Below are 71637 nucleotides of genomic sequence, written 5' to 3'. Positions count from 1 at the left end.
TTGAAAATGCAAGTTTTAATATTGTGATTTTTGTTTTCTTTCACATCTCCCTAGTTAAGGACAATAGGTGGATTGACGCCACATCTGCTGGGAAGCGGTCTTACATGCTATGTTGTCAAATTGGATTCGGAAGTAGTGGGTTTACCTTTCAAATGCCACTACTGCTGCTGCAACACTTTAATAATTTTAACTCTGATAAATTACCTTTTGTTTTATAGTCGCCCTGATGTGTATCCATTACGCACACACATGGCTGCATAGGGCAGATGCGGCTGAAGACTCTGTCTCCATCCCTCCACTTTGCGATCTATACCACCATATAGGTGGGGATTGATCGTATCCCAGGTACGGCATCCTGCAATGAGCCAGTATGGAAGGCTGGTTAGCCAACGACGGGTAAGATCCCACCTGGAAGCCCGGGACAACCTAAAACAGGGACAGTCACGATTACTTGGCAGAGTCACTGTGAGCACTGGCTCACTTGATCATGAAGTGACGAACTGCAACCATCATAGGAAAAGCCGACTGGTGAAAGGTATAGGGGGAACAGGAGTCAGATATGTCAGCTCTGGTAGCAAAGGTGGTCTTGGAATGGGGCATGTCGCGTTTTATTTTATTTTATTTTTCTTTGTGGTATAGAAGCCCACTAACGTATGTAGTTTCAGCTGGGTTTCAGGCGGATGATGGTAAACCCACCCATATTGGGCTTTGGATTTGGACATACTGGTTTCGATTTCCCTTCCCAATAGATTGGTTTTAGTTTGCTGATGGTTAAGGTTAGACGTTTCGACGTTGGTTGCACCAACAGCGTTATTAGATTTGCTTATCATTTAATGCGCATGGCTTTGACCATTGCGCAAGGGGGGAGGTATTGAGGAGAATTAGAGAAAATTAGAAAACAAGGTTTTTCTTCACCATACTTGCAAACAATGATTGACATCCAGCTAAATGAGTGTGAAATATTTGAAAAAAACAGTGTTCAACAGATGGGCAGAAGCAGTCCCATCAAAAGACCAAAGTGCGGCTACAGTAATCAAGTTTCTGACTAGAGAAGTCATGCCAAGGTTTGGAATTCCGTGACAAATTAGCTCAGACGATAGAGCAGCGTTTATTCAGAAAACACTCAAACAAATGATTCAACATCTGCATGTCAAATAAAGACTAGTCTGTGTCTACAATCCTCAAACCACAAGGTATGGTGGAGAGAGGAATGGGACGCTCAAGACAATAATTAACAAAATTAAATTAGAGTACTAAATTAAAGGACTAATGCACTACGGTTGACACTAATGAGTTATCGCATGAAAACTAACAGAACGACGCATCTAACCCCGCATGAAATGCTTAAGGGTCCACCCATGCCTTCACCTATCATTCGAGGGTCCCAAAAGGGACTTCCATTAGAACAATTAAAAATAGAATTAAAGAAAATATGCTTTTGAACAACTAACTGCTGTACATGAGTCTGTATTTCTACAATAGAAACACAGAGTTCCAGAGCCAGATGCAGACACACCCGGAGCCTACAAACTACGTCCGCCGAGCAAGGAGTAACAGTCACATGAGGAAATCAAATAACGGCAGGATTTGAATCGGTTCTGTTTTGGTTGTCCACCATTAGAAAAAATATTGTTTGGATAAATTACATATCATAATCAGCAACAGTTCGTACAGTTTTCCACGAATAAGGTTAAAGGAATATAAAAATATGGATATGTTATTGACAGAGCAAGGAGGGGTGTATGCGATGATAGGCACAACCAGTTGTACTTTTATCCCCAATAACACAGCTCCGGATGGGTTGGTGGCCAGGGAGCTGGCATGATTACAATACCTCAGGTTCGAATTAGCAGAGAACTCCGGCATTAATGACCCTTTCACAGGATGGATGGAGAATATGTTTGGGAGGTGGAAAGGCATGATCCAGTCAGTGCCCGTCGCGGGAATAATGGCAGCAACCGTGTTTATTGTAGCCGGCTGCCGTTGTATTCCCTGTGCACGAGGGCTACTGCATCGGCTGATCACCACAGCAGTGGGCGCTACAGAAGCGCCAAGTGCCATTCAGGCTTACATGGGGATCAGATATGATCCGGTGAAAGTGGACGAGACATCACCTGAGGGGCCCGACCCTATCCAGCTGTAATATGTAGAATAGTCAACACCTATACTATTCTAGTAGTAGCGCCTGTATATAAGATAATCAATATCCCGGATTTACTTGAATAACAAATTTTAATCAACCATACCAGGTTATGTTTGTTATTGTGTAGTGTTACTTGGTTGCGAGTGCAACCCGTTATTTCTGTATCATTGCATCAACAATGGGACTGTTGATGTTCTTTGAGAAAGTTGTTTACAGGTTTCCTGTTGCTGACACGACGACGATTGAACGCCTGAAGGAGGCTCCCATGATGTGAAAGTAACCTCTCTGTGAGCTGAGCCCTTGACAAGGAGGGACGAGTCTTGGGTTCATGAATTACAGGCTCAGACGGCGACAGAAGAAACAATGGCTGCAATTATAACAATGTCCAAAACCACCCACATGCAACAGCGCACCAATACACGAAGATCACCTGAACCACCCAAATCCATGCTAGCCTATCAATAATCTTGAATTTTTTAAATTCTTAATATGACTACTAATTTTGTACTTTACTTTTGCACATGCCGACAGTTTTATGGTCTTGTTACATATAACCAAAATTATTAGCTTGGATTCCTATGGATATTTTTGTTTATGTGCCCTTTGACCAGATGATTGTATGATAACCAGGATATGTGTTCATTGTTGTATTGTTAACAATGATTTGTATTACCTATGAGACCCACCAAGGCAAATAACTTATTTGTGTAGCAAAAATCGTAAGGATGCAGTAGCCTATATGTCGTAAATACTAAATAGGATTTAGAATTTAGCTTAAAAGAACGGACACAGCAGGAGTATGATCTAGAGGTCAATCTAAATAGAACACGAACGGAAGGTATCCCATATCAGAAAAAGTATGTTATATGTTCAATGAAATGTTTTCCGCTGTTAGGATCGAGTCACCATATCAAATATCTTGAAGATAAATATGACCAGAGCCATGGAACGTAATTATGGAAAGATGCCGAGAATTTGAAACCAATACCACCATCAATAAATGATGTTGTCGGTAACTTAGAAAATAATAAACTAAACAAACGGAAGAGAGCATACGGACCAGACGAGAACATAAGAATTGATAAAATAGGACAACCCGAACCCCCAACATTTATACAGCATGACTGTAATCAGAGCTATACGAATCTATGCATGCTTACGGACAATCTTAATTTTTAATTTCTATTATTTACTTATTTTTTGAAATGTCATTTTTTGAGTTTCATATTTTTATGTCATATATTCTGAAATGCTAATTTTCAATGCATGCTGAAAATACTATGTTATGTGTGAATTCTAGTTAGACATTTGATAGATCTTTTTTGCCTTAAACAACAGGTTGAGATTCCTGAGAATTATGCAGGTTGAGATCCCTGAACATACTTAAAGGTTTTTAACGATGATCAAATGTAGTGCAAAATCTGACCTAAACGACTGTTATGTTTTTGTTGTGGTCTTGGCAGCCACAAGAGGGGGGTTGTGTGGTAGAAATTAATGATTATATTCTATGGTAAACTATGATTATTATTAGGCCTGTATATCTTAATGGTAGAAGACACACGGTGCCTGTGAGTCTGGGGTCAGAACAGATGGTGGAACCCATGATATGAGCAGGAAGCTACGGGGTTAATGCGTGCTGACCTCAGACTGGTGTCCTAAATTATTTTGTTGAAAATGTGGTTAGACGAACTCAGGATTGATGTGGGCGGAAACCTCAACAAAGAAACTGTTGTATGTGTGTGGATAAGAAGAAGCTGAGATCCATGGTCCAGCAGTGATTCTGCAGACCCATTCGGCTGTTATCGTTGTTGTTTTTCTTCACGATAAAGTCTTTTGTCAATACTTGCTCCGGACCCCTCGTTTTCTTTTACTCTCTCTTAAATAAGTCTAAGTGTTTTATATCTCGGTTAAAATTCACGATACTTGTTGTCAAACCACGATGGTAGGACGCACCGCTCTAGCCAACACGCATAGCAGTCAGGAGAGAGGGCGAGCTGACAGCTGAGGAACGCTGTCCAGGAATAACCCGTATTTCTCGGCCCCAACCGCCTCCATACAGTGTATGGACCAAGGGGGGCATCCTATGAAAGGGAGGAGGCTCAGCGAGCGTGGTAGACGTTACTGAGCTAGTCGTTGTACAAACAGCGAGCTGTCTAGACTCCGCGCTCGTGTCCGCTGAACAGGCAACGAGCCGTCTAGCCGTAGCACTCATGACCGCGCGTTGTCCGCTGGCTGTAACCACAGCGCGCAGACCCGTCTTCTCACCTTCCACAGACTGTAGAAGGGAGATAGAGGGGATAATGTGGGAAACTAGGAAACTAGTACAAGCGTCCGTATCCACGGGCTTGTGTAATGAGCCTCCAGTCCGCCCACGAAGCTCAAAGGGACGCCGCTTCTTAGAAGCAAGAGAACCAGAGGTTATGTAAAAACGCTGTCCGACCGCCACCCTACAGCCATCTGGCTGAGGGGGAGGAAGAGGGAATCTAAAGGAATATCGCTCTTTAGGGAGTATGTACTGCCGTTCGGTCGAACGGCCTTTCTTTTCTTTATTGGGATAAGAAAAAGAGGGAGCAGGTTTGCGGAAGTTCTTGCCCTGCGGTGCTGCTCTCCCCGGCTGCGGCGGCGGCTGCTGTTGCTGCTGCGGCTGCGACTGCTGCTGCGGCATCGGGGTTGGAGGTGGAGGCGGCCCCCTGGAGCGCTGGAACCAGCCTGGACCCCGCTTCCTCCCGGCCTGCTGGTGGGAGGAGCCCGTGAGAATCGCCCTGAACCGGGAATGATGCTCACAGACGGAATGCTGGTGAGCGAGCACCTCCGAGAACCGGGGCCCAATTAGTCCATCCGGAGCTAATGGGCCCTGGACGAGGCTGGCTCGCTCTCGTTCCGGAACCGCATTGTCAGAGAGCCATATGGCCCTCTGGATCATGGTGGCCCACACCATATGCCGGCCGGCCGAAAAGGGCTATCGGCTGGCATAGCTGAAGGATGGCGCTGGAGAAGCGGGAAACCGTCAGCCATCTCGCGGCGTCCTCCGGGCCGTAAGCCTCCCTGCCAGCCGACAAGGTGACCAGGGCAGAGGAGAGCAGGGCGATGTTGTTGACCGCCGCCGCAGATTGCAAGGCACAGACGAACACCCTGTCCGTCAGGCCGGTAATCTGCTTCTGGAGGCGGTCGGGGGGCAGCCGCTTCTCGTTAGAATGCCATCCGGCGCCCAGACAGAGAAGCGCTGCTAGGGAAGGCTCCAGGCGAAGCTCCCCCTCGCCTGAGTATCAGCCCACCCTTCCACGTTGGTGAAGTCAGTGAAGGCCCTCACCGGGGCCTTCAGAGTAGAGGGGTCCCCACCCGCAGCGGTGAAAAGGTGCTGAACCGGTGGGAACAGGGGGCACTAGGTAGCCCGCCGGGAGGAAGACGGGGTGCGAAAACACTCGCCCTGCATGTCATACGACATGGGGGTGAGAGGCGGGGCTTGCATAGGGATGCCCTTGATGGCCGCCGCCTCACCCATGATCTCGCCGAAGAGATCGGCCATCCGGCGTGGTTTTTCCCTCGGGACAACAGTGGCTTCGGTGGAAGCCCCGGAGCGGGAGAACTCGGACGCAGAACCAGCAAAGACGTCGTCCAAGGAGGCGACGTCGTCAACCTCGAAGTGCTCGTCGTCGGCGTCCTGGGCGTCCGGAACTCCGGCCCTGAAGATGTCGATGGCCTCAGCGAGGTCCACCGACGGGGAGGCGCTGCCTCTTCAGGCAGCGCGCGGCAGGCGGCGCAGGAGGCGGGAGCAACCAAGGCAGCCGCGGCGTGTTCAGCGCCGAGGCACCTGAAACACGTCACCCGGCCCCAGGGAAGCGGGACAGGAGGCGCACTGAGGCCCTGAAAAGGGCCCCCCAGCTCTTATAGGAGCGCTCTCCAGTGGCCCTGAAAAGGGCTGTTGGTCCGTGGCCTCACCCACGCCGCTGCCACCATCTTAAGGTTGGAAGTCATATCTTCGTTTTCCGTTGATCAAATTGCTGAAAGAAAAGGGAGGATGGGCGGCGGTTTGCGCCCCCTTATATGCACGGTACCGTTGGAAATCTGGGCGGTGCCCACGTTGATTGGTGCATAGTTGAAATTTTTCACCTTATGGGTCAAACCCATAAGGTGAAGCCTAGACGGCGTAGCCTACATGAAATAGAACTGACAACGGAGCAGAAATTGGTAGCACACCGGCAGGTTGCACTATGCCAGCGTTGGTGCCTGTGTTCACCGGAGGTCAGAAGAAAAAGCGGTGCTGTTTTCAAGATTCAAGATTCAAGGTGCTTTATTTATCCCGAGGGAAATTACTGTGCAACAGTTACAATACAAAGGTGGGAAAGTAATACAGGGTTAGAGTCAAAATAGATAAAATAGATGGAAATAAAATAAGTACAAACTAAATAAGTGAAAAGGAGCGATTGGATAAAAGTGGTATTAGTGGTAAAAGTGCTAACGTGATAAATATTATAGCAGCAATTGTTGGCAGCATAAATTAACTAAAGTGATTAATTGAAAATTTGGTAAAAATAAATAAATATATTAATAAATAAATTGGGTAAAAATAAATAAATAAATAAAGTGACATTGGTCTCAGGGCATAGTGTCTCCACGGTCCCTTCTGCAGCCGGAGGTAGATGCATTAAACAGTCTGATGGCCACAGGAAGAAAAGACACAGAAGCGTTCTGTGTTACACCGGGGGAGGATGAGTCTGTTGCTGAAGGTCAAAATAGAGAAGAAATAGAGTCGACTCTGGCCCTTCTTGTAAACAGCCTCGGTGTTCTTGGCCCAGTCCAGTTTGTTATCCAGGAATACTCCAAGGTATTTGTAATCCTGGACAACATCCACAGTCACACCGTTGATGGAGATGGGTGTAGGGGCAGATTTCCTCCTGCGGAAATCCACCACCAGCTCCTTAGTCTTGGTGGGGTTGATAAGCAGATGGTTAGTTGCACACCACTCGATAAAGGAGTCCACAACGCTCCTGTACTCCTCCTCCTTCCCCTCACTAACACAGCCAACAATTGCAGAGTCGTCCGCAAACTTCTGCAGGTGGCAGGACTGAAAGAGAGGAACTGAAAGTCTGAGGTGTACAGGGAGAACAGAAAGGGGGAAAGAACAGTTCCCTGAGGAGCCCCAGTGCTGCTGACCACAGTATCAGACACTGTGTAACAGACACACAGTAATCCAGGAAACCAGGGGGGGGTCCACCTGCATCGCCGTCAGTTTACTCCCCAGCAGAGCAGGCCGGATGGTGTTGAACTCACTGGAGAAGTCCAAGAACAGGATTCTCACAGTGCTTCCCGGACTGTCCAGGTGGGCGCAGGCACGGTGGAGCAGGAAGATGATGGCGTCCTCCACACCTAGTCTCGGCTGGTAAGCAAACTGAAGAGGGTCCAATGATGAGCTGGCCAAGGGCCGAAGAAGTGACAGGACCAGCCTCTCCAGTGACTTCATCAGGTGAGACGTCAGTGCCACCGGTCTGTAGTCGTTGAGGATGCTGGGACGCGCCTTCTTCGGTACAGGTACCAGGCAGGATGTCTTCCACAGTACAGGGACCCTCTCCAGACTCAGGCTCAGGTTGAAGATGTGCTGCAGAACTCCACTCAGCTGGGTTGCACATGTTTTGAGGACCCTAGGGCTGACACCGTCGGGTCCTGCTGCCTTGCCTGGGCGGAGTCTGCACAGCTCCTTCCTCACCTGCTCTGCAGTGAAGGTCTGTCTGCCGTGTTTGTTGAAGGGTGTGGGGAGAGGTGATGGTGGGGGGGAGAGAACAGGTAGGGTGTAGTCAGGAAGGAATGGAGGGTGGGCAGCAGGGCTGGAGGTTTGGAGGTGGATGGTTGTAGAGTAGCTGGGGGAGGGGTAGTCCGAAGCCCTCTCATCAAACCTATTGAAAAATAGGTTCAACTCGTTGGCTCGTTCAGTACCACCTCCTATTGTTTGGCTGCCCGATGGTTTGTAGCCAGTGATGCTCCTCATGCCGCTCCACACATCCTTCAGGTTGTCCTGCTGGAGTTTGCGCTCCAACTTCATCCTGAAGCTGTCCTTACCCTGTTGGATCCTCTCCTTAAGCTTCCTCTGTACCCGCCTCATCTGCTCCCTGTCCCTATCTCTGAAGGCCCTCTTCTTCTCATTCAGCAGGACCTTGATGTCTCTGGTGACCCACGGCTTGTTATTGGGGAAACAGCGTACAGTCACTGTAGGAACAACACTGTCCACACAGAAGTTGATGTACCCTGTTATGCAGTCCGTGAGATCATCAAGGTCCTCTCCATGTGAATCACAGAGCAACTCCCAGTCTGTTAGTTCAAAGCAGCCCTGCAAAGCTTCATCGGTCTCCTGTGACCATCTCCTCACAGTCCTGGTGGTCACAGGTAGCCGCTGGACTTGGGGCTTATACAGGGGCTGCAGGTGGATGAGGTTGTGGTCTGATTTTCCAAGAGGAGGAAGGGCAGTGGAGCTGTAAGCATCCTTAACATTTGCATACAGCAGGTCAAGTGTCTTGTTTTCCCTGGTAGGACAGTCAACAAACTGCTTGAAAGTAGGCCGTGTTGCAGCCAGAGTGATGTGATTGAAGTCCCCAGATATCGCGATGAATGCGTCAGGGTGCCGTGTCTGAAGTCCCGCGACGACGGTGTGGATGACGTCACTTGCGTGCACCGCGTTTGCAGTCTGAGGAATGTAAACAACCAGGAATATCACATGTGAGAACTCCCTCGGCAGATAATATGGCCGAAGACTCACGGCAAGCAGTTCAATGTCCGGGCTGCACACCCGCTCCTTCACCGTGACGTGACCAGGATGACACCACTTGTTGTTAATAAGAATAGCAAGTCCACCACCTTTCCTCTTGCCACTCTCTCTGTGATTCCTGTCCGCCCGAACAGTCTGAAAGCCGTCCACAGTAACATTAACGTCCGGAATGTCCTCATGGAGCCACGTCTCCGTGAAACACAGCACACTGCTCTCACGATACACCCGCTGAGTCCTCACCAAGCCTGCCAGCTCGTCCGTCTTATTAGCCAACGACCTCACATTCCCCATGGTGATAGAAGGGAGAGATGGTTTATATCTCTGCTTCTTTTCTCGGTGTTTACGTCCAGCCTTACATCCCCTGAACTTCCTTCTCAGTTCTCTGGGGATTTCAGGTCTCTCCCGCATCAGCGCCGATGGTTGTAGCGACAACAGCTGATCTCGGGTGTAAACAATAGATACGCCGCATTGTTGCGCCCCAACGGAGACGCGGTCGGGAAAAATTGTCCAAAGAATGAGACACACGGATAAAAAACACGAAAAAAAGTTCCCAAACATAGTTGGCTAAGGTTAGTACAACAACTAACTCAAGAAAAAAACGGTAATAGAAAACAATAAATATAATGGTACAGATATGAATTTCGAGCTAGCTGCCACAAAAACAAACTGGACTCTGAGGTTTTGCTAACTTATTGTAACCTGTTGGAAGCTAACGACGATAGCCATCAGCACGAAGTTACATTAACTTTGGCAGATTTTGACATTGATTTAACAAAATCTATTTCAATGACTGCAGTACTGCGTGGGTTACCACCATGTTAACGAGTAACAGTATTTGATTTGGCACAATTCATTCATATCGAACATTACGTAAGCAAGCTTACCTGATCGTATGGGTCAAGGGTCCAGAAATTAGATGTGTCCGGTGAAGTACGTTGGTCTACCACCCGATGATCTCCCGGTCAACCAAAAATCGATGGATTTTCAATCATATTGCCCGGTCAACTATATATCGATGGCTTTTCAACAACGGTCGTTTCCCAGTCAACTCTAAATCAATGACTTTTCAACACATTGGCAATATCGCCCGGTGTTACGACCCACCCCGAAAAAACGGATGTTTTGCAGGTGCACACACACGCAGGTACGCACACGTAGGTACGCACACGCAGGTACGCACACACGCAGGCACGCAGACGCAGGCGCACACACACAAAAAAACGCAGGTACACACACGCAGGTACGCACACGCAGGTACGCACACACACGCAGGCACGCAGACGCAGGCACGGCACAAACTCCTCCACACTAAACGCTGTCACACCAGCCATCACGCCGACAATAGCGCTTAGCCGCTAGGCTAAGCTACCAACACTTTAGCGTGTCACCAACTCACTCCGGGGCAGACGTAACAACTATTAACGCCGGATGCTGCACACACAAACAAACCCAACCTTACAATAAACAAGCATCCCCCAGACCCTACCTAACAAGAACTAACCTGTCTATCTTCTGGAGCGTGCCGGGCTCGAGGCGACTTGAAAGGCAAAACTTCAGCGACCGGAGTCCTGAAACGCCTACCTCCGTCGGGGAACTCTATCCCCGCCCAGGATTTACTCCGAAAATAATAAAGGAAAACAAAAAACAAGTGTCCGAAGGAGGAGCCGCTGTGCGACCCAGCTGGACACTTCTGTCTAACTGAGGGAGTTGTTAGTAACCTGTGAAGGCGGGAGCGTGCACACCCGGACGCCAATACCCACCGTGAACCACCGGAAGTGACTTTTCACTTTGAAAACAAACTAGACAAAAAAAACTACAAACATCTCTACTAATTTCTTTAACCGATCCCGGACGAGCCCCCAATTGTTACGACCCACCCCGTTGATGTCCAGGGGGAAGGGGGGGGGAGCAACAATGAATATAATAACGGGCGTTTTAAGAACAGAAGAGAGTAGCGGAGCTTCAAACAATATACCATTTATTGTTTAAATGAGTCTTGTGTTAACACAGAAAAGAACCACAAACAAACAAACAACACTAACCCTCCACTGAGGGAGCAACAAACAACACTAACCCTCCACTGAGGGAGCAACAAACACTACTAACCCTCCACTGAGGGAGCAACAAACAACACTAACCCTCCACTGAGGGAGCAACAAACACTACTAACCCTCCACTGAGGGAGCAATGCCACGACGAAGAGCCCACGTAGCTCCGACTCGCGTCCGACAGCGAACCCACTCGGTTCGCCTATCTGGCCCACTGGCCACGTCTGCTCTCATCCCTGCAGCCTTATACCAATCCACATGATTGCTGAGGGGCTGCAGGTGTGTCTGATCAGTCCGATGGGGAGGGTGATACCTGGAACAGCACACAGAACAGCAGAGGAAAAACACACACACGTAACACCCGGTAACCCAAATATCAATGCTTATTCATTCAATCATAAAGATAACAATAGATCAATGTTGTTCCAATGTTGCTGCCATCAACATTGATAACATCAGGTTTCATCGATACGGTAATGGTGATTCAACATTTATTTTGCATTGAAATTTCAACCATCAAGGTTTCTTCAATATTTGTCTGCTGTCTGGGTATGCACTTATATTGTCGTATTAGGGTTTACATGTTTAAATGTAGTCGATAGTGTTTAATTGTGGTCGATAGTGTTTAATTGTGGTCGATAGGGTTTACATGTTTAAATGTGGTCGATAGTGTTTATATATGGTCGATAGGGTTTACATGTGGTCGATAGGGTTTACATGTGGTCCATAGTGTTTAAATGTGGTCCATAGTGTTTAAATGTGGGCGATAGTGTTTAAATGTGGGCCATAGTGTTTAAATGTGGTCGATAGGGTTTACGTGTGGTCCATAGTGTTTAAATGTGGGTGATAGTGTTTAAATGTGGGTGATAGTGTTTAAATGTGGGCGATAGTGTTTACATGTGGTCGATAGGGTTTACATGTGGTCGATATTGTTTAAATCTGATCGACAGTGTTTAAATATGGTCGATAGTGTTTAAATATGTTCTTTTCCCTCACTCTCCACCTCATCCCTAACTCTCCACCTCAAGCTGGTGTGTAGTGAGCGTTCTGGCACCGATTGGCTGCCGTGCATCACCCAAGTGGGTGCTACATATTGGTGGTGGTTAGTAGGGTCCCCCCTTCACTTTAGGCGTCTTTGAGTGTTATTAATTATTATTATTCTTCATGTTTAACCTCTGTTTTCCTTTTATTCCTAGTCTGTTTTACATAGTTTTGAATGATGACTATATGCTCTGTAAGGTGACCTTGGGTGTCTTGAAAGGCGCCTCTAAATTAAATGTATTATTATTATTATTATTATTATATGTTTGATTTGTTTGTATTGGCGGACTTTGTTGTTTGTAAAAATATATATATATCGACACAAGGATATTTTTTTGGTCCTCCTATTCCTACTGGTCCACATCGTCCTCCTACTCCCCCTAGTCCTCTATAGTCCTCCACCTAGTCCCCCTTGTCCTCCTAGTCCCCCTACTCCTCTTAGTCCCCCTTAGTCTCCCTGGTCCCCCTAATCCTCTTAGTCCCCCTGGTCCTCTTGATCCCCCTAGTCCTCCTCGTCCCTCTAGTCCCCCTGGTCCTCTTGATCCCCCTAGTCCTCCTCGTCCCTCTAGTCCCTCTAGTCCTCCTGGTCCCTCTAGTCCCTCTAGTCCTCCTGGTCCCTCTAGTCCCTCTGGTCCCTCTAGTCCCTCTAGTCTCTCTAGTCCCTCTAGTCCCTCTAGTCCTCCTGGTCCTCCTAGTCCCTCTAGTCCCTCTAGTCTCTCTAGTCCCTCTAGTCCCTCTAGTCCTCCTGGTCCCTCTTGCCCTCCTAGTCCCTCTAGTCTCTCTAGTCCCCCGCAGTCCTCCTAGTCCTCCTAGTCCCTCTAGTCCTCCTAGTCCCTCTAGTCCTCCTAGTCCTCCTAGTCCCTCTAGTCCTCCTAGTCCTCCTAGTCCTCCTAGTCCCTCTAGTCCTCCTAGTCCCTCTAGTCCCTCTAGTCCTCCTAGTCCCTCTAGTCCCTCTAGTCCCTCTAGTCCTCCTGGTCCCTCTAGTCCTCCTAGTCCCTCTAGTCCTCCTAGTCCTCCTAGTCCCTCTAGTCCTCCTAGTCCCTCTAGTCCTCCTAGTCCTCCTAGTCCCTCTAGTCCTCCTGGTCCCTCTAGTCCTCCTGGTCCCTCTAGTCCTCCTAGTCCCTCTAGTCCTCCTAGTCCCTCTAGTCCTCCTAGTCCTCCTAGTCCGTCTAGTCCCTCTAGTCCTCCTGGTCCCTCTAGTCCTCCTAGTCCCTCTAGTCCTCCTAGTCCCTCTAGTCCTCCTAGTCCCTCTAGTCCTCCTAGTCCCTCTAGTCCTCCTAGTCCTCCTAGTCCCTCTAGTCCTCTTGGTCCCTCTAGTCCTCCTAGTCCTCCTGGTCCCTCTAGTCCTCCTAGTCCCTCTAGTCCTCCTAGTCCCTCTAGTCCTCCTAGTCCCTCTTGTCCTCCTAGTCCCTCTAGTCCTCCTAGTCCTCCTAGTCCCTCTAGTCCTCCTAGTCCCTCTAGTCCTCCTAGTCCCTCTAGTCCCTCTAGTCCCTCTAGTCCTCCTAGTCCCTCTAGTCCTCCTGGTCCCTCTTGCCCTCCTAGTCCCTCTAGTCTCTCTAGTCCCCCGCAGTCCTCTTAGTCCTCCTAGTCCCTCTAGTCCTCCTAGTCCCTCTAGTCCTCCTGGTCCCTCTAGTCCTCCTAGTCCTCCTAGTCCATCTGGTCTCTCTAGTCCCTCTAGTCCTCCTAGTCCTCCTAGTCCCTCTAGTCCTCCTAGTCCCTCTAGTCCTCCTAGTCCTCCTAGTCCCTCTAGTCCTCCTAGTCCCTCTAGTCCCTCTAGTCCTCCTAGTCCCTCTAGTCCTCCTGGTCCCTCTTGCCCTCCTAGTCCCTCTAGTCTCTCTAGTCCCCCGCAGTCCTCTTAGTCCTCCTAGTCCCTCTAGTCCTCCTAGTCCCTCTAGTCCTCCTGGTCCCTCTAGTCCTCCTAGTCCTCCTAGTCCCTCTAGTCCTCCTAGTCCCTCTAGTCCCTCTAGTCCCTCTAGTCCTCCTAGTCCCTCTAGTCCTCCTGGTCCCTCTTGCCCTCCTAGTCCCTCTAGTCTCTCTAGTCCCCCGCAGTCCTCTTAGTCCTCCTAGTCCCTCTAGTCCTCCTAGTCCCTCTAATCCTCCTGGTCCCTCTAGTCCTCTTAGTCCTCCTAGTCCCTCTGGTCTCTCTAGTCCCTCTAGTCCTCCTAGTCCCTCGCAGTCCTCTTAGTCCTCCTAGTCCCTCTAGTCCTCCTACTCCCTCTAGTCCTCCTGGTCCCTCTAGTCCTCCTAGTCCTCCTAGTCCCTCTGGTCTCTCTAGTCCCTCTAGTCCTCCTAGTCCCTCTAGTCCTCTTGGTCCCTCTAGTCCTCCTAGTCTGTCTTCAGAGACTCGTCTAGTGTTTTTATCGGTTGGTAAATGGAAGAGAAGAGAAAACATTACATTTAGGCCCAATCCCATTTCTACCCCTTACCCCTTCCCCTTCCCCCTCCCCCTTACCCCTTCCCCTTACCCCTTCCCCTTGCCCCTCAATACAGAGGGGTAAAACGTTCCCCGAAGAAATGAGACGCCCCTCCATTACGTGGCTTCATCGTCGCTGACTGCGGACAGCTGACTGCTATGTCAACAGAGGCCAAGAGTAGGCATGTTTCAGATCAAGCATACGTTGCGTTGCGTTGCCTCACATAACATAAATGCTGGCGTTAACTTCCCTATGTGACGCGTCACATGGCTTTAAAAACTCACAGGATCTCCATTGTAACTCCCTCCGTCTGCTTTTCTGTGCATATGCTCTTTCAAATAAATGCAGACATAAGACACTCCCCTCAACATATCAAAACATTGCCATAGTTGGTTGGAATGAAATCTAACCAAGCTCCTTCAATCGATAGAGTACACACACATCGCTTGGAGGAGTTATGCAAAAGAAGACTGTGTCTTGTCGTGAATAATTTGTTGACAAAAATCCATGTCTTACATGCACAAACACATTAAGGTCACTGGAATGTGATTTGATCTTCATTCTAACTGACCACTATATCAAAGCACAACAGTACAAGAACATATTGCATTTGGTTTCTTTATTAAAAGTAGACAATAACCGATGTACAGTATGACGACACAGACATTCAGTATGCTATTAAGCTCAACACAGAAATACCAAAGTAGAAAACAGACACAAGAATGAAAAGATTGAACAACGAAAGACTCACTCCCACTGTTTTCTAGCAATCATTTTAGATTTTAGGGACTCGTTTTCCCTGGTCGCTCTGAAATTAATGAGCCGTCTGGTCTCCTGTGGTGTCCCTTAAAAGTGGAAAGGAAATCTTCAGTTTGACAGGCGAGTGACGTAGCCTAGGTGGCAGGTTTACCGATATCAAAGCAGTGCGCCGAAATAATCAACCATGGAATAGTAATAGTAAGCAAATCTACTGCACACAAATTTTACTTGAAACCTTAACATGTCAAGGGTTATCGGATATCTATCTCAACAAATAGCGATAGCGGAACACATTAGCATCGGCTACTAGTGATTCAAAACAAACTTGACGAGTGAATCAAAACAAACTTGACTAGTGATTCAAAACTAACTTCACAATTAAAAAACGCTCGAAAATAGTATTATTACACCAGTCTGCCTTAATTAAAATGCTGAAAATACTTATATTTGTGCGTGTCCTTCACTTGAGCCATCGCTGCTGTTTGTTTATTTGGCGATTTCGGTTGGCCACTAGAGAGCGCCAAAAGCTTGTATGTATAGTTCAACGGTTATTGACCGTTATGTCATGTTTTATATCGAGCTCAGAGATCGCATTGTCCGTGTATGACTTCGAGCCGAATATTACAGTCAACTTTACAGCATGAGTCTGAATGATAACAACTAGTAAAAATGCATTTTCGGCCGGATTTTCCTCGAAGTCCTCCCTTTAAAGTGTGGTCCTTGGAAAGCTTTGTTTCAAGGGCTAAGTAGCCTTTTGTCTTGGCCCTACCCCTTAAACCAAATGAGAATTGGGACACCCCTTACACCCTTCAAAACAAGGGGGAGGGGTAAGGGGTAGAAATGGGATGCAGCCTTACATTCAGGGCAATTAGCAGACGCTTTTATCCAAAGCGACTTACAAGCGACTTACAATTTCTTCTGACATTTGTCAGAAGAAAGAGAAACATTATATCGCTGTTGGTACATTAAGGATATTCATAGAACCAAGTGCCAAGCACTAATGATCTGGTTACACAACTGAGTAGGCCTATTACGGTATAACTAAATACAACATACAATAGGTGCATACATTAAGTCTCAGGACGTACAAAATACAATCAGTTGGAGGGGTGGGCAGGGGTGGTTATGCAGAGTCTAGGTCAGGAGTCGGCAACCTTATCTTTGTTAAGGGCCATTTTTTGGTTAGAAGTGGGGTAGCTGTATGGGGCCGCATATTTGTTGTAATTGGCTATATAGCTACTTTAGCAATTAAATAGCCTGTATAGGCATATACAACAATTGGATTTATGCAATGAATAGATGCAATTGCAATAAAACATAGGCCACAAAACAAGCATTTGAGTGGATGGTACATCTAACAAGAAATGAGGGAGGTGAAATCTGTTTTTTAAGTTGAAATTGAGCAGGCCTAGTTCTTCGGTTTCAGTCCATGTTTGTGCAATTGAGATGAATATCATTGCATCATTGAAAATAACAACACTGGTAAACATTTCAAAAAAATAATTATGAGTCTTGTTGCATTGATTCCCAGCAACACTTGCGGCCTGCATAAGGAAAAATCAATATTAAACCTTACAACCTCCTATAATGAATGAGAAAATCAAACACCCCCTACCTTTGTCTTCGAGTTTCATGGGATTTTTGTTTCTGAATTTCATTGCAGAGCTTCTGAATATCAGGGCTGTATGATGTTGTTTTCAGCTTCTATATGTTTTGCCTTTGGATCCATAGCTAGGCGATTTTAGCAAGCTAACCGCTCAGAAAGTAGGTGCCAGGATAGACTTGTGATGCACAACTTATGCTGAAAAAACTTTTTTCATGCCATATACAAGCAATATATTTTTACAAATTGAGGATGTATGGTTGACTTTGGCCTACAACAATCATAGGAAATTTAATCCCATAAACGTTAATTTCGAATTATGGCAAAAGGGCCATAAAGTCGGTGCCAAAGGGCCACATGAGGCCCCCGTTCCGCGGGTTGCCGACCCCTGGTCTAGGTGAACTCTGAACAAGTGAGTCTTGAGTCTTTTGCGGAAGCTTGTGACTCGCGACTCTGTGGTCCAGACATCAGAGGGAGCTCGTTCCACCACTGCAAGCTCCCTGCCGATGTCAGGACCGCAGAGTCGCTCACCACCTACCTAGATGAGGCTGTGGTCGTTCCTCCACCACCTTGCTAAATGATGCTGCCTAGTTTCCCTTAGTCCTCCTGGTCTTCCTAGTCCCCCTAGGCCCTCTAGTCCTCCTGGTCCTCCTAGGACCCCTAGTCCTCCTGGTCCTCATAGGACCCCTAGTCCTCCAGGTCCTCCTAGGACCCCTAGTCCTCCTGGGCCTCCTAGTCCTAGAGAGGATGCTGTGGTCGTTCCTCCTCCACCTCACTTGAGGATGCTGGGGTCGTTCCTCCTCCACTAGATGACGCTGTGGTCGTTCCTCCTCCACTAGATGACGCTGTGGTCGTTCCTCCTCCACTAGATGGTGCTGTGGTCGTTCCTCCTCCACTCGATGGTGCTGTGGTCTTTCCTCCTCCACTAGATGATGCTGTGGTCGTTCCTCCTCCACCTCACTAGACGGTGCTGTGGTCGTTCTTCTCTGTGTCCCGGGTATCAGATGTCTGATGCTCGGGGTTCCTCTTGGATTTTGTTGTCAATAGGGATGGGGGGGTGGGGGGCGTTGACAGCGGTCTACATATTGTGTTCTCCAGCCTCACCATTCATGCGTAATATGTACTTTTATGTCCTGCTGATGTGGAGCTTTACGCCAGATCTCACATTCTGACCCAATGCGGAGAGTTCACTGCATGGTTGACGTTTCGATTCATTTCATGGTGATGCGGATAGAGACGTGATGTGTCCATAGAGTAAAGCCGCCACTATCCTCATCCTTATGGTTGCAGATTGCACGATGCTGGGTAAAGTCGACGACAAAGACGCTGGACGTTGTTCAGAATGTGGATGTAAATTCAGACTACGGAAGGAGCAGACCCCGTTGGCCCCCTCCGACCCTCCAGCCGGGCGAGGACGGCACAGAACCGACGACCACTCCAGATGCCCGTCCTGTCTCCGATCACCCCCGGGACGCCGCCCCCAGAGGCGCCTCCGCCCGGACCCTCACAGCTGCCCTGACTGTGACAAGACCTTCATTTCCCTGACCCACTTGACTGTTCACCTCGCTTCTCACAGCAAGGGGAGGAAGTTCAAATGCGGGACCTGCGGCAAGTCCTTCCATCAGTCCTCCCACCTGGTGGCTCACAAAATGATCCACAGCGGGGATCGGCCCTTTAAGTGCCCGGTGTGTGGGAAGAGCTTTGGCCGGGCCTCGCACCTCAAGACCCACCAGCGGCTCCACACGGGGGAGAAGCCGTACTCATGCTCCTACTGCAGCAAAGCCTTCTCTCAGAAGGCTGGGCTGATGGCGCACGTTCGCCTGCACACGGGGGAACGCCCTTACAAGTGTGACAGGTGTGGGGATGCCTTCCGCTCCCTGTCCAACCTGCTGTGCCATAGAGCGCAGGAGTCCCCCGAGCCGGCAGCGCCCCCGCATGGGTCCATTCCCCCGGCCCGGCAGCGCCACACCCCGCTGGACCCGCCCCCCGAGTGCCTGAACTGCGGGGTCTGCTGTCGCACCTTTGTGCGCTCCTCTTATATACGGCTGTACGTGCGCCTCAAAAAGGGCCAGCGACCCTACCACTGCAAGGTGTGTAACAAAACCTTTGTCAAGATGGATACCTTTGTCAGCCACTGTGATAAACACTTGAGGCATAAGAAGGTCAAAGGTGGGAGCGAGGAGGTTAAAGAGAAAGTGGTCAAAGCTCCCTTGTTTGTCCCACTGTCCCGACCGCCTCCGCCGTCGCCAAGTGGGGCCCTCTCCTCGGAGGTCACCACTCGCTCCAGAACCAGGGCCAGGGTTAAGATGGAGCCGTGACCTTGTGAAGCACAGCTAATGGCTTCCCCAACCGACCACATGAGGCTGAGGTCATGATGATGTCTTGGGTCCTCATGGTAAACATAGATCCTCTCTAGATACTCTCATAAGAAGGCCCCCTAGATTTCATTTTATGTCTTCCAGCCAAGTGTCTGGATAGAATCATCTACATGGGGGGGTAGATTCCCTAATAGAACACACCTTCTTTCTTCTGCTAGTTTTTGTTATTTGTGTTTAAGAAACATATAGTATTTCAAACAAATGTATTGCATTTCATTACTACATGATGAATAGATTGACTGACATGCCCCCTATTATGTTAGCAATGCGGATACAGTGAAATTATTTTTAAGTTAATATTTCCAATTAGAAATAGCAGTTAATAGCACTTAACTGGCACTTTTTAACCTGACACCTAAAATCCTTGTTAAATTAAAATGGTATTTTGTACCATGAATGAATTGTTGCATGTGCTTATTTTCAATACATATCGCTGTGATTGCAATAAAAATGTAAAACAATGAATACAAGAAAAAACACATGCAGGCCTCGGCCTTTCCAAGCCTTTGTTTCTTCATCCATGACCATAAAACTGTCTTGAACGTCAAAGGAGTTAGAAACTAGTCTATTCTATTTAATTGAATCCTAAATCTACCAGTCTTAAATTTGTGTGATGAATTAACACTTCTGAATCCTATATAATGATTGTTTGCTGATCCAACATGTAGGACTGTGTAATTAAATAGAATCTGTAAGATATGGGCCAAAATGGGATTCCTCAGAAGGTTGGCTGGCGTCTCCATAGGGTGAGAAGCTCAGCCATCCGGGGGAACTTGGGAGTAGAGCCGCTGCTCCTCTGCTTAGAAAGGAGTCAGTTGAGCTGGTTCATCTGGTAAGAATGCCCACTGGGTGCCTCCTTAGGGAGGTGTTCCAGGCACGACCAGTGGGGAGGAGACCTCGGGGATTCCCCCACTCGAGCTGGTTTATGTGGCCCGGGAAAGTGAAGTATTGGACCCCCTGCTGGAGCTACTGCCCCCGCGACCCGGCCCGGATAAGCGGCTTTGAAGATGAGGAGGATGAGTAAGACATGATGTAATTTATTCATCCCATCCCATCCCGGCAGCGTTGTCGATGTAAGGCTGTTTGTCTCGTTCGTTCCGGGTTCAAAACCCCAATGTCGACACACTAGCCACCCTTGAGCAGAACTAATAAGCAATCAGTTTTTAACTTGTTATCCTTTAATATCATACAATTATTTGAACAGACGTAAACATTAATTCAAATGGGGCTGACATGGCTTGCTTGATTAGCTAATTTCAGAGCAATGCTGGTATTTTATAAAAAAAAAAGTATTATATTGTAACAGCAAAACAACACCGACCAATAAATTGTCTTTGCCCACGAATGCAAAGATATGTTCTAATCACACAATTTCTATCAGTACAGTTGACAACCTTTATTGCATACAATAACAATGCAGATATCCTAACCCTAACCCTTCTTCTAACCCTCCATTAAAACAGATCAGCACAAACAGTTCTGGTTCACAAATTCCCATCCTTAATGTTGTAATACAGAATATTTCAACTAGCTTGACATGATGTGGACATATCTGTAGTCAATCCTAAATCGCTAGATTTCAACAATGTTATAAATCATAGTACACCCCGCCAATGATATATTCTGCAAATGAGAAAGGCTATCCAGCCCGTCCCTCTCTCTTTATCTAAAGACCCTTACTGTGGCCCCGCATATGGTGCTCCCGCTCCCTGCTACGCTTACTCCCTCCTTCTTTGTGAACAGCCGGTTAGTGGACACAATACGCATTTCATGTTTTGAATTGTGAAAGTCTGCCGCCTACTAACTGGGAGGGGCTCCCTCTTCCACATTGGGACCTTAAGATGCCTGTTTGTGAGTGTTTGGGTGAGGTGTGTCGTCTTCGTCTTCATGGGGCACGACCCTTGGGTTCAGCCCTCCTTCCTCTTGGACTTCAGGAACGGCTGGTGGAGAACATCATGGAGACGCTTTGCCTGCAGACACACAACATCCAGGGAGCTCACATCTATCCTGCTCCTATATTGACTCATGGGAATGACGCATTGATATACTTTCTCCACTCACTTTCTGTGGTCCCAGTCCTGGACAGAGCACCAAGTCTTCTTTCGATGCATTGATGATCCCTTTTACAGACTGGGCAGGGGACAGAAACATTGGTTTAAGACAACATAGGAACAGCAGTTCCACATTGATACAAAGTAGGGGTGTGAACGGTTACAAATAATTGTAAACGGTTACACGACCCCTTTTTTTTCCCGTGTACACGGTTAACCGTTTTTTATTTTTTAAGTGGGCCGCAGTCGCGCAATACGACCAATGGAGGGTAGAGTTTAGATCGGGCCCAGAAAATCAAGCCCGACCCGGCGGCCCGAGCCCGTGCACGTTCTGTCTGAGCCCGGCCCGACACATTAACTGTAATTATGAGCCCGAGCCCGGTTTCATACTACATGTGTAACTTTGTACACATTTGGCACAGTTGGAACACACAAGACCGGAAACATAGCAACGCCGGTAAACAAACCCCGAGAAGCCCAATCCCTGTGAGAGCTCCCCGCGCTACGGCCATCCGGAGGCGCACAGAGCTTTTGGCCGTGATATTATATATACAAATATTATATTATATAGCCTACTATTATATTATATATAGAGCTCCGGGAGTCGCAAACGGCCACATTCACTTTCTCCTCCAAGCTGCAGTTCACCCCGGACTGCACTGTACTGAGTTTGACGGTTGAACGCTGATTGGCTGTTACGTTACACATGTGACTCAGTGGCCACGTTACATGACGTAGCCTATGCCCGGTGTTCAGTTACCTAACATTTATCGCATGCATTTATTAGCTCCTTAATATTGTGCAAGTGGAACATTTGTAGCTTTATTAATCGCTAAATAAATATGTGTTATTTTTGATAAAATTATTATTATTATTTATTTTTTTCGGTTTTCGTTTACAGATTTTTCCTAAACGGTTATGATTTACTAACCGGTTACCCGTGTACACGTGTACCCGGTCACACCCCTAATACAAAGCATGACTTGTTCCAGCTAGTTCAATAATACCGACAGAGAAGGCCGACAGTAGAGTGATGGAGTCCGTCTTGTTGATGGACCTCACCGTGGTCAGGCAGTCAGTCACCTACAGAGACATAGTAGAAAAGGTAGGAACAACCGCAGGACTCGTACTTTGGGTCGGATAAGCAATCAAAGGTCAAGGATTTTACAGTATGAAATAATGGGAAATTATCTTTGCGGTACGAGCCTCGCAAGACCATCCTCAGATTCTGATTGGCTCTGCAGATCAATGTGTCCTCGAGTCACTTCAAAGCCTCTCCTAAGTGTGAAAGGTGCCATCAGCACTAGGGGGAGGTTGTTTTAGTTCAGTGCATTTTGGATAAAACTGTTTTGATTTCTTCTCTGTTCTCAGGCGCTGTTGAAAGACTGGCGCTCATTGCTGATTAGTTCTATCTTAATAGGCTGGAGGCCAGGCAGATGGAGAGCAGGGACACAGAATGGGATCTCATGAGATAAGGAAGGTCAACTAAAACGGTACTCTCGATTAGAGACAAACTGAAGGACCAAACAATCTTTGTTGACACTAGTCTAGTCGTCCTTCGGAGGAGACGTAAAAACCGAGGTCCTGACTCACTGAGGTCTTAAAAGATCCCAAAGCACTTATCGCAATGAGTAGGGGTTTCCCCGGTGTCCTGGCTAAAACTGCCCAACCAGCCTCATTCAATCTGGCCCCCTAATCATCCTCAACAATTCCGTCACTCTCCAACTCCACCCCCTGTTGTGTGGTGAGCGTTCTGGCGCAGATTGGCTGATGTGCATCACCCTAGTGGGTGCTACACACTGGTGGTGGTGAGTGAGGTCCCCCCCTTCACTGTAAAGGGTCTTTGAGTGTCTAGAAAAGCGCTATATAAATTCAATAAATTATTATTATTATTATTATTATTATTATTATACCTTGGACAGGTAGTCTTTCTCCACATGCTCCTTCAGGAGGTCCGCTGGTTTCTTCTCGTAGGACTTGTATGTCTCCAAGTAACGCCCGGCCTCCTCTGGACTGCCACACAAGAGGCGCAAGAAGAGGATCACTGGATTTAAATCAATCGGAGCTATAATATCAAATTATATAAACACGGTTTATATAATTACTAGTCAATTGAAAGGGATTTGTAAACATTCTCCTTGGACCTAGAGATATCTCCCTTCCTCTCTCTAATTGAAAGGTGATAAGATAGTTTGGATTTTGCAATTCCACTGCAGCCACGAAGTCTGATACTAAGGCAAATCGACTGACTTCTTTGTTGTACCGATACCAAAGATGTTCACTTCCCCCATTGTGTATTTAAAATTAACTTGGTCTCTCCCATCCACACTCACTCAGGAAGAGATCTCCTGCATGGCAACATTGAGCACCAGGCCATGTAACATTATACTTCAACTCACCACCCGAGCGTCCTTTGTCTGGAGGAGCCCAGTGAAAACCAGATGGCGTGGGGCAGCGGGTTGCTAGGTGGCGTGTTGTAGCATGCACATTGATACAGAGTGCTTGCAGGCTTAGCATGGGTGGCCCCAGTGGGAAGTGGGAACCCATCCACTAACCCTGGCAGTGTATTTAAAAGTAAACGCATGCTACACTTCTCCCATGCTCATGCATAGTTTAACTAGAATTTCCCAACAAAGAGTATTTTGCAGACTTTGCTTACCTCCATGCCAGGATGAGGGTGCAGTCAGCCAGGATGCACATGCGAGCCAGCTCCTTCAGTGAATGAGGATCCTTCTGCATAAAACAGTAAAATAATGATCTGATCTCCATATTGCACATGTTTTTTTTCTCGAAAAAAACATGACTTCAACAATCGTACGACTTGATTGCAATTTATTTTTTTACTTACCACATCGACTTGAACGAGCAACACTCGTAGAGTAAAGGTCTGTCCGAGCAGTTTGAGGCGGTCGTGAATATAATCTGGGTTGAGACTATGGTACCGCAAACTAAATCCAAAGGTCATCCCAACCAGTCATGTAAATAAGACAAGAGAAGCAAACTGTGAGATTAGAAAAATGTGTGGACACACACACACACACACACACACACACACACACACACACACACACACACACACACACACACACACACACACACACACACACACACACACACACACACACACACAGTGTGAGACCTCAGGAAAAGAGCACACGTCGTCTGTCCCAGCACATAATCGGGGGTAATTTCTCCAAACTCCCAAGGCACACTCCTGACAAACTTCAGAATGGGGTTTCCCCTCTGTGATGAGACATGGTAGAAAAACATTTGGGACAACATTTAGAATAAAGCCATTAAAAACACGAGTTAAGTTAGCTTAGCAAGTCCGGGGTGAATATCACAGGGAAGAGGGAGCAAGTCCATGTTCTATAGCTTACCTGCCGGGGACTGACAATAATACTACCACCAGATCCCACTGGTTTAGGAGCCATCACTGAAACTGGCTCTGTCCTCTGGTCAGCTCCCTGGGGTTGATCAGTCCCAGTCAAGTCCATGTGCTCGCTTGGTACATTGTTGTCCACACAAAGAATGCTTTGATGGATTTCATGCTGCAGGGCTGTACGGTCCACAGAGGTGGAGGGTGCTAATTCAAGGCTGCTCAGCATCGCAGTACTTTCATCCTGGTTTGTATTTGACACGTCGGTCTGGCCATCTGCAGGGTCCGCCGTTCCCTGGGTCGAGCTCTGAGGCGGAGGCTTGATCTAAAGTGGAATACATAACATACATGGGATAAAGCACTTGTATTCTGGAATGTAGGATCATGTAAACAGAGTGAAGTATTTCTCTTGAGTTGTTCCAATGTTTACGTGCGAGCAGGTGAGCCGGGTTTCTGCCAATCTGTGCTATCAAATCGTCCTACCTACCTAGTGGTTCTGCGCATGCCGACAATATTGATCCGTGGTGTGAAATACACATAATTTACCCCTGAAATCTCCAATAAAGACGTTTTAATACAGTATCAATATATGCTTCCCATATTCTTAGTGAACATGGAGTGAGTGAGGGTGTTATATTCTGTAGTGGGAGCATCGTTTGATAGAGGCAATTGGTCGACAGATCAAATACGCTACCAAACAAAAAAGGTTGCATGATTCGATAGACCCTTGTTCTGCCAATGTATGCATGTATTTTATACCACTGGCACGATTAGATAGGGAGCAGAGATTGGCACCACCGGGTTGGAGGAGCGGTACTGACCGGTGCAGAGTCCTCCAGGTGGAGAGTAAACCTTCGCCTCTCCATACTACTGAGATCAATGCTACAGGATGAGACGTGAGATTCATTTACCAGTCCGCTACAGGGTCGACTTGAGTCAGATCAGTTTGAACAAACCAGTTAAAAAAAAACAGCCAGACTCTTGAGACGGTCGCCGAGAAGTCGATGTCGACAAAAAAGAGCCCAAACTAGTCGAAGTGGATTGTGAAAATCCAGATAATAATGATTATTTTAATAATGAATTGATGATATATTTCTGTGTTTGTTTTGTCTAGAAGTAAGTTCAACCAACTGTAATAAATTGGTAGGCCTCCAGAAATATATGAACTGTTTGGGGTAAATAAATTATTAGGGTAATTCATTTGAGTACGAATTCTAAATTCTAACGTTGACATATCTGTCGTGAAGGCCAACTGGTCCAATAAGCCACATAGAAATGGACATGATGAGTGCACTTCTCGGAAAGAAAACTGTGTTGCTCCGCAGGCTTCTAGCTGTGTTTTCCCGCGTCACTACTTCTGACGTCATGACTATACGGAAGCCTTATGGGTCCGTGCTATTAAGCAATCTTAATAATAATCATAAATAATACAAAAAAGTAACTCCAACTATGCAAACTAGACCTTGAATACGCATGGCTCTTACATGTATATCTATCAAATGTTCACGTCCATATCAACCTATACGTTTTAATTGTGTAACTTTAATAAGTGTGAATATGATGTGAACATCACAGAAGTAGCCACCTGCCGTTTCCTTCCTATTTATAACCTCGTTAATGAAAGCAGCATAGCAGTCTTCTGGTTCAAGGGTCGGAGTTTACGTGTGTTTTTTGGCTTTAATAATCCTAATATAAGCAAGTAGCTAATGAGTTGAGGTTGTGTTTCTGTGGAGTTACTAAGGAGACGCTGACGCTATATTCAAACCGCGCCATGATGCATTCTGGGAGGCGCACTACTGTCATGGCGGATCTGGTGGTGAGCTAACGTTAACGATTAGCATACACAACGGTTTTCTGGATTAGTGGTAGTCCCACTTCCTCTCGGACGGCAGTAACTCAGCGTAACCTGGGTAAGTTTACAATTTGAATCTCTCCGTGTCCGACCATGTGTCGGGTGTATGTTTAGACTGCGGGATCAGCCGTAATACGGTAAGAGCCCTGCGGATCAGCCACCTAGTCGGTGGGCTAGCCACCTATCCGCGGCGTGTCTCCGCGCGTGCCTCGCTTTGTTAAACCGCTTCACGAGCGGCTTACGTTTAAACAACTAATGAATGGGCAGCAATCTCGCCTCAACAATGGCGAATCTTTTAGCTATCATCAAGGGTAATTAACGCGACCTTGTGTGGCTGGCGGTGTAACGTAGGCTGGACGTCAAGGGACGGTGAAGTGTTTTATAGTTCACAGGCCTAGCTCGGGTCCTCAGCCAGCGTGTTAGCCGCTACATGGTTAGCTGTGACAGTTAACTGTTAGATGGTTAGCTGCTACATAGTTAGCCGTCACGTCGACATCTGTCCTCTGTGTGCTCATGTCGATGGTGTGTTTGTAGGTCAGGATAACTGTATTTGTTCCGTAACCTAACAGTGTTTGTGAAATGCAGAATGCGTTAGATTGATGTGCCATTACAACAAGAGCTAGTATGTGCTATCCGCCGCCGTGTGGCTATCCGTTCAGGTGCTCCGTAACCGGAGGAGACCGGATAAGCACTCAGTTCAGTAACGTTAAGGACCTGGCGAAATGGTTGGATTTGCTGTTTTGTTTCCGATGTTTTGTGTTAATGATGTCCGGTATTTCCCGGCTTCGGCTCATGTTATGTTTTGTTTTGCAAATAATTAAAGTTCCAGTGAAAACCCTCTCCAACTCTTTAAGTATCGTAAGATAAATGGTCCACGTAGTATTTTTAAAACTGTGATATAACTTTAGGTGCCAACTGTTTTTCCATTGATCTCGTTGTGTATTTGAAATTATTTTCTGGATGCCTTATATTTGGTCTAAGGCCAACCAATGAGTGTAGATTTGGTCTCCAAACTGGCCTCGATGCCCAACGACCTGACCAAACCGTGTGCATTTTTAGTGAAGCACAAAAATGTGCTATTGATCAATGTGTAAGCATTGACAACTACTCGTTTAGTTGTGCATGTTTTTTTTCATGGTTTAGGCTTAAATCCAATGTTCGACGATGCAAACATTTAAACTGCTCTTGTGTCAATGAAAATGCTTATTAACATGACACCCTTTTAATTGGGAAGAAGACACAATATTTCTTGTAACAAGGATAATTGAGGCAACGGCCTTTTTTAAATTAAAACTATTAGAAAAGTTAACAAGGTTATATGTATTATTATTATTATTATTACATGAATCAAATGAAACACAGCAGCAGGACAGACTTGTTGTCGCTGCAGGCAAACTAATGAAGTGTAGACCTGTCTGAAATGAGTAGATCTCAACAGCACATCTTGATGTATAAATGGTGATTCATGTATTGCTTGGTGACACTATTTAGATGTTTTTGTTGAACGCTATCGACAACGGTTCCCACTTTGATCAAACATAAATCTATCCCAGATTGTAAATGCAATGGTCAGACAGATTCCCCCTTGTCTAGTTGAAGGTTTGGACTGCTATGAGTTTGTTCACTCAGTAATTGTTGGTAATGACTAGCCATGTGACAATACAAGAAATGTATTAGTAAATACCAATAAAACTGAAGTTCAATGGTTCTTGACAACCAAATCGATACCACTGTATAAATAAAAAACTAAAACTATATCCCACCTACTTCAACAAATGGTCCTTTATTGAAAAACATTAGAAAACACTTTTTTGGTAATGTGAACAAGTGCTTTCCCTCTCATGTATATTGAAGCATACCCACTCCGATGGATTTCATTTGAATAGTACTCGCTAGTACCGACATAATTTGGTCGGTACCATTTAAAGGCCCACTATGCAGGATCGGCCATTTCTTCGCTGTTTTCTTGGTTTGCGCACACACTTTTCTCTACATAGCGCCCCCTACAGCTTCGTAGTAGATATTTTACAACACTGTCGTAACAACTCGTTGACGACCCTTTCCCATGCACTTCTACGCTAGCCATGTGCATTTGTTTTCAAAGAAGCCGGCTAATGCGTGGAGCCAGGTCCGAAGTAGATGTTCATAAAGTGTAGACAAGGTTATACATTTTTAAAATGGTGTATTTGTATTGCAATAAACATAAATCCATCCTTTTTTATAATTGACGGGAGAATTTATATCCTAGATAGAGCTGTCAGTTAAACGCGTTATTAACGGCGTTAACGCAAACCAAATTTAACGGCGTCAAAAAAACTTCACCATTTTGATAAGAGAATTAAAATGAGAAGAATTATGGGACAAAAAAATCAAGGGATATTTAGCATGGAAAAAGAATTTGCGATTAATCGCGATTAATCGTGAGTTAACTATGACATTAATGCGATTAATCACGATTAAATATTTTAATCGCTTGACAGCTCTAATCCTAGATTATAATTGTTTTATCTTTGGTTGAACAGAACGATCAGTGCAAGAGTGTTGGCCATCATAATACATAAAGATAGCACCGACAGTCGCCTCTTGGGTCCCTTATCAGTCGATGCCGTCAAGCATTTTCTAAACTACAATCTGACTACATTTTCGAGGCGCGATTGGATGCTTCCGCTGCGTCACATCCGGATGGTGTCGGTCCGAACAGAGCAAGTTGCATTTTCGCTTCTTCCTTGGAGAAGCGACAAGGGGCAATGAAACGCCCACCAAACGACCAAGAAATTGTTGTAGAACCATCAGAATAACTCTAAATCTGCATAATTAATGTAATTTTGGCTAAGAATGTTGCATAGTGGGCCTTAAAAATAACAGAATTTGGATCCCTAAATTCCATCCCTAAATAGGACGGTATGATACAGGTTATACTCAGTTACAAAGACTGTGTATACTACAGGTTAAAGTGACTTAACATAGACTGTGTGTATACTACAGGTTAAAGTGACTTAACATAGACTGTGTATACTACAGGTTAAAGTGACTTAACATAGACTGTGTGTATACTACAGGTTAAAGTGACTTAACATAGACTGTGCATACTACAGGTTAAAGCGACTTAACATAGACTGTTTATTAGGGGTGTGAATCTTTGGCTTCAGACGATTCGATTAACGATTTAGTAGTTGGCGATTCGATTCAAGGACAAATTTTTTTTTTTTAACAATTCAATTCTGTAAACCACGATTCGATTCAGTAACTTTGAACCAAAATTCTATATCCGTGAAATAAACATGCAATAATGTGACACCCCCCGTACATTTTACCATTATTCTTTGCGAAGCCAAAATGCTTCCACACTTTGGATTTCAAGTTTGCTGGTGCATTAACAATCTCGCTGCCGCTCTCTGCCATATTTGAAATGCACCAGTAGAGGGTGAGGGAGAAAAAAAACTCTCGTGGGACTTCCTTGCAAGCTGACTAGCTGATGTCAGAGTTACGGATTACTGAGCTGCACTTCACAAAATAAACGTGTAAACTAAGTCTTAAAACATTAATCATAATCGATTCATACGATTTAAAGCATTTATATTGATTATTGGTGAAGCCAAAGCGATTCAATCTATTTATTTTAGCAGATCGATTTAGTTGAATCGGTAGGACTGACAATCGATTCATCAATGCATCGCTTGAATCGTTACACCCCTACTGTTTATACTACAGGTTAAAGTGACTTAACATACTTGTGTATAATACAGGTTAAACTGACTTGACAGACTGTATGTAATACAGGTTCAACTGACTTAACATAGACTGTATGTAATACAGGTTCAACTGACTTAACATAGACTGTATGTAATACAGGTTACACTGACTTAACATAGACTGTATATAATAAAGGTTACACTGACTTAGTTAACATATAATGAATATTGAAATTCAGGTTGTTGTTTCAGAGGGAACCAGCAGAGCGCAGCTCTCCAGTCAATTGGCTCCAAGCATCTGGCATAATGGAATGTGCAGTGGACATTCCCTCAGGTGAGTGAGCCCTGCAGCTGATACTCTACGTCTCACACCACAATCCATCATCGAGGGGGGGCCTGTGCAACCTGGCTCTGAAATGTGTCACTTAATGAAACATTAGAAAAGTGCATTGCATGTAGGGATGATGACCGATTGGTTGAGCGTATCAACGTTAACCGATCAATCTTGGCGCTTGTCGGTTAGTGTGGACTGTAGTGCAGGGCTCTAAAGTGCGACCAATTTGGTCGCACATGCAACCTAATTTCTCAATGGTGCGACTAAAAAAAATCAGAGGTCGCACCGGTGCAACCAGCTGTTCAAAAAGAAAAAACCTCTGCGACTCTGAAAGTCTCCCTGTGGGTCAACCTTCAACAACAGACACACATATAGGCCCATATCATGGTGTAAACCAATCAGAGATAATGAAGGGCGGGACCCCCCTCTGATTGGCCGTGGTCCAGATATTCCTGTGTAATGCGTGTGCTGTGTTCTCACCAAACGTGAAATTTTTCGACCGTTCGCTAGGGATGGGCGATATGGCCTAAAATCCATATTGCGATATACATGCAACCTATTGCGATAACGATATATATCACGATATATAAATCATAATAGAACCATTTCAGAACAGGTTACATAGACTCTAAGGAAAGCTAAACTGCTAAATGTATGTCGTTTTGAGAACATTTATTGTGCAAAACTAATCATGCAACATAATGTTGTAGCTGCAGAGACTTTAAAAAAGAAAAAAATCTTCTGTGTAATGACGTATACTTCTCTTAATGAAATAAAAATTGGTGGTGTCTTGTTAATAAAGAAACGGATACTGTGAATTAGGGAAATACGTCCAGTATTAGGCATGGCTATTTTAAATAAAGAAAAATCTTCCAAGTGTGTGCACAGATACTTGCTATTAAAACATAAAATAATAAGTGGAAAATGAACGCATATAATTTTGAAATGAACATGAAATGAGAGCAATCACCAGCTCCTCCGTTTCGCTTTCAGCCATATTTACTTAGATGACGATGATGCGTTGAAGCCGGTTGGGGCTCATGGCTCTTTAAATTCCGCGGGTCGCGGACGATGCGTTGCAGCCGGTTGCAGCTCGTGGCTCTTTAAATTCCGCGGGTCGCGGACGATGCGTTGCAGCCGGTTGCAGCTCGTGGCTCTTTAAATTTCGCGTGTCGCGGATGATGCGATGCAGCTGGTTGCAGCTCGTGGCTCTTTTTAAAATTCGCGGGTCGCGGACGATACGTTGCAGACGGTTGCAGCTCGTGGCTCTTTATATTTCGCGAGTCATGGATAGATCGCGTCAAACATACATTATCGCGATAGAGCAATATAACTAAAATCTCTATCGTAGGCCATTTTTTATCGTTTATCGTTTATATCGCGCATTCCTACCGTTCGCGTTGTCGCCGAAGTTTTGTCGCGCCACACATCATAATCTGTCGCTGTGCAAGTTGTCGAATTTGTCGCGTCACAACAAGATAACCACCATTGCATGTCTTTACCTTTTGTGGAAGAGGGAGGGACAGTATATTCATAATATTGTAATGACCACAGAAGAGGCAGTGAATGAAATATTGAATAGTAGGGCCCGACCGATTCATCGGCCTGCCGATTTAATCGGCCGATTATAGCCTTTTTGAAAATAATCATCTGCCAAAAAGACGCAGATTACAACCGACTTCTTTGAAAAAAAATTTTTTAGAAATGTTATTGCGCTTAGTATCCTGCAGATTGCGCTCCTACTCGCCTTGCTAACTAACAACTTTAGCTGGAGTAAAAAGAGGAGATTGAATTTTACCGTACAACATGAAAGCACGCTCGCTCAGGCAGCTGCGCGCTCACCTCACCAATGTACACAAGACGCGTTGTTTGAGCATGTTGTGCCTGTTTTTCTTTAGGTCCCAGGCCATGTAAATTTGTTATACTGTAGACTCTAACGGTGAGACCATACTGCTCAGCACGCACGTGTTAGTCACTGCTCACGAGCGCAGCACATTGGGAGTTATTTATTTTACATTTTACATTACACTCATTTTTTTACTGTAAATGTATTCTATAACACTCAAAGGTTCTGCATTCAATTCACATATTCGTCAAAAGTGTTTAAAGTATATTTAAGGTATCAAAAACTATGTTTTATATGCTTTTTTTGGTTTTGTTATTAATCGGCAGATTAAATCGTAATCGTAATTTTTCTCTGAAAGGCGTCGGCATCGGCACTCAAAAATCAATATCGGTCGGGCCCTATTGAATAGACAGAGATTTATTAGATAGGCCTACCTAATAAACCGTTGGAACACACAAGACCGGAAACATAGCAACGCCGAGAAGCCCAATCCCTACAAGAGCTCCCCGTGCTACGGCCACCCGGAGGCGCACAGAGCTTTTGGCCGTGATATTATATATACAAATATTATATACTATTATATTATATATAGAGCTCCGGGAGGCGCAAACAGTAACATTCCCTTTATCCTCCATGCTGCAGTTCACCCCGGACTGAACTGCACTGAGTTTGACGGTTGAACGCTGATTGGCTGTTACGTTACACATGTGACTCAGTGGCCACGCTGTTGAACGCTGATTGGCTGTCGTCACGCGAAATTCGCGTCAAAGTTCAAATATTTCAACTCGAGCGAATTTGTTGCGCCACAAATCCTCGTGAACGTGCTCGCCTGTGCACGGCGAAAGTGTTGCGTGAAAAATTCGCCCGATACGCGTCTATACGTTCACTTTGTATGGGATCCTGTCGCCCCGTTTAGACAGGGAAAGTGGATGTGGAGGAGGGTGACCAGACGTCCCCGTTTTGTGTGTGTGTGTGTACCAGTGTTGTTTTTGGCAGGCATTTTAGATTTAGTTTTAGTCTTAGTCTTTTTGACGAAATGCTTCTTAGTTTTAGTCCCATTTTAGTCATTTCTATCTTTGAAAGTTTTAGTCTAGTTTTAGTCTGACGAAAACTCAAAAGGTTTTAGTCTAGTTTTAGTCCGACGAAAACTCGTCGGACTGTCGCACTCGTCGCACACGGCACACTCGCAGCTGCGCGCGAGCGAGGCTTTTAGTGTGTGATGGGGGCGTGACTGTTAGGACAAGCAGCTGGCTCCATTTCTCCATTTCTTTTCCGCATATTATAGTTGGCGGGAAAAAAGCATGTTTTGAAACTTTGTTCGTCCACTCACTAACAATTTAGTCTCGTCTAGTTCTCGTCTGACGAAAATGTCTACATTTTTCGTCACATTTTAGTCTTTATATGGCTTTGGTGACGTTCGTCTTAGTCTCATTTTCGTCATGGAAAAAAGGGGTCTGACGACGTCATTTTCGTTTTCGTCTTGCCTGACGAAAACAACACTGGTGTGTACGCTAACATTATGACACTGCGTCTCTAGCCCACTGTTTAATTTCTCCTCAAGTCTTTTTATTCCCGCATGTGAGCGGCGGAGAATATGATCTCTAAATTATTATGGACAGTAGACTATTAGCTATAAAGACTACAGTTAGCAATCTCATTCCAAGACCTTTTTGTGTGAAGTGAAAAAAATTATCCTTCACACTCAATTTTTCCGTCTCCTCCAAACTAAACAAGCGGCGTCTCTTCGGAACTGTCATTTTCTTAAATGAGCCGGGGCAATGTTTCGAATGAGTTCCTAATAGGGATGAGTCGGTCGCGACCGATTCGTTCACAACAAACGAATCCCGAACGTGAACGACAAGAACTGGTTCCCCAAAACAAGAACTGGTTCTTTGATTCTTTTCTTTTAACGTAAAACAAAAATATGGTCACGTAAATAAAATATACAAACGAACAGAGCTTCGTCTTCCCGCGACTTATATTGATTGAGTCTACAACGTTCTCAAAGATTCAGCCAATGAGAGGTAGCAATGGTGTTGCAATGGCACCTCGGTTAACAAATGACAAGGTGGTACCGTCGAATTTGGGGGGGGCAGACACCTGTGAGATTCCCTGTCAAATGACGTAATCTGACGTAACAAACAAATCAAAACGAACGAATCAAACAAACAAATCGTTATAGTGAACTGAACTGAAAGAACTAGTTCCCGGAAAATAATCATTTTGCCCATCCCTAGCTCCTAACCGTGCGTTCACACCAAACGCGACGGGGCGACAAGATCCCATACAAAGTGAACGTAGAGATTAGGGATGGGCATGATTAATCGACGATCGACTAATTGATCGTTAAGAATTTCGTCGATTACGTACATTTTTCATCGATTAAACTAATGCAGTGTGCAATTAATCATTTTACCACACAGGGGCAATATTTAAATTTGCGGCTCCTCCCCCGCAATAACATCCCGCTTTGAGCGGTGAACTCTTTACGTCTAGCAGCTATAAAAAGCTATAAAAACTACGAAATGACTATTAATGCGCCGACTTTGGCTCAGCCTGGCTCCGCCCTCTTCCGCTACGTAGCTAAGGTAGCTGCCGTTGAGTACGAAAAGTGTACATCGCCACACACTTCGCGATTTCACAGTTTTCAGTACACTTAATTTCGCCCGATCTGAATTGGAAACCCCTACGTACTCAAATTTAGACTAGTAAGTATGGCTATTGGAACACGGCGATGTAATCATGAAGCGGACGAGGCCCCGGTGAAGTCTGGTGTGGGACCATTATGATTTAAAAAATGACTTCTTGGGAGCACTATAAGCCTACCACTCAAGGCGAGGTTAGCATCGAAGCAGAAATAAAGAACTTTCTGAGCCCCTGGATTGTGGAAATTTGTCCCCCGCCATGCCAAGTTAGCACAGAGGTATTTGTGCATCACGGCAACGTCGGTCCTCTCAGAGCGGGTGTTTTCGGCGGCTGGACTGACGGTCACCAGGCTGCGGTCGCGTCTGACCCCAGAGCATGTCAACATCTTTCATGAACATCTTTCTGAACAAAAATCCGTAGACTGGTTAAGTTATAACATGATTGTTTTTTTGATATTATTATTTTGGGAAGAAACTAGGGTTGTGTTTATTTTTTGTTATGTTTATGAGCACCGGCTTCGAGCTGCATGCTCTGTTGCTTAGAGCAGAGTAGCGCATAACTATTGAACGGATCTGGTTTAACTGAGTTGTTCATCTAATAATAAAGATCGCAATCAGGAAAACACGCTGCATTTGTATTTTCATTTCATTTTGAATATAATTAATTTTTTAATTTTAATGTAAAATATTAACGATTAATCGACTAATTGATCGTTAATTCTCCCGACGATCGACTAAGACAACTTAATCGAATGCCCATCCCTAGTAGAGATGCGTATCGGGCGAATTTTTCGTGAGAGAAAACCGGCGACAAGTTTTTACATGTCGCACCACACTTTTGCCGTGCACAGGCGGGCGCGCTCACGAGAATTTGTTGCGCGAAAAATTCGCTCGAGTTCAAATATTTGAACTTTGACGCGAATTTCGCGTGATGACAGCCAATCAGCGTTCAACAGCGTGGCAACTGAGTCAAATGTGTAACGTAACAGCCAATCAGCGTTCAACCGTCAAACTCAGTGCAGTGCAGTCCGGGGTGAACTGCAGCATGGAGGAGAAAGTGAATGTTGCCGTTTGTGACTCCCGGAGCGCTATATATAATATATTGGTAAATATTATATAATATTTGTATATATAATATCACTGCCAAAAGCTCTGTGCGCCTCCGGATGGCCGTAGCGTGGGGAGCTCTCATAGGGATTGGGCTTCTCGGGGTTTGTTTACCGGCGTTGCTATGTTTCCGGTCTTGGGTGTTCATACGGTTTATTAGGTAAGCCTATCTAATAAATCTCTGTCTATTCAATACTTCATTCACTGCCTCTTCCGTGGTCATTACAATTAGGGATGTCCCGGATCGGATCGGGCCCGATACTGGGTTTTTAAGGTAAATCGGGATCGGTCGATCTCATTCAATTTCATGGCCGATACATATTAATCTATCCGTGTGTGGGTGTGTGGAAATTGTGTTGAATGAGATACAATTTCGCACGTTGAGCACACAGTTGTGTGACTCGTTTATTGAGTTAGAGAAAACAGGAAATCAAAACGTGCTGCAAGTAAACAAATCCCGCATCGGGCTCTGACGTCATGAGACGCTCGTAATCCTTAAAGGGACAGCGATCCCTGAACCACCAAGACGGTGAACGACATGCCCAACACAGTGGAAAGAACACATAACAAAATACTTTAGGTGAATTACGTTACACTCACTATATAAGTGGTGGGCCGGTATCGGCGTTAACGCGAAACATTTATCGGGCGAATAAAGAATATCGCCGTTAATCTATTTTCAAACACTTCCTTGTTCGGATCCATCACGTGACTGAACTAACCAATCAGAAGCTAGAATTTAGACTGAGGAAAACGTGAAGGAATCAGCGAGGCAGATTCAACAGAATATCCTGACTGTGTTAAATATGTAAACATGTAAATATGCAAGTAATAATTGTGTGACATAAATATGTAAATGATTAACTGAATAAACATTGTAAGTACATTTCTAGCAAATTAACTCCAATATAAATTATCTTAATTTATTCTACAACTTTCAAATATTTAAGTTCTAAACCTTACATTATGGATTATTACACGGCTCTTCTCAATGCTGGCTGGACAAACCATCCCGAGGTCAGAGAATCCTCTAAACTACTGGCGGGCACATGCTACACAGCGACCCGCACTGGCTGATACAGCCACGAAGTTTCTTTGTGCACCTTGTAAATCGGTGGACAGTGAGAGACTGTGCAGTGTTTAGTGCAGTGTTGAATGTCCTTGATGAGAAAAGGAACCGGTTGTCAGCCGAGATGGTGCAGATTAGGGCCTGACCGATATTGATTTTTGAGCGCCGATGCCGATTATTTTCAGAGAAAAATTACGATTACGATTTAATCGGCCGATTCAAAACAAAAAAAAGCATATTAAACTTAGTTTTTGATACCTAAAATATATTTTAAACACTTGTGACGAATATGTGAATTGAATGCAGAACCTTTGAGTTTTAGAATACATTTACAGTCAAATGAGTGTAATGTAAAATAAATAACTAACTCCCAATGTGCTGCGCTCGTGAGCAGTGACTAACACGTGCGTGCTGAGCAGTATGGTCTCACCGTTAGAGTCTACAGTATAACAAATTAACATGGCCTGGGACCTAAAGAAAAACAGGCACAACATGCTCAAACAACGCGTCTTGTGTACATTGGTGAGGTGAGCGCGCAGCTGCCTGAGCGAGCGTGCTTTCATGTTGTACGGTAAAATTCAATCTCCTCTATTTTACTCCAGCTAAAGTTGTTAGTTAGCAAGGCGAGTAGGAGCGCAATCTGCAGGATACTAAGCGCAATAACATTTCTAAAAAAATAAAATAATAATCGTTTGTAATCGGCGTCTTTTTGGTAGATATTGATTATTTTCAAAAAGGCTATAATTTGCCGACTAAATCGGCAGGCCGATGAATCGGTCGGGCCCTAGTGCAGATGTTGGTTTTCATTAAAAAAAACCTGCACTGAATTGAAGAAGTCAGTGCAGTAGATTAAGATGGAGGAAATAAGAAGCTCCATTACACTATTATTGCACACCCACATTGTAAAAAATAATAAGCTTACTTGAAAAAAGGGTGGAAACTTGTTGCCTCAAATAAGTTAAGTAACCAAAACTTTACTTTAGGTTATGTTTACAAGTAATGCTTATGTTATGTTATGTTAGCGTGAGAGATTAAAAACAATTGAGCACAGCTTGGATGCCTGTCTATTTCTTAATGCACAGGAAATTAAATGTTTGTCAACACAAAAAGTGATATCGCAAATCGGTATCGGAAAACCAGTATCGGGAAATATCGGGATCGGATCGGGAGCAACATGAAAATATCGGAGTCGGATCGGGAGCAATAAATGAGATCGGGACATCTACTGCGTCGGGTCCTCCGACGTCTCTTCCTCTGCCACATGCAATGGTGGTTATCTTGTTGTGGCGCGACAAATTCGACAACTTGCGACAAAACTTCGGCGACAACGCGAACGGGCGAAAAAATTTGCGTTTGGTGTGAACGCACAGTAACGCTGCCCTCTTCCGATTGGCCTCATAAGAAAGCATGCCTCGCGTTTCAATTCAAACACAAGTCGTGCCGCGGTTAGAGCCACTGCCTCTCACTCAGAGAGTGTGTGTGTATGAGTCGGAGGCAGAACGGGAGAGAGATAAGCAGAGTTACAAAATAGCATCCGGCTGGCGCGGCTCGAAATGGCTGTTATTACAAATTGCACATTTTAATCTGATCGTTAATGATGCTCGGTGGTCGGTCAAGAATTTTTTACATTTTCGCCATCCCTAATTGCATGTAGATATCCCATCTCAAAGCGCTTTACACATAGTGATTGTGTGACACCTTGATCAGTGCCAGCTATCTCTAGCTCGCGGCCATCCAAAACATATTTAGATGCATAGTCTGTGACGCCATACAAAAACGATAATATACATTATGTTATAACTATGTAATACACAGGTGTTGAATGCACAGTTGTTAGGAACCGATCCAGCTAAGATTAGATTTTCACGGTTTGGCAGGGCGTCAATTCTTCTTGCATCTGTTATTATGGAAATTCCCTTTCATGACTGTAAAAGTTGCATTTAGGAGCATGTGCGTGGATCTCCACAAGTCAACACAAACCGCCCAGGCAGAGCTCCACACATCCACACACAGGGGTTGACACTAGGGATGCGCCGATTGTGAAATTTTGGGCCGATACCGATGTTTTAAAAAAACAGTTTGGCCGATGGCCGATACCGATGTTTTTTTGTTATTTATTCCCCCTTTTGTGCCAGGGAAACAAACCCTAACCCCCCACGCAGACACGCACCTCGTATACACAATGATACAGGGAGAGACTTTTATGATTTGTATGAAGTCAACTGTGCAATCAACATTCAACATCACAATTATTTCAACGTGGGCTTAGGCAGATAGGCCTACATGCGCCGAAAACAGATCGCTATTTATTTTATTGAACATCGCCTGCATGATGGTGAACTCGAAACGTCTTTAGCATATGGAAACTGTGGCCAAAAAAATAACGGTGTCTTTTTACAATTTATTTGTTACCAGCATTTGTATTGTTGATCAGCTAAGAAAAAGTCCCCTAAAGACGGTGACGTCGCATAGCATCCGAAGACTCTGGGTTTGACCGGACTACTTAGGGAGCGATACGACAGAAAAGAAAAAAATCCACTTGCCTTGACAGCGTTCATTATATGCTTAGCAACGGTGAATTCTCAAAAAATTCTTCACCACCGGAAGTTGTGAAGGCCCATGCAAGTGAACGGAGCGTTCATCAGCATTGAGAAGAGCCGTGTAATAAATAACGATAGTCACATTAATTTTTTCGATTTTCCACGTGTCTCCGACTATTCGACATTCGTTACCCATCCCTACCATACAACTGGCTACTCAATGAGAAGAGTTCAGTACTTGTATATCCAAACAAAACAACAAACTGCATATCGCTGATCTTTCTCAGAGACAGTGAAATACTCCCACACGACCGTAATTTTGTTTAACTTTTATTTGTAAACAAACCACACGTGCGCAAGGCACTCGCCCGCTTACGTCATCATGCCAGAGGCTTGTCCAGCCAGCGGCTGTTATGGGTGGTATTATTAGTAGCCTACTACCTATTGCAACTGCTCCAAAACTGCAAGTCAGACCGCAAATAACCAAAACAACATTTAGCCAGTGCCAATTGATATGACACAACAGATAAACATCAGCCACTGCCATCGGTGGATGTCAACAACGCAAATATCGGCCGTTACTGATGTTCGCCCGATACATTGCTGCGTTCCTGGTTGACACTAAAGTTTCAAAAGCACTTGCCCATCGGGCAAGTACAGGTCATGTTCACTTGCCCAAATTACAATCAGAATCGTTGACGGGCCTCTTTTCGCTAGGAACCTGGCCCTAACAACCAAAAATGAAGTATTAGTTAAGTACATTTGCATGAAATCATGCAGGTCTACATATAACTTGGCGATAGCTTTAATAGGTTGCAACGGTGGACTGAAATCACTTCATGGCACTATGTGACCGGTCAATAAATAAGTAAACAAAGAAGTTTGTTATTTTTTAAACACAACATGTGTGTTAGCTAACATTCATCTTCAGTCTGAGCAAGGATGATTTTTCTGAGCCTCCCCCAAAACCAGGCCGCGTGCCTGGCAAAAAGAGGCCTGTTCACGATTCTGATTATAATTTGGGCAAGTGAACATCACATTCGGGCAAGTTGAACCTGACCTGTACTTGCCCGTTGGGCAAGTGCTTTTGAAACCTTAGTGTCAACCCCTGTAGGTATTAGTGGGCAACTAACGCAGTATTCAAAGACGTTCCCAAAATTCAGCCGTGGTGCAGAGTTACAGCCACTCCGAGCCAGTCGCACATTGAGCTTCCCCCAAATGCGCTGTTTTGGTGTCTGTAGCTATAATGCAAATGAGGAGGAGCGAGGCGGGTCAAGGAGGAGGGTGGGGGTGTGGCCCTGAGCAGCTTGCAGCCACGGTACCATGCGCTCTGTTTACAGTGGATGTATCGCAATGGCGAGGCGCACACAGCCTTTAGCCGTGTTCTGTAAATATTAACCTACATAGGTATCTATATCATATAATATTATCACGGCCAAAAGCTGTGTGAGCCGATATTATGAATCTCAAACGACCGCGTTGAGTTCTCCGACGTTCCTGGTTCTTCAACGTCCTCATCAATGTGAAGTTGACTGAACCGCGACAAGGAGGAGAAAGGGATCGTTGCCGGGCAGCGCTTAGGCGGGGGCTCAAGCGGGAGACATTCGCCGCCAACAATCCCTTTCTCCTCCATGTCGTGGTTCATGTTCTTGAGGGAGTCAAAGCCAAAGTTCCTTGGGACCCATGGTTCCCATGGGACCCCCCAATTCATTCTCAACCTTGGCTGAGATAACCCCCAATACAAGTCTCGTTGTAGAAATACCAGAGACGAGAGTCCGACGTGTTATGCGCCATTACACCAAAAGCAGAACGGTTATCCAAATAAGGAAGTGTACAACACTTGCGTTACAGTCCTGGGGCTCTATATCTAAATAATATCATATAATACATAGAAATCTATCATTTAATACATATTATCACGGCCAAAAGCTGTGTGCGCCTCCAGACGATATTATGAATCACAAACGACTGTCGGGTTCTGCGACGTCTCGACGCCACGTACGCACGCGCGTACGTGGCGCTCGCACGGTCGAGTCTCATTGGCGGGCCAATGTCTCTGGGCGGGCCAGGCAGAGTAAGGGGAGGAGCTGAGATTCTTGGTGACGTCCTAAATACAGACATTCCAAATCAGCGCACTTGAGCCTCAGTTTTTTCACAGCTAGTGCTTGTTTTACACCAAACGCAAGTTTTAGCCAATGGGGGACCATAGGCAGGCTAGGGGAACTCATATTTATGTTAGAAAACCTCATAAAGTGAGATTTTCATGTCATGGGACCTTTAAGCAGTCAATATTATTATTATTTTTTTTTAATCTGAGGCATTATTCCTTCTTTTAACATGGATAGTAAATAATCCCTAACCCTGGATTTACAATTCAGGATGTCTGCAAAAGGCTGCAACCAAACATAAACATGTCCGGTTCCGGTTCCTGTATCAATGGGATTTACGGAACGCCAAATAAAACACAACAGAAACTGTATTTCGCTAGGATACTTGATGATGTTGTTAATACCCGAATTGTCCTCTAAACATGCGCTGATCACTTGAATGCACAACTTTTTTTTTTTTATTATCCGATCCACAGATCACTTGAATCCCGAACCGTGAGGGTTGAGCCGTACGGATCACGGGTAACCCGTGAACCGTTGCACCACCACTCTATTTCATTTTCGATACCAGGGGAAAACAAAGTAAATAGTGTGTATTAGGGATGGGCACGAGTAGTCAATTCCAAACTCGAGTGATCGAAGGAATTCCTTGAGGATCAATCGAGTACTCGTTTAATCAAATCTATTTTTAGAATGCAACGCATCTGCAGCAGGAATAGGCCTGATGATGAACGGCAATATTACCAACCAAACATGTAATGCTTATTCTCCATCCAAACAGTCAGAGTTATCAGAGTATTCATTATTTATTTTTGCAAACGTTCAAAACACATTTTCCTTACAAAAATAAATATGCGTCGCACAATTTAAATCACGTCGAACCAAGGCCTGTAATAGTTTAAAAAAAACAAAAACGAAACAAGTAGCCTAACTATTGCAAATTATTTAAAGCTGCAAATAAAACGGCAACAAATTGACTATGGAAATAATCAGCGTTGTGATCTTCTCTACACGGCTGGGATTAAAGCTGCGTCTTGCGGAGGTGAAAATAGCCAACACACTTTGTTGCTGCGGGTCTGCTTTCCCGAACTCACCGTTGTTTCAGGAGCATGTGCCGCATAGTACATTCTGGTAGCTAGATTTCGCTTGGCATATTTTACATTTCACCTTATGATCTCCTATTTCTTTATAGTATTTCAATTCTTCGCTGCGCTTTGCTTTAACCGCCACCTCTTAACTTTTTGAATTCTGGCGTGCCTGCACACGGCACGGAACGCGCCACACAGAAATGGATACATTTCATTTGCTTTGTGCCCACGCCATGCGTTAGTGGCGCCGACAGAAAATTGATTCATTTGCTTCAGAAAACTTTGTTTGTGTGTATATGCAAACTCGAGTTTGCCTGTCCACCAACCGAGTTCATTTGCAACGAGTACTCGAGTAATCGATTCCTCACGCCCATCCCTAGTGTGTATCTCAAACTGCAAGGGCTATAATGTGTCATCTTGGTGCCAATAGAAAGATTGTTGTGAAATATTCAATGTGGATACTACTTAAAGTGAATAAAGCTGGAACATGGCATAAGTAGAAGACCCCTCCCACTGTCTTTCCGAACGTGCCGTGTGCAAAGACGCTTCATTCCCGCCCCCCCACAACACAACAAGCATGGAGGATATGTAATTTGACCATATAAGACAAATTACCATGTTTTAATAAAAAAATAAAGATTTTGGGTTGACTGGCTCTTTAAAATTAGCGGCAGCTGCTTAAGCATTGGTCCCGTGCCACTGTGAGTCGGTCAGTGTTAAACCCTGGAGCCGGAGCGCACACCCAACCATTTATTGTTTATCACTTAATTAGATGTAACACTTCTATATTGTAAGACTGAAAAACGTATTAATCCCTCTAGTTTGACTTGTGTGCATTTAATTTAGTTGTGGCCCTACTTGTTGGATTGGGCCCCTAAAATGTTAAACTAAAGAGCAGTGCTCGCAGGAAAGCAGTCGGTGTTGAGCCAAGATTTCATATAGTTATTGAATACGTAAAAAGCTAATTTCGTGGGTTATGAACATGGACCAGGAAGAGTTGTGGGTGAGGACACTTTCGAAGGTTTATATTTATAACTCGTCTTGCATGCGTGCGTTCGCCTGTGTGTACATTATGCAACATGTGTGCTGTACTCAATCATGAGGTTACCATTCCAGTCATTGAAGATTAGGGAAAGAGGCCAGGTCAAAACAGACAATGCTACAGCTAGTCTGTTCGGGGTCAGAGCGATTGATTTTGGCTCTGTGCTGTGGTCCACTAGGCTGGAAAAAATAAAATAAAAAAATAAAATAAATTCCCTACCTACCCATGACCTCAACTGACAACCAACAGGAACCAAACTTTTTTTTTTTTTAGGCCCTATTCCACGTGTAGTACCGCGTGTTGTCAGATATGAAACAACTTGGCACAAACGTTATTATGTTGTGCCAACTTGGCACAACATAATAATAAAGTAAGGAATAATACGAAACAAACAGTGGTAACCAGCAATGAGGTGGAGTAATGTGTTAGTGGTACCCTATATTCACGTACCGCAGGGCCAGTAAACACTGGCTTGTAGCATAGACTATTGAGATGAATCGCACATAAATCAGATGGTGTTAATTATAAGTCTATGAATGTAGTTCACCACTATGGTTGCAATTAAGAGGACTGTGTTGAGAAACGTAAATAGGCTGCCCGAGTGACGATCTGTCAGAGGGATGGCTCGCGCACACACACAGACGGACTCTAGAGTGCTTTCATTTTCATGCCGACTATTAGTCTCTGTTCCTGTGCCTCTAAGGCTAGGGAACAGAGACTAGGTTACACTACACAGCATTGAAATGTATGCACGTCTATGGGTTTTGAGTTGTTCCTTCTACATCTGACTATTCTAGTGATACTTCCAATATGTCTCAGTTGATCTTAACACTCCTTCGGCCAACGCGCTTATATTTTTTGTGAGATCAGTAGTCGTGTTGCCGTAGCAACATGCCGTTGCTGTCGGCAACAAGCATAATGTAAATGCAAAATGCAGAGAGAAACTAGGAAAAACACAAAAAAAAAATCTTAGTTGTATTGTGTATGCTGTGTGGTGTTTGCATATCTAACCCTCGGCCTGGGACCCTGCGAGCAGGTGAGGACGAGGCCACGGAGAGGGATGACCTCAACGCCAAGGAAGAGGGCGTTGACACCCCTCACAAGAAGAACAAGAAGCACAGGAAACACAAGAGCAAGAAGAAGAAGCGGCGCCGGAAAGGAGACAAGGAGAGCAGCTCTGAATCTGGTGCAGAATCTGAGGCGGAGCTGCCCCCCTCCCAGAGGGCGGTGAGGAACACCAGAGCCAGGTGAGGACCATTCGGACATCTTCTGTTGGATACAGGAGACTTTCTTAATGGGGTGATGGCATGCTTTTTCGGCTTTTCCCTTTGCTTTAGACTGTTTGAGGTATATATACATCAGAGCCCGACCGATCTAGGATTTTTAAGACCGATACGAATATTTTGTGATTTAAAAATCCGATAGGCCGATATATATATATTAGAGCTGTCAAGCGATTAAAATATTTAATCGTGATTAATCGCATTAATGTCATAGTTAACTCGCGATTAATCGCAAATTCTTTTTCTGTGCTAAATATCCCTTGATTTTTTTGTCCCATAATTCTTCTCATTTTAATTCTCTTATCAACATGGTGAAGTGCATCGGCTTGTCTTGTGCAAATGATTTTTTATTGATAACAACATTGCCATATACTGATCAAAACAGGACGATACAAAAAAAGAGCCTATAGTGCAATTAAACGACTACTTTGAACAAATGTCATTTGAACATAGCAGTCAGGCTACTGCTTCTTTGTTTTGAGCCAAAGAAAAAAAAAAAAAAAAAAAAAATTGTAAATAAAATATTTGCGTTAATCGCGCGATATTTTTTTTAACGCCGTTAAAATTGGTTTGCGTTAACGCCGTTAATAACGCGTTTAACTGACAGCTCTAATATATATATAAAAATAATCCAGAAACGCGCATCAAAACAAACAGATTTCCCTAACATTGGTTATTTGTAGTTATCCTTTTGTTACGTAAATGCTGTTACTCTCAGCTATTACGTAACAGCAAAACTGGACATGGTAGTCATGAATTAAGTCATGCTTATCAACTTTAGAGAATTGATGGGGATGTTCTTTTAATTGTTATTCAAGCAATGTATGTCTCGTGACAGTTGCCAACTTACCATGAACACACTTGCACATATGAACAACACCGATGGTCTCCGTCGATCTCCGTCATTCACTCTGCCTAACTCTGGCTGAATCAGCGGGTTTGGGGCGTTAGAGCGCCCCCTGGTGGACAAACTTTTTTTTTTAAATATATTAATTTATCGGCCATTATAATTGCCAATACCGAATAGTTTGAAAAATGCCTAATATCGGCCTGCCGATATATCGGTCGGGCTCTAATATACATGTTATAATAGGAAAGTCTAAGTGTGTATTTAATACTGTGCAGTGGGCGCTGCTGAAGGGCAGAGGCCATGTTTACAACTTCTCGGGGGTGTGAATTGGCAGACGCTCGCGCAAGGTGTTTGACCAATCGTAACAGAGTGGGCGTGCTGACCAATCACAGCAGACTGGGCTACTTGGGAGGGGGGCCTTAAAGAGTTTTTGAAAGATGCTGAAATTGGTTTTGCAGTAATGAACGGTGAGAATTAGGGCTGCAACTAACGATTATTTTAATAATCGATTAATCTGTAGATTATTTTTTCGATGAATCGGTTAAAAAAAAGAAACATTTGGAATTGACGCATCTTTATTCAAAAACTGAATATTACTTCAAATTCACAGTGCAGACTGAAGTGTAAAAACACCAGGATATTGCTCCAACGTCCCGGAACTATTAAAAGTAATTTTAAATAATAAAAATAATAAAAAACATAACTGGGATAACACAAAAAAAAAACATACAATGTATGATATAATTGTATATGTATACAAGGGATGTCCATGGTTAACCGGTCAAACCTATGATACCATTTTCGAGACTCCTTGAAATAGAACTTGTAATATTGCTTTAGTTGCTGATAAGATGATGATAGTTCAAGATAGGACATTAAACAGGTCATAATTATATCTTTACTATCCATTTTATATTACTGGGAAAACAAGTTTTCACCAAAATCTCAATTATTATTTTTTTCTTTCTGTTGCATTTGAACGCATCAATCATATTACTGAGCCGGCCTGAACACATCACATTTGACACTGTTTGTGACCATTGGTCCGTTTTTTTTTTTTTAAGCTAACTAGCTCTATATCCTGCTTTTTAACATAGATTTAATAACTGCATTACTATTTTTAACTGATGGGACTTTCTACACCGTCCGGTTGTGTGATTACTACTGCTGCTTTGAATGACTGTTGATGCACGCGGTGCCGACTCCCAGCCCGTCTGCATGTCTGCAGCAGCAGCAGCTGGCAGAGTTTTCGGTTGGACTAGAAGGATACTGAGTTGAAGGAGTTTTTTTAACCCAAAGACAGTGAAGGTACAACACTTTTATGTAGGCCTACAGTCCAGTTTTAAGATATTACCAAAATACAAGCTGTAGTCGCTCACACTAAAGCTCGCTGTGGGCGTGCATGAACCATGAACCAACCTGTCGGCGGCTGGCTGTAAGTGCTGCGCCTATGAGTAGCTTATTAATCGCGCGACACAACAAATCAACGACCAAATTCGTTGCCAACGCATTTAGTAATCAATTTTATCGATTCGTTGTTGCAGCCCTAGTGAGAATAATAAGGGGTATATTTCAGAGTTTCCGTTGTCCGGTAATTACCAGTCATAGACCGGAAAAAAATTAGGAGGACCAAAAATTCTAATGTCTCCACTCAGAATGACCAATGGAAATAATTCTCTGCACAATTTGAATTGTGTTTAAATATGCTACTGTTTCATTTGTTTAGCCAATTCATGTAAAAACAATGAGGGTTTTGATTGACGTGGGCCGGGTCGGGCCGATATTTCCCACCACTATCCTCGAGCAGGGTCGGGCCGGGCCTTTGATCGAGCGTTTGTGGTTTATTTTAAATCTTTGCTTTATTGGCCTAATCTGAAGAGAAGTCTATGCCATAAACAGAAATATTATAGGCCTTTATTACACGGGTCTTCTCAATGCCGTGGAACGCTCCGTTCACTTTCATGGGTAGTAGGGGTGCAACGAATCACAAAACTCACGGTTCGGATCGTGTCACGGTTTTTGAGTCACGGGTCGGATCATTTTCGGATCAACAACAACAAAAAAGATAACAAGACAAATGTGCATTTAAATAAAATCTTCAAATGTGTAAAAACAAAATAAAGTGAAAAATTAGGTAATAATCCTGCTTCCTTTAAGCATAGTCAATATTTAAAAAAAATTCCAGTCTGAGGCATTTTTCCTTCTTTTTAACATGGATAGTAGATAATCCCTAACCCTTGATTTACAACTTCTGCATTGCATGGGGAGAGTTTAGAGTCCAAACTCTCCCAAGGCAATGCAGACATCCTCATCTTCTTATTCTTCATCAAGTATGGTAGCGAAATACAGTTTCTGTCGTGTTTTATTTGGCATTTTGTAAATCCATTGATTTCGGGTTGAAGACTCATTGCTCATTGCAAGGGGGATTGGTTGTAGTCTTTTCGCTCGATTCTAGCCCTACTGTTGATACGGAGAACCGAGCGAAAAGACTACAACCAAACATAAACATGTCCGCTTCCGGTTTCCGGTTCAATGGGATTTGGGGAACGCCAAATAAAACGCAACAGAAACTGTATTTCGCTACGATACTTGTTTTTAATATCGGAATTGTCCTTTAAACATGCGCTGATCAAGTGAACGCACAACTTTTTTTTTTTATCAGCCGATGCGTGGATCACTTGCATCCCGAACCGTGAGGGTTGATCCGTACGGGTAACCCGTGAACCGTTGCACCACTAATGGGTAGTAAGTAGTCCGGTAGTTTGTCAACCCGAGCGTCTTTGGTTGCTAAGCGACGTCAACGTCTTTGGCGGACTATTTCACTGCTGATCAACACTACGAATGCTGGTAACGAATAAATTGTAAAAAGACACACCATGTGAAGTTATATTTTGTTTTGGCAAGTAGCCTTGTAATAAGCAGGATAATGTATAGAATGTCGTTGATCATTATCGAAAATAAATAAGCCCCCTTCTGTCTGGGCTTATTTTCTCGATAATGACCGCCGTTCTATACATTATTCCTTACATATATATGTTGCATAGTAGGCCTAAGTAACAAATGTGTACAAAGTTACACATGTATTAAAAAAAATGTCGGGTTGAAATCGGGCTCGGGCTCATAATTACAGTTAATGTGTCGGGCCGAGCTCGGACAGAACGTGCACGGGGTCGGGTCGGGCTTGATCTAAAAACGTTAAAATTAACCCTTCCAGGTCACATGACCGCCACCAATTTATTCTAGCGGAAACGCTGAATATTTAACAAACGGGCATGAAACCCTATTCTAGTAGTACCCCCAAATGCAATTTTTAACCCTAAAAAGCATGATATGGGATCTTTAAAATGGGATTCTCTTTGGTAAAAATATTCAGATTCCAAACTAATCGCAGAGGTCAATAATTACAATTTATATTTTGTTTTTCTGTTTTTAATGGACAGTGCCAGACTAGCATCTACCACGGGGGCTGCAGACCAAGTCGGGCCAAAGGAGGGCAGCAAAAAGGACGGCATCACAGGTAAGGAATGACCGGTGCTCCCCCAGCAGACGGTCTAGGAAGAGTTTCCTTGTGACCTTAATCATCTGTACTCTCCTCACCCACTTCCATTCTGTCACAGAATCTGAGGTAGACGCCAAGACCAAAAAGCACAAAAAGCACGCTTCCAAAAAGAAGAAAAAGAAGAAGAAGAAGGACGAGAAGCAGGACCGCAGATCCCCGTCCCACTCGGCGTCTGAGAGCAGCTCCGCGTCGGGCTCTGACTCGGAGCCGGACGAAGGCAAGGGGACGCGCGATGCGCCCGAGGCCGTGTCCAAGCTGCTGCCCAAGGGCAAGCGAGGGGCAGAGAAACTCGAACCACCTCACGCCAAGCAGGACGAAAACACGGAGAACAACGTTTTCTCCTCCACAGGGAAGAACGGCAGCACCAACGGTTCGGTGCAGGTGATGTCGCCCTCTGCTGGCCAGGACCAAGCCCACCCGGCTGGGGTTGACGTCAGAATCGAGGGGAACCACGGTGATGGCAGTTTCAGCCACGCGCTCCCCGACATCATACCTAAACAGGAAGGCACAGCGTCACAAGACGACCCTGCTCTAAAAGATGAGGTCAACGTGAACCAAAGGGCCCCGGGGGCAGAGCGGGAGGGCTCCAGGTCCCTGTCCGCGTCCCCCCAGCGTGCCCCTGGGATCAAGCGCTCCGGGTCGAGTCACAGTCGGTCTTCCACGCCCAGCCCAAGACGCCAGCAGACAAGGGCTCCAGCCGCCACAGACAAGGATTCGAAAGAGCGCTCCCAAACGAGATCGAGGTCCTCATCGGAGGCCAACGGGTCCGTCTCACCGCCACAGGCCAGGGAGCGCTCGCGCTCCACCTCCCACTCCCCCAAGTCTGAGAGGAAGTCTGCTTCTCTGTCTCCCAAAAGACCGCTCCGCCACACCGGCTCCCCGAAGAGAGACAGGAAGCTGTCCCGCTCCACGTCGCGCTCCCTGTCCCCCAAGAGAAAGAAGAAGGCCAAGTCCCCCAAGAGGTCCAAGCGCCAGTCGTTATCCGCTTCTCCCAAGCGAAGGAGGACGACGTTGTCGGCGTCACCCAAGCGGCGGCGCCCGAGCCCCCCGAGGAGGAAGCTCTCTCCTAAACGCGGGATGCGTCGGTCCCCTTCCCCGCGTAGAAACCGGCGGTCCAAGTCCAGGTCCGCTGCCCGCCGCTCCAGGACGCGGTCTCCTCGGCGTACCGCCGTCGGCCGCCGCTCGCACTCTCGTTCGGTGGGCCGGACCCGGCGGCCCGCTAGGCGGTCCCGCACCCCGGTGAGGCGGGGGGGCGCCAGGCGCTCCGGGAGCCGCTCACCCGAGACCCGGCGGCGGAGGTCTCCGCTGCCACCGCCCTCTCGGACGCGGCGTTCCCGCTCAAGGTCCACGAGGCGTTCGAGGCGCACACGCTCACGCTCCGTCGTGGTGCTCAGACGCAAGCGCCGCACCAAGTCCCGGAGTCCCCGGAAAAAGAGTAAGTCCCGAACACCGCCTTCCCGCCGGCGTTCCAAGTCTAGGTCCCCTGGGGCCCGGAGGCGATCGAACTCCCCCAGCAAGAGGAACCGCTCGCCGCCCAGGTCCTTGAAGCGCTCCAAGTCGCGCTCGTTGTCAATGCGATACAGGTCAAAGTCCCACACACCGGCCCCTGCCGGGAGGCAGTCCAAGTCCCCCAGTAAGAGCTTGAGGAGGTCGCTGTCTAAGTCCGCCTCGCCTGCCCCGAACCGGTCTCGGTCTGGCTCCAGTGAGAGGGTGTCTGGGAGCGCCTCCCCAGGGCAGGACAGGGAGCCCTCCCCCTCGCCGTCCAAGGCAGAGACGGCAGAGGACACTGAAGGAGCTGCAGACGCCGCGCCCGCAGAAGGTACAGCTTTAGACCACCCGTCTGCCTTTAGGTTCTTCATTGCTTTAGACCACCCACCTGCCTTTAGGTTCTTCATTGCTTTAGACCACACACCTTCCTTTAGGTTCTTCATAGCTTTAGACCACACACCTTCCTTTAGGTTCTTCATAGCTTTAGACCACACACCTTCCTTTAGGTTCTTCATAGCTTTAGACCACACACCGTCCTTTAGGTTCTTCTAGGCTTTAGACAACACATTCCTTCTTCTTTTTTTGCTCTGCCCACACCTGCGAAAAATTATCTTTTCCCCCCCTCCGCGTTTTCCTTGACAGCGTGGCAGAATTTCTCCGTAATGATTGACTCATTGCAAAAATGCTTCTAGCTGTAGAAACGATGTGCTACATATTCCAGGCCTATATTTGGTGCTGTTTCTGCTACAGAACTCCACAAAAAAAAGAAGGGTTGGCGGATCATGCGCATCAAGTCTGTATTCAAATAATATTCGAAAATCTGTCAATCAAGAACCCCCCGCACACGCGCACCTCGGATACACGCACACACAATGACACAGGAAGAGGCTTTTATGATTTGTATGAAATCAATTTGTTTATTTCTACAACTGCGCCATCAACATCAAAATTATTTCAACGTGAGCTTAGGTAGATAAGCCTACATGCGCCGAAAACAGATCGCTATTTATTTATTTATTTTACTGAACACAGCCTGCATGACGGTGAACTAGACACGTCTTTAGCATATGGAAATATGGCCTATCGGTAATTGTTCATAACCTTTTCAATTTTAACTGCAAGCAGTTATGCAGGGGTCCAAGAAATGTGCATTTCGCCGGCACAACGCGAAGCATGTGTTCAAAACGCTACCGTGAACCTGTGGATATGAAGGTTTTGACTGTGAGAGGTTTGGTGTGGGAGTTTCGGCCCCAAACGCATTTTCCGCTACCGTTTCGTCGTCGAATGTTGGATCAAAATAGTTTTTACTGATTTGCAACGCGAAACATATATTCAAAACAATACCGTTTCGTCAACGATAGTCGGATCAAAATGGTTTTGCTGATTTCTTGTCGTGTGCGTCTGAAGATGTTGTGTGCAAAGTTTGGTGTCAATTGGGCAAGAAATGTGGGAGGAGTAGGGAAAAGTCAGTTTAGCTGTTTTCGCGATTTTGCAAAAAATGCAGACGCAAATGGGCGTGGCCTATGCCAAAAGATGCAGCTGACTCCAGTGAATCTGTGCGTATAACGTTTTTCACTGGGAGGTTCGGTGTGGGAGTTATAGCCCAAAACGCGTTTTCAGAACATTCCATTGGCCAATTAGGAGATATACAATGTCGTCGTTTTTGGCGCCGCCTTGTGGCGTAACTTTCCGAAGAGAATTTTCCTTTTCCAAATAACTCCCGCCCACATTAATAATTCTTGGCCATATTTTCTATATATACTCGGGTTTGCCCCTTGATGGTTTCCCATTAGTTTGAAGAACATTCCTTTGGCCCATTAGAAGATATACAATTTTGTCGTTTATTGCGCCCCCTTAGGGCGTATTTTTCAGATTTTTATTTTTAATTAAGGGTTGCACTAACATGTGTCTAAAATTTGGACTCGATCCGATGTCTAATTTTGTTTTTTTCCTGGATTTTTGTTTTTCGACTTAAAACGTAGCTAAGCGACAAATATTCAAAACGCTACCGTTTCGTCGTCGACGGTCGGATCCAAACAGTTTTCGGATTTCTTTTTTGGTGTGCGTCTGAAGATGTCGTGCGCAAAGTTTGGTGGCGATTGTGCAAGAAATGTGGGAGGAGTTGCGAAAAGGCAGTTTAGAGGTTTGCGCGATTTTGCGAAAAAAGATGCAGCAGACTCCAGTGAATCTGTGTGTAACGTTTTGGACTGTGGGAGGTTTGGTGTGGGAGTTATAGCCCCAAACGCGTTTTCCTTGGTATCGCGCCACCTAGTGACCAGCATGTCTGGATTTTGTAGTCGGCGTACACCTCACAGACCTGGATCTAGTCATGCAATTGGCGTGTCCGCACCATTTACGGTTTGGGGTGTGGGCCCACTTTTAGGGAAGGAAGTATAATAATAAAAAGAAAAATCGCTACAAAAACAGGGATCCAACCTGTTGGCTTGGACCCCTAAAAACTGCAAAATCATCTTCAAAACTGTTAATTTCATAATGTTGCCTCAAGCATTAATGATTTTAGACTACAGGAATGACAGTAGGCTTGGACTACAACATGAACTTGAATAATGTTTATGACCAGCTGTGTTCTATACATTATCCCGCTTATTAAGAAGAGCGTGTAATAAATAACGATAGTCACATTCATTATTCGATATTCTACGTGACTGACTATTCGACGATTGTTGCCCATCCCTAATACATACATACAGTCGAAGATGTAATCAACAGCATTTGTTGAACCTTGTAGATTGAGCAGAATATACTTGAATGTGCAGTTAGTAATCCTATTTACCAAGGGGCTGTATTTAAAGCTACAAAAATAGTACAAATAAAACAAAAACAAATTAGACGGGAATCGAACGTTACCCACCTGGTGGGTGGACGATGACGTCATCTTTTGTGTATCTAGGGTTCTTATGAATCGTAACATGAAAAAACATGAAAACGCAGGGGGGAATGGAGTTTATCTATTTTTCACTGGCTTTTAGTCGTGTCTTTAAAGGTAATCGGCTAAAGGCCGTTACGATTCTCCAAAGAGGAATCGTCTGACAAAGATGCCACAGTTCTACAGATCGATCTAGACTTGGATGTTTCACTTGCGCTTTTTTTGTAAATTCTGTGGAGTAATGCCCTCTCTAATCGGGTCCAGCGGCGTCATATGTCCTGAAAGTGGAGGTTTTAGATGGGTTGAACTGGGAAGGTATTGACTTTTCCCTTTGTGTCCATGTAGGCCCCTGGAAGCCCCTGCCCTTATCCAACGCTGACCCCAGCGCCGCGCCCGCCGGCTCCTCGCCCCGGCCCACACCCAACCACCAGGGGGCCCGCTCTCCTTCCGAGCGGGACGGCTCCTGCTCCCCTTCTGCCTCTCCTGAGTGCGCGGCGGGCCCCGCCGGCTCCGGGGCCTCTGGAGACTCCACAGGGGAGGAGGAGGAGGCGGAGGAGGGAGGGGCTGAGAAGGCAGCTTCTCCTCTAAAGCCCAAGCAGCCCTGGAGCTCCTCGGGCTCCGTCTCCCCCGTCCGGACGGAGAAGAAGCAGCACTCCCCGTCTCGCTCCCCCGCTGCCCCGCCCCACAGGAAGACGTCGCCCTCCCCCAGGCGCTCGTCCTCCAAGAGGAGGTCGGTGTCCAAGAGGAGGTCGGTGTCCAAGAGGAGGTCGGTGTCCAAGAGGAGGTCGGTGTCCAAGAGGAGGTCGGTGTCCAAGAGGAGGTCGGTGTCCAAGAGGAAGCAGTCCAGGTGGGTCTTGTGCACATGGCTTTTCTTCTTTGGCCCCGCCACCTCAGATTGAAGTTGGCATTATTGATGATAACCTAATTTTTCAGCTTGAAATTCAAACACTTTGCAATTGGAAGCCTCTCCCTCGCTCAGACGCCATCATTCAAATCAACGGCTAACCCAAACGAGCTCACACATTCACATGCACCACAGCATTCTGCACATCCTGCTGCAGGTCAGGATCTCTGTTATCCTGACCTCCAGCAGGACGTATAGGCCTGTCGCGATATGCAATAAATCAATTAATTGCGCGATAAATTAAAATGAGTGATAATTTTTTGCCGGCCGCAATAATTTCCATTCGCACTCTTTTTTTTTTTTTAATCATTGCTTTATTGGCCCTAATCTGAGAAGAAATCTATGCCATAAACAGAAATATTATAGGCCTTCATTACACGGGTCTTCTCAATGCTGTAGAACGCTCCGTTCACTTGCATCGGCAGTAGTCCGGTAACTTGTCAACCCCAGCGTCTTCGGTTGCTAAGCAACGTCAACGTCTTTGGCGGACTATTTCTCTGCTGATCAACACTACGAATGCTGCTAACAAATAAATTGTAAAAAGACACACCATGTGAAGTAATTTCTTCGTCTTGGCAAGTAGCCTTGTAATAAGCGGGATAATGTCTGGAACGTCGCCGGTCATTATCGAAAATAAGCCCCTTCAGGGCAAAGCAAGACACCTCCGCTGCGCGTCGGTCGCCTGTTCGCCCTGTCGGGGCTTATTTTCCCGATGATGACCGGCGTTCCATGCATTATATTTATTTATATATATTTAGCAGGGTAGGACTAAGTAACAAATGTCGGGTTGAAATCGGGCTCCGGCTCATAATTACTGGGCACAACGAGTAAACCCCCTCGTCAAGTGTCAGTCACTTGTTGCAAGGTCTGTGTGGGAGGCGGAGCCCTGGCGAGTGTTTATTATTTTTTGAAGCGCAATCGCGTTTACATCCTTTTTATTTAGTGTTTCAATTTTATTTATTGTTTTTGGTGTTTCGTTTTTATTCAAGAGCATTTTTTGTTAATAATCGATAGTTTTTATTTGTTAATTTATTCTGGATATTTTCTATATATATATTCTGTCTTCCAGACGTCCAGTTCCAGTGTTCTTTAAAAAATAAAAGTTTATTGATCTTCGAAAGGGTGTACTTTATCATTATATTAGTTGAAAAACGGCAAGATTATCGCTTATCGCAATAACTTCTGGGGCAATTAATCGCCCAGAAAAATGTGTTATCGTGACAGGCCTACGTATGGCATACACACACTTATAGATGGTAAAAGGCAAGCTTATTTCATTCCAAGCATTGTTCCATGTAGTGACCCGCTGCTGCCCGTTTCAGGTCCAAGTCTCCAGTCAAGAAGAAGGCGTCACCGGCCGAGCGCAAAAAGCGCCGCTCCAAGTCCCGGAGCCCCGCCCACCGTCGGCGGGCCAGCCGCTCGCGCTCGGCTGCGCGCCGGCGGAAGTCCCGCTCCAAGTCCCGGGCCAGGACCCGCCGCTCCAAGTCCCGCTCCCCCGCACGCAAGAGGCGCAGCCGCTCCCCCGCCGGCCGTGCCCGCAAGCGATCCAAGACCCCCAAGCGATCCAAGAGCCGCTCGGCTGGCCGGCGGAAGCGTTCGCGCTCCCCGAGCCGCCGCCGCCGCTCGCGCTCCAGGGGGCGGGGCCGGCGGCCTGCATTCCGTAGCCGCTCCTTCGACCGGCGGGACCGGTGGAAGAGAGAGCCCAGCCACTCCCCCGTGCTCATTCTACGCAAGCAGCGTCGCTCCGGGTCCCGCTCACGCCGCAGCGGCAGCAAAACCCCGCCGCGGCTCACAGACCTGGGTAATACACCTTCTGTCTGTAGAGCTGGCTTATTTCTGTAGATCGGCTCGGGTCTGTCTATTGTTCGGTTCACCCAGTTCAAAAGGTGTGGTGTTGTAACTAGGGTACTCAGAGAAGCGTCCCAGTCTGGACGGATGTGTAGTCACTGTCCCGGCAGGGCTCAAGACTCACACTTCTGTTGTTTTCATTTGGAGGCATCCCAACAGATGTGGTTGCACAATGTTTTGCCTCTTTATCGCAGAATTGTAGAAGGTATTTACTGCATACGTGGTCCTTTTGTCTTCTACCGCAAGCGCATCGACATTACCTTCCTTACAAACCACCTTTTGGCTCTCCTCCTTCATCAAAAGCTCTACCTACTGAAGACGGATTGCTAAAGTGATATACCCAAGTTCGGATTTATTTCTAGTATGGCGTCCCGTCCTCTACAATAGTGCATTTCTCCACATGCTCTTGAGTAGCGCAAGTGCTACGGTGCAGATTAATGGAAACATTTCACAATGTTTAAACCACCTCTTAAACTTTATGATCATTTGAAGAACCCAATACTTTCATAGCGGTGTGTCTTCATTTGAACTAACTGATGTCTATAGGAAGATTCATGTATCGAGTATCGCCATTGTTTGGTTCCATAAACGGTGACAATGGGATCCTGGTAGAATTAAATGAACAGTCAAAGTTATGAAAAATTAACATTGGCTCTTTTGAGATGAAAGACTCGTAATTGCATTTAATTTTCCTTGGCCGTTAATAAAAAACAAAACATGACGTCCTGCCCTGTATCCTCATCATCTGGTCGTCTCCCTCCAGATAAGGACCAGCTGCTGGAGATCGCCAAGGCCAACGCGGCTGCCATGTGCGCCAAGGCTGGGGTGCCCATCCCCGAGAGCCTGCGACCCAAAGCCATCCTCCAGCTCCCGCTCCCCACGCCCTCCCCCACCCCGCTCTCCCTGCCCCTCCCCCTGCCCATGGGCATGGGCATGGGCAACATGGGGCAAATGGGCATGGGCAACATGGGGCCAATGGGCATGGGCAACATGGGGCCAATGGGCATGGGCAGCATGTCCAATATGACCATGAGCGCCGCCATGGCCAGCATGACAGCGGCCACCATGACGGCGGCCCTGTCCAACATGGGTGCACTGGCCTCCATGCCCCCCCTGGCCCCGCTGCCTACCATCACCAACAAGCCCCCGCCCTGCCTGGCGCCGCCCGCACCCCCCCTCAACCTGGGCCACATCGAGGAGGTGAAGAGGAAGGTGACCCAGCAGGCCAACATACACACCATCAAGGAGCTCACCGAGGTGAGCTGACTCGCGTCCTCCCAGACACCCCTGTTGATGTGTCGGAGGTCGAGGTCTTGATGTTGATGTCGGGGGCTTGTTGTTGATCTCCAGTGCAGGGTCTTATGAGTGTCTTTGCTTGCTGAGAATGAAGTCTCATCCTGCTGTTATTTTGATGTGAATGCACCCACGCGTTTTTATTGCTGACCAGCTCACCAGCATTTGTATTGTGTTGTAGAAGTGCAAGATGATCGCCAACAGCAAGGAGGAGATGGCCATCGCTAAACCCCACGTCTCGGATGATGAGAGCTAGAGCATCGTGTGTCCTCGCGGTAAGATGACCAACTTAAAGAAGTTATTTTGGGTCTTTTATAATGTATTACAATAGCATATATTATAATTGTGTCAGTGGATGTTATCTGCCTATCAGAGTAGTTCTCTTGTTTGATTTGCTGTCTTGTACATTCAGCTTTTTACTTGGTGGATTTATAAACACTTATCTTTTACACGAAAAAAAATGTAATTGAAGCTCTAACAGCATTTCGTTTTTTCAGTTGGTTTATTATCGAACTGTATACATCTCAGCAACTCAAAATACTGTCTGTCCTGAAACAACCTAGCCATGAGTATGCCCCACCTGAAAAATATCTGTAGACTCGCGTTTAAAGTCATTGTTTTACCACAGCAGTTTAAATATCCCCGTTGTGCTTTCCCAGGTGCCGGAGCTCCCTCTATTGGACCGGAGTGGATGTTCTGTGTTTTATAGATTGGCCTTGAGGACTAACCTATCCCACAGTTCGCCCGACTCCACCTCCTTTATCAGTGACAAGAGCACCCTAGTTGTCATGGTAACAGTAGAGGAGCAGCAGTCACACCTGGTTTATTTGTGTGTGTGTGTGCGGTGCACGAGGGACTGGCGAGGAGACGCTGCAGTGACCCCACTGGGGACACACTCCGGTGTGTGTGTGTGCACGCACAGTAGTTTGACTGTAATGTGAAAGCTGGGAGTGTGCATAAGTGTACATAGTGGTGACTCTTTACCAACTCACCGTGCAGTGGTCCGTCCCCCCCCCCCCCCCACCTCCTCTTCCACACAGGCTCGCTGTTTATACGACGGAGGCTGGCGAAGCACCCACCTCGCGGTGATAGTGCTTTTGTAAAAGATGAGTTCCTCCTACGAATATGTTTTACTTGTTTTTGTAAAAGAAAATATAAAAATCTTCTGGTTAATTGCGTTGTGTCTCGCTGTGTACCGGGCCCGCCCACGCCTCTTGTCTCCTAACGCCCTGAGATCACTGATGGTTTTGATTGGCGGCATGCGTGAGATGAGTTGTTTCACGACACGCTTCCCAGCGGTTAGTAAGATGACACGGTTATTGTCCTTAGCAGGACATGAATGTGGATGGGTTGAAGCACAGAATGTGGGTTCATACAAAACCGTTAATCCAAATGCTCTGTCCTGGATCCCGTTTTATCCTGATGTTTCTACTTGCCTTTCCTTTATGATCCCTTGTGCCCACTGAAATTAAGATGGCTCTCCCATAGCCCCTACATGGTATACAACTAAAGCCTACAGATCCATCCTTAATGCAATGGTTTGACGTGCAAAACCTTTCATTTGTATGACTTCACAACATTCTGCACTCCTTGGCAGCACAAAACGTTTCCTGGCCTGTGATCTCTGATTGTCAACCTTGTTTTAGCCACTGTTCCCATGTCCATTAAAGGTACATTGAATCAAAACGTCTGCCTCACAGGCATACCTTTAGTTGGGGCATATTTGGTGATTCCTAAATTGAGATCCTTTGGTTTTATCCTATGTGATGCATATATTTTTAAATCCAGAAGAGTAAACAAACAGGATCATCTTCAAACAAATGAAGGAGCAGTACAACATGTCTCGTCGATTAGATTCCCCTGGGCCAATGGACGAATCCATTTTGTTTGGGACAATCAGAATGCCGGTAGCGTGGTGTTTTGTGCTGGCCCCTTGTGCATATTAACGCTCCTATCTCCCCCGTCTCCCCCATCACTCCCGTCAGGTGGACTCGTCTCAGGTTTTTCACGATCAATTGGGGGTTTGCGTTAGTGATGTGGGGAGTCGGGACACTATGATAGCGTGTTAAGATAACCAAGGGATCATTGAGCTTGTGAGTTGATTTGATGATCTGTTCCCTGTACCTTCAGAATAGTGAGATCTTTGTCCTATGGTACAGAGGCGAACTTGCCGCTAAAGGTGGTAGTGCAGGCGATGTTTTATTTTTATTTTAGTGTTTCAGAGCTGCGCGACACCTTTTGGTGTGAGCTGGATAAAGAGAAAGATGGCCTGATGATATCCTGAAAAGCCCTTTGTGTAACCATAGACAGTGCTCGCTCTTTGTCTCTGAATGTCATTTGCCAAAACCCAGGACACCTTCAGCGTTGTCGTGTGCGTGAGCTGCCAGTGTACGAGTATTAACCGTTTTGTAACTTACAAAACGGCTCACACCCGACAAACAATGGGGAGTGTGGCTTTAATTGAGCTTGTTCGTTCAAATACTTCCCCCCCCCCCCCCCCCCCCCCACACCCAAATCCAGAGACACATTCTTCTCACTCGCGTCTTTTTAATATTCCATGCATTTGTATATTGTCCATCGGTCACCCCCTGCCCGGCCCAGCCCAGGGCTGTTAAACCGTCATGGATATCCGTGAAGATTTTTTTTTTTGTCAAACTAGTGATGCTGTACCTATAGTGCTTACCTGTTGAGTTCCTGATGTAATCTTTAGCTATTTTAATGACAAAAAACATTTTAGGATTCTTTTTTTTTTTTGGTCACTTGGGTATGACATTGCTTGCTTTGTACATAAATGTGTTGATCATTATTAAAAGCCTTAAATTCATCTGCTGTTGTCTTGATTAAAAAATGTGTATATTGCAGGATTTCTTCTGGACATCTTTTTTGATAAGATGTTGGTAATGTAGTGTAGCAATAGCCATCTTTTTAGTGAGAGTATTCACGGCCTAGCATTCATCTCTCGCACTAAGCATGCATACGATGGGATCTTAGTTTTTAATATTTAGAAGTCTGATTCCGATACCGTCTGCTGCCACCTGGTGGCATCAGAGCTCTACCACTCAGCCCTACCGGAAGCCCTACGGTGCTCCTGACATCCAGACATGCTCTCTGATGCTATGTGTTTATCAAACCGAAGGATATATTTATGCTTCCTTAATTTCCTCATGAATTTGTTAATCAAACAAAAGCAATAAATCCAAACTAAAGTATGAGGCTGGCGGAGAGATCCCAGTAGAAGGCTTTAATCTGGGTCTGCTGGGTGAGCAGAAGGTAAGGGCCCTCAGCGCCTCTTCATCAGTTTCAGGCGAGAAAATCACCTGAGACATAAACTGCAATCCTTCCAAAGGTGCGTGGGCATTAAGGGCTTTGTATTGTGACAAATTGGATATCCACTCTTTTCTGTTCTAATAAACTCTAAACCAAAGGGGCAAAACACGACTCCAGCCCAATGAGTAGTGGATCCTTTATTCTGGGTTTTATGGAACTGGATTTGAAGCAGATCAACAGTTGCTGTAAATGATCAAACGCCTGATCTCTACTAATATGAAGGTAAATAATACTATAGGCCTATAACAGTCTGCAGTCTCAATGAGCCCGAACAGAATCAGCCACAGTCTACTCAAACGATACCGCATATTTCACTCAGTAATCAGAAGGTTGGTCATAACATATCTAACACTCAAATAATATTTTTTCGATTCTACCTAGAACACCTTTAATGCAGAGAGAATTCCACTGACACTCTAGACTGTTTGACCAGAGTGGTGTGGATATTTAGTTTTTTTTCAATTGCTTGAACACTTATTGCAAAATTTGGCTCATTGTGTCAAAACTCAACACACAAGCAGACACAACACTGGGAAATAAACAGTTCACATCTATGTCAAATTGAAACTCGGCTATCGAAACCTAACAATTCTTTGTAAAAATGGCAATCTGATGACAAAATGATACACACTTGCATCATATGAATACACTTTCAGATCAGCAGCAACACACTGGCCTACTTTATGTAAAACATTGCAGTCTTTCATGTTCACTGTTTTTATTCACTTCCACAGAGGGCACGTTTTCACCACAACCAAAAATATCAAATACTAACGGTACGGCCACACCAAACGCGTTACTCGCGTTAGGGGCGTCCAAACTCGGCATTTTTGCATAGGGAACCATTGGTATAGGCGCGTAGAAGCACGTAATTACGCACGTAAACGCAGTAACGCGCCCAACGCACCAACGCCCGGAGTTCAGAAATCTGAACTTTCAACGCTCCAACGCGTGGCGCTTAGCCGCGATAGCCAATCAGCGTGGAGCTTGACCCGACGTCACTGGCAGAGAGTAGTGAGCTTGGACAGAAGCATACGGCCGACATCTTTCTTTATTCTTGGTGGAAATAGTAACATAGTTACGCTATTAAATGCATTTATGGAAACATTTTTAGCGAGAAATGTGCATTTTACTTTCATAATGTTCGCTCGGTGAATGTGAAGGATGTTTGGTTTGATAGTTATGACGAAGAGGGAACGCTCCGTTCACTTGCATGGACAGAGTGTCTGGATGCTAAGCAACCTCAACGTCTTGGCGGACTATTTCTCTGCTGATCAACACTACGAATGGTGGAAACACACAAGACACACCATGTGAAGTTATTTAACCCGATTATTGTTATTTATATCAGAGATTATTTAATCTAACCCGATCTAAGCTCTATCACCCAAACACGGCGGCGTTTGGGGTTCCTACCTCGGACTCCAGCGCAGCCACGGCCGACAACTATCTTTATTCTGGGTGGAAATAGTAACATAGTTACGCCATTAAATGCGTTTATGGAAACATTTTTAGCGAGAAATGTGCATTTTACTTTCATAATGTTCGCTCGGTGAATGTGAATGATGTTTGGTTTGATAGTTATGACGAAGAGGGAACGCTCCGTTCACTTGCATGGACTGAGTGTCTGGATGCTAAGCAACCTCAACGTCTTGGCGGACTATTTCTCTGCTGATCAACACTACAAATGCTGGAAACACACCAGACACACCATGTGAAGTTATTTAACCTGATTATTGTTATTTATATCAGAGATTATTTAATCTAACCCGATCTAAACTCTATCACCCAAACACGGCGGCGTTTGGGGTTCCTACCTCGGACTCCAGCGCAGCCACGGCCGACAACTATCTTTATTCTGGGTGGAAATAGTAACATAGTTACGCCATTAAATGCGTTTATGGAAAAAAATTTAGCGAGAAATGTGCATTTTACTTTCATAATGTTCGCTCGGTGAATGTGAAGGATGTTTGGTTTGATAGTTATGACGAAGAGGGAACGCTCTGTTCACTTGCATGGACATGGACTCATCTAGCTGCGTTGGCGCATTGACGCGTTGGAAGCGTTGAACCACCACACAATGATCAAGCGTCAGGTTAGGCGCGTTACTCGCGTTATCCAACGCGAGTAACGCGTTTGGTGTGGCCGCACCATAAAGGTACGGCCACACCAAACGCGTTACCCGCGTACCACGCGTATAAAATCGGCAATTTTTCCATAGGGAAGCATTGGTTTACGCGCGTATGAGGTGCGTACACGCGTATCATGCGTACCAAGCAACATTTTACTCGCGTTAGGCGCGTATGAGGCACGTATATATACACGCGTACATATACGCGCGTACGCGAGGAGTTCAAAAAATTGAACTTTTTACGCTCATACGCGTGATACTTAGCCGCAATAGCCAATCAGCGTGGAGCTTGACCCGACGTCACTGGCAGAGAGTAGTGACCCTTGCACAGAAGCATACGGCCGACATCTTTCTTTATTCTGGGTGGAAATAGTAACATAGTTACGCCATTAAATGCGTTTATGGAAACATTTTTAGCGAGAAATGTGCATTTTACTTTCATAATGTTCACTCGGTGAATGTGAAGGATGTTTGGTTTGATAGTTATGACGAAGAGTGAACGCTCCGTTCACTTGCATGTACAGAGTCTCTGGTTGCTAAGCAACCTCAACGTCTTGGCGGACTATTTCTCTGCCGATCAACACTACGAATGCTGGAAACACACCAGACACACCATGTGAAGTTATTTAACCCGATTATTGTTATTTATATCCGAGATTATTTAATCTAACCCGATTCAAGCTCTATCATGCACCCAGACACGGCGGCGTTTGGGTTTCCTTCCTCGGACTCCTAAATCCAGCGCAGCCACAGGCGCGTAGCTGCGTATGTAGGACCATTTTTGACACAAAATGGTCAAGCAACATTTTAGCTGCGTTACGCGCGTACATGGTACGCGGGATACGCTTTTGGTGTGTCCGCACCTTAAGAGACTAACAGACTGCCGTCTGTTGGGGTCTGGCCATAGGATCTCATCAACATCACAAGCAATGTTTTCTCTCGCTAAGCATCGGGGAAAATATTGCCTTGTGTGCCGAATCCATCCATGGATTGACCCTAAGTCGATGTCTCCGCAGGCCTGTTCCATTGCCTGCAGAAGAGGCATGCGAGCATGTGGTTGGCGGTCCAAGCCGAAAACAAATCTTCTATGGGGTTTAGAAATGGTGTGTAAGGGGGCAAGTATAGGACTTCAAATTGATGATGGTTGGTGAACCCCTTGTGGACCAGAGCAGCCCGATGGAAACTAACATTATGCCAGACAACAACAAACTTGGGCTGCTCTGGGCCCCGTTTCCCGAAAGCATCGTTAGCCTAAGTGGATCGTGAAGTGCGTCGAAAGGGCATCGTAGAGTTTTCACCGCGTTTCCCGAAAGCATCGTAGGGAACGAACGTCTTGAAAACGCTCGTAGCTAACGAGTACTCCAGGGGTGCTCGTAGGTACTCGTAGGACGCTAAGAGCATCGTCAGCTATAGCCTCAGTGGCGTCACCATCGGACATTCCGTATATTGGATGCGTTTTATTAAAACGCATTGCGCCTTTATGTTCTTAGTTTGGTAATTAATAAAGATTATTAATTAATTTATTAATAAAGATGTCAAAATAAAACGGGACAGTCCAGAATTTTTTTGCGCAGGCAGGGCACTCAAAATGTGTGAGAGAAAGTGGGGGGATTTGTGCAGACTGACTACTCATAAAACGTAGCATAAAATAATGTAAAAAATAAATTTAATTAAACAAATGTAAAAAAAATATTTTTAAAAAAAACAAGCAAAGGAGCAGGCAAAAGGCTGGGATATGGTGGGGATTGGTCACGTTGACGGGAATGTTTAGTGACATGAGGGAGGGTGGAGGGGGTTAAAAAAAAGTCTCAATCACTATTCGACGCGCATGAAAACCAGCCGCGTAGTTATGAGGGAGGCCGTCCTCACACCGATCTTCCTCATCGTCATCGTCCTCAACGTCCTCCGGTTCAAGCAATGCCACCCCAGCCTTAGCTGCAATGTTGTGCAACATAGCCGTCACACATATCACGGCGCATGACTTGGCCGGAGAAAACTGGAGCCCTCCGCCTGACTTGTGAAGGCATCTAAAGCGCAACTTCCACCTCCCGATCGTGCGCTCAACGATGCACCGGGCAGACGGTGGGCTTCGTTGTATTCCTCATCATGGACGTCTCCCGGGTTATTCACAGGTGTGAAGAGGAATTATTTAAGGGGGGAAAATGCCGTGAAACGCACAGTGCATTCAGGATTAGGACTGATATATGTCGGTTTAAGCCTAATCAATTGTGTTTTAATGTCTTTAGCATTCATATAATTGCAGTCTATTTTTTTCGTAGGCTACTCTGCTGTTGTCCTTGATGGGGATATATTTTAACCCTTTTTAACACAATTTTCCTGCGACATTCCTGCGTCTCCCCCTCCTACGGAGCCCATTTCAGCACCGTGTCAGTAGACAGTTACAATCCTACGACGTCGTGAGTGCAGCGAATGCGCGTTCACGTTAAGAGGAGTTTCGGGAAACGCTCCAAAGAAATTGACGATGGATCGCAAGATCCATCGTGAGAATGATCGTACGAGCGTGGATCCATCGTTATCGGGAAACGGGGCCCTGGTCTGGGCCCCGTTTCCCGAAAGCATCTTTAGCCTAAGTGGATCGCAGAGTGGGTCGTACGAGCATCGTACAGTTTTCACACCGTTTCCCGAAAGCATCTTTGGTAACCTCTTAAAAACGCTCACGAGTCACGAGTAGCTAACGAGTGCTCCAGGGTACTCGTAGGACTCTAAGAGCCTCGTTAGCCTACTATAGCCTCAGTGGCGTAACCAGCGGACATTCCTAGTATTGGATGCGTTTTATTATAACACATTGGTAATGGTGTATCACGTGCGTCTGAGCCTAATGTGGGCCATTATGTTCTTAGTTTGAGAGAGACAGTCCAGGAAATGTTTGAGCAGGCAGGGCACTTAAAATGTGTGAGAGAAAGTGGGGGGGATTTGTGCAGACTGCCAAAGGCTACTCATAAAACGTAGCCTAAAATAATGTAATGTAATAATGTAAAATAAAAAAAATATTAATTATAAAAATATTAAAAAAAATGCAAAGGAGCAGGCAAAAGGCTGGGATATGGTGGGGATTGGTCACGTTGACGGGAATGTTTAGTGACATGTGGGAGGGTGGAGGGGGTTAAAAAAAAGTCTCAATCACTCTTCGACGCGCATGAAAACCTGCCGCGTAGTTATGAGGGAGGCCGTCCTCACACCGATTTTCCTCGTCGTCATCGTCCTCAATGTCCTCCGGTTCAACCAAAGCTACCCCAGCCTTAGCTGCAATGTTGTGCAACATAGCTGTCACACATATCACAGCGCATGACTTGGCCGGCGAAAACTGGAGCCCTCCGCTGGACTTGTGAAGGCATCTAAAGCGCAACTTCCACCTCCCGATCGTGCGCTCAGGATTAGGACTGATATATATGTCGGCCAGAGTCGGCTCCAGAGCAGATCTACTGGAGGGGCATGGGTCACCAGCGGGGGGGCACTGCCGTTTGTGAAATATTTTAACGCAAAAAAAGGGGGAGGGCTGTCGTGGATGCTAAACGCAAATAAGTGCAGTTTAACCACCTCTGCTATGTCATAAATAGTTTATTCACATCAACAGTTTATGAACCTCCAAAAAAACATTAAGTAGGCCTGGCACTGTTTATAAACCTTAGAGAACAGCCTCCACAATAATCAAAAACACCCCTGACAACATATAACAGAACAGGACCGCTGACAGCATTGAGGCAGAAAGTAGCCTATTGAACAAGCCACGCACCAGGCAGAAATGACACAATGCCATACGTATACAAGCCTATTAAACACCAATAGATAGACAAAGCAAACATTAATCAACAATTTACCTGCTTAGTAGGCCTTATAATGAAAGCAAGGGCTGGCTTCAAGAAGTGAATAAATGAACAACCGGAAAACATCTCCCCTTACCATTGTAAAGAGTTACAGGATACTGTTTTAACACAGTTTGGACAGGCCTGTCAGTCCCGAGATCATCAACCGCTGTCCGCTGACTTGGGGGGCTTGTAGATCGTCGTTGCTCTATGGCTGCGCGGGCTAAATCCGTTGGCGGTTGCCCGGAGCTTGCGTTAGCAGAAGGGCCAGCTCGGCTTTCAGAGACCGTGGCTGTACTAGTGGTGGTGGCCGGAGTGTCACAGTCTGCTACTGGCTGAGGAGGAGCAGGAGGTCTATGCCATTTTCGCAAATCCATGTTTGGTGATAATTAGCTAGTTAGGCCAACTTTCGTCTATGATGGAGGACCACTGTAATTTTCGATTAATACTAGGATTCTGCGGCTGCGCACTGCAGCTCAACAACGTTATTTTGAAATCAAATGTAACAAGTTTACTCAGCAACCAATGAGCATTAACCAAGCCTAACCTGCTATGCATGCACAACCAAATTGATGTGATTTCCCCGTTCATTTATTTTATTTCATTTAAGTTACAGTTTTCACATTTAATATGTAAGGGCAGAGAAATAGTCCGCCAAAGACGTTGCTAAGCAACCGAAGACTCTGGGGTTGACAAGTTACGGAATACTTTCGGAGTGATACCAAAGACGTCATGAGAGGCAAAAAATCCTTTGTTTACCTTGACAGCGGTCATACTTGGCCCGAAGTTGTGAAGGACCCATGCAAGTGAACGGAGCGTTCCACAGCATTGAGAATACCCGTGTAATAAGTAAGGGATAATGTATAGAACGCCGGTCATTATCGGGAAAATAAATAAAATAATGACCTGTGGTAGGAGGGGCATTAATGACCGCTAGGGGGGGCACGGCCCCCAAATGCCCCCCCTTAGCGCCGACACTGATGTCGGCCTAGGCTTAATCAATTGTGTTTTAATATCTTTAGCATTCATATTATTGCAATCTATTCTTTTCGTAGGCTACTCTGCGGTTGGCCTTGATGGGGAGATATTTTAACCCTTTTTAACCCCATTTTCCTCCGACATTCCTGCGTCTCCCCCTGCGTCATAGCCCGTTTCAGCACCATGTCAGTGGACAGGTACGATCCTACGATCGTCGTGAGTGCAGCGAATGCGCGTTCACGTTAAGAGGAGTTTCGGGAAACGCTCCAAAGAAATTATCGATGGTTCGAAAGATCCACCTTTCGAACCATCTTACGAGCGAAGATCCATCGATATCGGGAAACGGGGTTCCCGATATCATGAGGCTGTGCAGCTCCATGAGGCTGTGCAGCTCCATACATCTCCAAGATGTTCTGTAACAAAACAAAATACATGTAATACATATTTTGGATGGCATTACTCAAAACACAGTACTACACATACAGAACCCCCACCCCATCAAACAGGTACCTGGTACTTCTCTGAATGTATCTATGTGGTACTGATACAATAGCACATATTCAGCTGTAACTGGATGACACCAAAACTGTATTGTAAATGTAAAGGACTGTAACACCTGTACATATTCACGTCAAAGTCCTTTGACCCTGACACTGTTCCTCTCAAATGGGACCCTGTACAATTGCTTCATGGTCATTTGGTGCTTTACCAAGATGCGTCTGATAGTGGAAATGCTTTCTCGCTCTATGTTATTGAATACTTCTCTATCTGCAAGTATTTGTTGCTGTAGCTGGTTGAAACGGATTGCATTGTTTGCTCTGACCAGGTCCACAATGGCAAGTTCCTGCTGTTGGGTGAACAGGCGTTGGTCTCCGCCCCCAGAAGGTCTTCTAGTCATTCTATAGAAAAAAGCAACCACGAAATGTTACTGTATTGGTTTGCTTATTTTTTACAGTACTGTATATACTGTACTTTACTGTATATACCATAGAAAGTACTGAAACACCTCAATGTAGGTAATCACAGTATGTCACAAAACTACTACTTTCGTTCAAAAAGGAGCATTAGCCACCCTGCAATAGTACATGTGATATGGTACAGTACTGCAAATACTCTAGATACAGTCTGAGTAGAGTAGAAAGTAGAGAGTTGAAGACATACCTGTTTTCCAGTCTAAACGTCCTTATTATGGATGAAACTGAAACGGCTTAGATTAGGGTGGACTCTCTGCCCAGCTTCCCTTATAGTCAGACCTTGGTTTATGACATGGTCCACCATTTACATTTACATTTAGGGCATTTAGCAGACGCTTTTATTCAAAGCGACTTACAATAAGTACATTTGTCATAAGACCAAAGTTGCTTTTATGTCATTGGAAATAATGTTCCGTGCACGGGCTCTTCCACCACGTCCACCTCTATGTCTCTATCCTCCTCTTCCTTCTCTACCTCTGCCTCTTGCTCTTCCTGCATCCATGCTGGCAAAGTTCTCAAAATAGCTGAACTGAGGCCTTTTTGTAGCTGGCTGATTGGTGGTCAGTTTCGGAAGAAAGTTTTTTCTGGTGTGTATGTAAGTATTTTCAATGAACCAATGTGTTTAGGATTTTGAATAGATGTGTTTTCCCAATGGTACAATGAGATGTCATTTTTGAATCAAGTGTCTTATGTATGAAATAGTGTGTAGTGTGCAGGAGCAAGTGTGTTGCAGAAAGGAGCATGTGTGTTGCACAATTGCAACTAAAGTACAAAGCAGCGCTTTTGTTTAAGGAATGGTTACATGTGTTTAAGGTATAGAAACAAAAACTTCAAGTTGTGTTACTTTGGTCTAAGCATGGGTCTATAGTGTTCAAGCAATTGAAAAAAACTGTAAATGTTTTGGTCTGCATCTGAACAAGTTGCTGTGTGTGTGTGTGTGTGTGTGTGTGTGTGTGTCTGTGCGTGCACGCTCACAGAACCTGCACATACATATATGTGTGTGTTGCATACTGAGCAGCCACTGGGTCATGGGACTTAGGGGATCAATGGCGCGATCGATTGATGACTGAGGGCTTTGCAACCACCATCTAATCTAGATCATTTTCCATGTGGGCAGAATATGAGGTCGCAGGCGCATCTCCCTGGGCTCGGCTCTGCATGTATCTAGATAAGAGATGAGGAAGGGAAGAGATGGATTATCAACCATGCAGGTGGATCCTAACCAATCATGGTGGAGGGCTAGCATATGGGATGCTTATGTGTGTGTTTGTGCTTGTGTGTGTGTGTTTGTGCTTGTGTGTGTGTGTGTGTGTGTGTGTGTGTGTGTGTGTGTGTGTGTGTGTGTGTGTGTGTGTGTGTGTGTGTGTGTGTGTGTGTGTGTGTGTGTGTATTTGCATGGCTGTATGAATGGATGGATCCATCAATTAGAATTCAGATCCATTCATGAGCAGGTAAGGGCTATTTCATCACTCTAGGATACCTATAGGCATCTCTCCCTCCCTCTGTCAGTCCTTTGGAACAGGATTCAGTTCAGTGCATTGCTGAGAGGTGATCTGTCTGAGAGAGAGAGAGAGAGAGAGAGAGAGAGAGAGAGAGAGAGAGAGAGAGAGAGAGAGAGAGAGAGAGAGAGAGAGAGAGAGAGAGAGAGAGAGAGAGAGAGAGAGAGAGAGAGAGAGAGAGAGAGAGAGAGAGAGAGAGAGAGAGAGAGAGAGAGAGAGAGAGATCCCATCCCCCCGACCCCCGGTTCTAGTATTGCACCGCTGCTAAAGAGCCTTTTGTTTAGGTACTTGGGGATTAGAGACAGGCAGCTTTTTATCCAAAGCAATTGACAGTTAATTTCAAGAAGAGGAGAAAAGGCCTACAGCCTTTTGACTTGGACGTCCTTAACCCTAACCTCCAACCCGGTCTTTCCCCCAGTTGAGTGTTTTTCAAAGTCTCACCTGGCATGATAGAGAGGACATCTTTTATGTTTCTGACCGCCTCTGTCGCCGCGGCCTTCCCTCCTTCCCCTGGAGCAGAGTAATTAAGGAGCACTGAGGAGAGCAGCAGGACCCCTGGTTCTGTAGTGGCCTACGGTCCGGTGCCGGGACTCGTTTAACGGCGGCACCACGCCACTATGAGACTGCAGACCTCCCTCGTGTTCCCGTCACTACGAGACCTCAGACCTCACTCACTATTGCCGCATTTCCACCTGAGGGTCGGGTTCAGGAGTAGGAGTATCTGATAAGAGGGGTGGATTCAAGGCATCATATCTTTTGGAGTTGTTTAAGCACCACTTAGGGGTCAGGAGCAGTAACATTAACATGTAAGTTGACTAATACTCCTTGGTTGTTTGGATGTTAACCCACAGACACCAACACAGCGTTGAAAATCCCTATGCCGATCCAGGACTTTG

General features: G+C 45.5%; 2 protein-coding genes and 2 long non-coding RNA genes across 7 annotated transcripts; 1 reads left to right on the top strand and 3 right to left on the bottom strand.

Moving 5' to 3' along the window:
* Positions 1 to 20524: 20524 nt before the first annotated feature.
* Positions 20525 to 25941, bottom strand: ercc1 (excision repair cross-complementation group 1). 2 transcript variants are annotated; one of them, XM_060040961.1, is made up of 9 exons: positions 25395 to 25941; positions 24575 to 24898; positions 24334 to 24437; positions 24043 to 24142; positions 23854 to 23927; positions 23108 to 23207; positions 22202 to 22277; positions 21205 to 21273; positions 20525 to 21113 (listed from the first exon to the last, which is right to left on the bottom strand). In XM_060040961.1, exons 1-9 carry the CDS (start codon positions 25437 to 25439, stop codon positions 21097 to 21099), a joined length of 909 nt encoding a protein of 302 aa, XP_059896944.1. In that variant the 5' UTR covers positions 25440 to 25941; the 3' UTR covers positions 20525 to 21096. The 2 variants fall into 2 exon arrangements, with proteins under 2 accessions (XP_059896944.1, XP_059896943.1); XM_060040960.1 differs by having other exon boundaries at positions 22206 to 22277; positions 25395 to 25927.
* A 262-nt stretch (positions 25942 to 26203) lies between these two features.
* On the top strand, positions 26204 to 60832 carry sona (SON DNA and RNA binding protein a). Of its 3 annotated transcripts, XM_060040947.1 has the most exons (11): positions 26204 to 26483; positions 30370 to 30451; positions 44933 to 45143; positions 49470 to 49546; positions 49647 to 51407; positions 54309 to 54747; positions 54784 to 54810; positions 56190 to 56668; positions 57479 to 57972; positions 58190 to 58283; positions 58668 to 60832. In XM_060040947.1, exons 2-10 carry the CDS (start codon positions 30424 to 30426, stop codon positions 58262 to 58264), a joined length of 3591 nt encoding a protein of 1196 aa, XP_059896930.1. In that variant the 5' UTR covers positions 26204 to 26483; positions 30370 to 30423; the 3' UTR covers positions 58265 to 58283; positions 58668 to 60832. The 3 variants fall into 3 exon arrangements, with proteins under 3 accessions (XP_059896930.1, XP_059896929.1, XP_059896928.1); XM_060040946.1 differs by having other exon boundaries at positions 30357 to 30451; positions 54309 to 54810; XM_060040945.1 differs by having other exon boundaries at positions 26207 to 26483; positions 54309 to 54810.
* Positions 32026 to 32615, bottom strand: LOC132449225 (uncharacterized). The gene is made up of 2 exons (XR_009523541.1): positions 32131 to 32615; positions 32026 to 32083 (listed from the first exon to the last, which is right to left on the bottom strand). It is a non-coding gene; the product is annotated as an uncharacterized LOC132449225 (long non-coding RNA).
* LOC132449228 (uncharacterized) lies at positions 58437 to 58729 on the bottom strand. The gene is made up of 2 exons (XR_009523544.1): positions 58589 to 58729; positions 58437 to 58531 (listed from the first exon to the last, which is right to left on the bottom strand). It is a non-coding gene; the product is annotated as an uncharacterized LOC132449228 (long non-coding RNA).
* Positions 60833 to 71637: the final 10805 nt, after the last annotated feature.

The sequence above is a fragment of the Gadus macrocephalus genome, chromosome 20 (genome assembly GCF_031168955.1).
Source record: "Gadus macrocephalus chromosome 20, ASM3116895v1".
Lineage (NCBI taxonomy): Eukaryota > Metazoa > Chordata > Actinopteri > Gadiformes > Gadidae > Gadus > Gadus macrocephalus.
The sequence above is the reverse complement of the archived record's forward strand: the minus strand, read 5'-3'. Positions and strand labels throughout refer to the sequence as shown.

Excerpts from the sequence above, each read along its gene's own strand:
- ercc1 (XM_060040960.1), bottom strand. The coding sequence starts at position 25,439 with ATGGAGAGGCGAAGGTTTACTCTCCACCTGGAGGACTCTGCACCG. Across the intron at positions 23,928-24,042 it reads TGCTCGTTCAAGTCGATGTG|AAGGATCCTCATTCACTGAA; the intron begins GTAAGTAAAAAA and ends TGTTTTATGCAG. Across the intron at positions 21,274-22,205 it reads CTCTACTGTCGGCCTTCTCT|TCTGTAAAAGGGATCATCAA; the intron begins GTCGGTATTATT and ends TCCCCTGCCCAG.
- sona (XM_060040946.1), top strand. The coding sequence starts at position 30,424 with ATGGAATGTGCAGTGGACATTCCCTCAG. Across the intron at positions 54,811-56,189 it reads TCCAAGAGGAAGCAGTCCAG|GTCCAAGTCTCCAGTCAAGA; the intron begins GTGGGTCTTGTG and ends TGCCCGTTTCAG. Across the intron at positions 56,669-57,478 it reads GCCGCGGCTCACAGACCTGG|ATAAGGACCAGCTGCTGGAG; the intron begins GTAATACACCTT and ends GTCTCCCTCCAG.